This window comes from Nicotiana tomentosiformis, chromosome 8 (assembly GCF_000390325.3).
Source record: "Nicotiana tomentosiformis chromosome 8, ASM39032v3, whole genome shotgun sequence".
In the NCBI taxonomy this organism is placed as follows: Eukaryota; Viridiplantae; Streptophyta; class Magnoliopsida; order Solanales; family Solanaceae; genus Nicotiana; species Nicotiana tomentosiformis.
In genome coordinates, this window is record NC_090819.1 from 50612163 (window position 1) to 50684251 (window position 72089).

The 72089-nt window shown below is 38.6% G+C and overlaps 1 protein-coding gene across 1 annotated transcript; it reads right to left on the bottom strand.

The window, feature by feature from the left end:
• Positions 1–33668: 33668 nt before the first annotated feature.
• Positions 33669–39498, bottom strand: LOC138897455 (uncharacterized). The gene is made up of 5 exons (XM_070183425.1): positions 39189–39498; positions 37689–37986; positions 36481–36910; positions 33842–33904; positions 33669–33761 (listed from the first exon to the last, which is right to left on the bottom strand). Exons 1-5 carry the CDS (start codon positions 39496–39498, stop codon positions 33669–33671), a joined length of 1194 nt encoding a protein of 397 aa, XP_070039526.1.
• Positions 39499–72089: the final 32591 nt, after the last annotated feature.

The following is a 72089-nucleotide window of genomic DNA, read 5'->3' on the forward strand; positions in this document are numbered from 1 at the left end:
CTAGTGGAATCCTCAAAGGAGCAAGACTGATACACCCCAAGGAACACCAATGGAATCTCAGCAATTCACAAGATCTCAGGCCAAGGAACTAAGGGATTTGCACCTATTCACCAAGCATTAGGATATATTGGAAGCATTGGAAGACAATTGTGGAAGGACCTTGAAGGTATACAATGTGTTGAGGGTGCAGATCTTGGAGGAGCATGGAGGCCACATAGGCTACGTGGATGGTGATAGGCGCACATGTGAGCCCCCTTGATGACTTGGATGAAAGCATGTGGACATAGGCCATTCTTGCCAATGATTGGAGACTTAAGTTATAAGATTTCCCTTGTGGGCATAATAGTTAGACCCATTAGGGGTACTTATGTCTTTCTTACCTTATTTGGACCTAGTATAAAAAATATATGACGGGGTCATTTCTAGTTTAGCTTATCTTTGAATATTGAAAATTTATGAGGAGAATGTGTTTCCAACTTGTTGATTCAAACTTTTGCAAGGTGTATTCACAAGAGAAATTCCAATCCTCTTGAGGGTAATTCTATAGTTTAGGTCTACTAAGTATTGTTATTTGTTGGGTAATTGATTATTTTAATTGTTTGACAATTACTACTTTGTTGGATCTATTTTCAATTTCTATCTTGTCTTTAATTTCTTCCATTCCGTACTTAGATTCATATCATTTTGTATCAGAGCTTGGATTAGTGTTTGCTTCTACATACACTAGCTAAGTATTTAATTTTATTTAAAAATTCCAAAAAACAAAAACGAAAAAAATAATATTGTTCTTCATATTCTTGAGTTGAATCTTTGATTTCTTGGATCTTGATGCATATTGATGTTTGAATTTGATTGCGGTTTGCTCTCAATGTGAAAATAGATCAAAAGAAGTTGGCTTGAAATTATTTGAGTGGCTACAAGTGAAGTTGGAAAATTTCTTGTTCATTAAGTTTATCATGTTCATAAGTGGGTTCAAGAAAAAAGTACAATTTGATCCATTTGAGTTAATATGATTCATGAATTTGATATTAAAAATCATTGGGGTTTGATCCTAAGGTGATTCCTAAGTGAAATCAGAAGTTTGAAGGAATTTGAATGTGATTTTGATCAATTAGAAATTCAAAATCGAGCAAAAGGTGAAGAAAAATTAATATCTACATGTTGCGTAGGTACGGGCGTAGCTACGCACCCCTTGCGTAGCCAAAAACAGTAGCCACCAAAGTTGGGAGAAAATCGAGCGCAGCTACGCAGCTAACCAGGCGTAGCTACGTAGCAGAAGGCTACCTACACACCCCAGACCGTATCTACGCACCTCCAGAGCATAGCTATGTAACCCGAGAGTAGTAATTGAGAATAGCTATGCAACCTAGAGCGTAATTGAGCCCCCTTGATGACTTGGATGCAAGCATGTGGACCTAGGCCATTCTTGCCAATGATTGGAGACTTAAGTTATAAAATTTCCCTTGTGGGCATAGTAGTTAGACCAATTAGGGGTACTTATGTCTTTCTTCCCTTATTTGGACCTAGTATAAAAAATATATGATGGGGTCATTTCTAGTTTAGCTTATCTTTGAATATTGAAAATTTATGAGGAGCATGTGTTTCCAACTTGTTGATTCAAACTCTTGCAAGGTGTATTCACAAGAGAAATTCCAATCCTCTTAAGGGTAATCCTATAGTTTAGGTCTACTAAGTATTGTTATTTGTTGGGTAATTGATTATTTTAATTATTTGACAATTACTACTTTGTTGGGTCTATTCTCAATTTCTATCTTGTCTTTAATTTCTTCAATTCCGTACTTAGATTCATAACATTTTGTATCATACCTTGGATTAGTGTTTGTTTCTACATACACTAGCTAAGTATTTAATTTTATTTTAAAATTCCAAAAAACAAAAACGAAAAAAATAATATTGTTCTTCATATTCTTGAGTTGAATCTTTGATTTCTTGGATCTTGATGCATATTGATGTTTGAATTTGATTGGAAATTATTTGAGTGGCTATAAGTGAATTTGAAAAATTTCTTGTTCATTAAGTTTATCATATTCATAAGTGAGTTCAAGAAAAAAGTACAATTTGATCCATTTGAGTTAATATGATTCATGAATTTGATATTAAAAATCATTGGAGTTTGATCCTAAGGTGATTTCTAAGTGAAATCAGAAGTTTGAAGGAATTTGAATGTGATTTTGATCAATTAGAAATTCAAAATCGAGCAAACAGTGAAGAAAAAATCATATCTACATGTTGCATAGGTACGGGTGTAGCTACGCACCCGTTGCGTAGCCAAAAACAGTAGGCACCAAAGTTGGGAGAAAATCGAGCGCAGCTATGCAGCCAACCAGGCGTAGCTACGTAGCAGAATGCTACCTACACCCCAGACCGTATCTACGCACCTCCAGAGCATAGCTATGCAACCCCAGTATAGTAATTGAGAATAGCTATGCAACCCCAGAGCGTAATTGAGCCCCCTTGATGACTTGGATGAAAGCATGTGGACCTAGGCCATTTTTGCTAATGATTGGAGACTTAAGTTATAAGATTTCCCTTGTAGGCATAGTAGTTAGACCCATTAGGGGTACTTATGTCTTTCTTACTTTATTTGGACCTAGTATAAAAAATATATGATGGGGTCATTTCTAGTTTAGCTTATCTTTGAATATTGAAAATTTATGAGGAGCATGTGTTTCCAACTTGTTGATTCAAACTCTTGCAAGGTGTATTCACAAGAGAAATTCCAATCCTCTTGAGGGTAATCCTATAGTTTAGGTCTACTAAGTATTGTTATTTGTTGGGTAATTGATTATTTTAATTGTTTGACAATTACTACTTTGTTGGGTCTATTCTCAATTTCTATCTTGTCTTTAATTTCTTTCATTCCGTACTTAGATTCATATCATTTTGTATCAGAGCTTGGATTAGTATTTGCTTCTACATACACTAGCTAAGTATTTAATTTTATTTGAAAATATCAAAAAACTAAAACGAAAAAAATAATATTGTTCTTCATATTCTTGAGTTGAATCTTTGATTTCTTGGATCTTGATACATATTAATGTTTGAATTTGATTACGGTTTGCTCTCTATGTGAAAATACATCAAAAGAAGTTGGTTTGAAATTATTTGAGTGGCTACAAGTGAAGTTGGAAATTTTTTTGTTCATTAAGTTTATCATGTTCATAAGTGGGTTCAAGAAAAAAGTACAATTTGATCCATTTGAGTTAATATGATTCATGAATTTGATATTAAAAATCATTGGGATTTGATCCTAAGGTGATTCCTAAGTGAAATCAGAAGTTTGAAGGAATTTAAACGTGATTTTGATCAATTAGAAATTCAAAATCGAGCAAAAAGTAAAAAAAAATTAATATCTACATGTTGCGTAGGTACGAGCGTAGCTACGCACCCTTTGCGTAGCCAAAAACAGTAGCCACCAAAGTTGGGAGAAAATCGAGCGCAGCTACGCAGCCAACCAGGCGTAGCTACGTAGCAGAAGGCTACCTACACACCCCAGACCGTATCTACGCACCTCTAGAGCATAGCTATGCAACCCAAGAGTAGTAATTGAGAATAGCTATGCAACCCAGAGTGTAATTGAGCCCCCTTGATGACTTGGATGCAAGCATGTGGACCTAGGCCATTCTTGCCAATGATTGGAGACTTAAGTTATAAGATTTTCCTTGTGGGCATAGTACTTAGACCCATTAGGGGTACTTATATCTTTCTTACCTTATTTGGACCTAGTATAAAAAATATATGATGGGGTCATTTCTAGTTTAGCTTATCTTTGAATATTGAAAATTTATGAGGAGCATGTGTTTTCAACTAATTGATTCAAACTCTTGCAAGGTGTATTCACAAGAGAAATTCCAATCCTCTTGAGGGTAATCCTATAGTTTAGGTCTACTAAGTATTGTTATTTGTTGGGTAATTAATTATTTTAATTATTTGACAATTATTACTTTGTTGGGTCTATTCTCAATTTCTATCTTGTTTTTAATTTCTTCAATTCCGTACTTAGATTCATATCATTTTGTATCAGAGCTTAGATTAGTGTTTGTTTCTACATACACTAGCTAAGTATTTAATTTTATTTTAAAATTCCAAAAAACAAAAACAAAAAAAATAATACTGTTCTTCATATTCTTGAGTTGAATCTTTGATTTCTTGGATCTTGATGCATATTGATGTTTGAATTTGATTGCGGTTTGCTCTCTATGCGAAAATACATCAAAAGAAGTTGGTTTGAAATTATTTGAGTGGCTACAAGTGAATTTGAAAAATTTCTTGTTCCTTAAGTTTATCATATTCATAAGTGGGTTACAGAAAAAAGTACAATTTAATCCATTTGAGTTAATATGATTCATGAATTTGATATTAAAAATCATTGTAGTTTGATCCTAAGGTGATTCCTAAGTGAAATCAGAAGTTTGAAGGAATTTAAACGTGATTTTGATCAATTAGAAATTCAAAATCGAGCAAAAAGTAAAAAAAAATTAAAATCTACATGTTGCGTAGGTACGGGCGTAGCTACGCACCCTTTGCGTAGCCAAAAACAGTAGCCACCAAAGTTGGGAGAAAATCGAGCGCAGCTACGCAGCCAACCAGGCGTAGCTACGTAGCAGAAGGCTACCTACACACCCCAGACCGTATCTACGCACCTCCAGAGCATAGCTATGTAACCCGAGAGTAGTATTTGAGAATAGCTATGCAACCCAGAGGTTAATTGAGCCCCTTTGATGACTTGGATGCAAGCATGTGGACCTAGGACATTCTTGCCAATGATTGGAGACTTAAGTTATAAGATTTCCCTTGTGGGCATAGTATTTAGACCCATTAGGGGTACTTATGTCTTTCTTACCTTATTTGGACCTAGCATAAAAAATATATGATGGGGTCATTTCTAGTTTAGCTTATCTTTGAATATTGAAAATTTATGAGGAGCATGTGTTTCCAACTTGTTGATTCAAACTCTTGCAAGGTGTATTCACAAGAGAAATTCTAATCCTCTTGAGGGTAATCCTATAGTTTAGGTCTACTAAGTATTGTTATTTGTTGGGTAATTGATTATTTTAATTGTTTGACAATTACTACTTTGTTGGGTCTATTCTCAATTTCTATTTTGTCTTTAATTTCTTTCATTCCGTACTTAGATTCATATCATTTTGTATCAGAGCTTTGATTAGTATTTGCTTCTACATACACTAGCTAAGTATTTAATTTTATTTAAAAATTTCAAAAAACTAAAACGAAACAAATAATATTGTTCTTCATATTCTTGAGTTGAATCTTTGATTTCTTGGATCTTGATGCATATTGATGTTTGAATTTGATTACGGTTTGCTCTCAATGTGAAAATACATCAAAAGAAGTTGTTTGACATTATTTGAGTGGCTACAAGTGAAGTTAGAAATTTTTTTGTTCATTAAGTTTATCATGTTCATTAGTGGGTTCAAGAAAAAAGTACAATTTAATCCATTTGAGTTAATATGATTCATGAATTTGATATTAAAAATCATTGGGGTTTGATCCTAAGATGATTCCTAAGTGAAATCAGAAGTTTGAAGGAATTTAAACGTGATTTTGATCAATTTGAAATTCAAAATCGAGCAAAAAGTAAAAAAAAATTAATATCTATATGTTGCGTAGGTACGGGCGTAGCTACGCACCCTTTGCGTAGCCAAAAATAGTAGCCACCAAAGTTGGGAGAAAATCGAGCGCAGCTACGCAGCCAACCAGGCGTAGCTACGTGGCAGAAGGCTACCTACACACCCCAGACCGTATCTACGCACCTCCAGAGCATAGCTATGCAACCCGAGAGTAGTAATTGAGAATAGCTATGCAACCCAGAGTGTAATTGAGCCCCCTTGATGACTTGGATGCAAGCATGTCGACCTAGGCCATTCTTGCCAATGATTGGAGACTTAAGTTATAAGATTTCCCTTGTGGGCATAGTACTTAGACCCATTAGGGGTACTTATGTCTTTCTTACCTTATTTGGACCTAGTATAAAAAATATATGATGGGGTCATTTCTAGTTTAGCTTATCTTTGAATATTGAAAATTTATGAGGAGCATGTGTTTTCAACTTGTTGATTCAAACTCTTGTAAGGTGTATTCTCAAGAGAAATTTCAATTCTCTTGAGGGTAATCCTATAGTTTAGGTCTACTAAGTATTGTTATTTGTTGGGTAATTAATTATTTTAATTGTTTGACAATTACTACTTTGTTGGGTCTATTCTCAATTTCTATCTTGTTTTTAATTTCTTCAATTCCGTACTTAGATTCATATCATTTTGTATCAGAGCTTGGATTAGTGTTTGTTTCTACATACACTAGCTAAGTATTTAATTTTATTTTAAAATTCCAAAAAACAAAAACAAAAAAAATAATATTGTTCTTCCTATTCTTGAGTTGAATCTTTGATTTCTTGGATCTTGATGCATATTGATGTTTGAATTTGATTGCGGTTTGCTCTCTATGCGAAAATACATCAAAAGAAGTTGGTTTGAAATTATTTGAGTGGCTACAAGTGAATTTGAAAAATTTCTTGTTCCTTAAGTTTATCATATTCATAAGTGGGTTATAGAAAAAAGTACAATTTGATCCATTTGAGTTAATATGATTCATGAATTTGATATTAAAAATTATTGTAGTTTGATCCTAAGGTGATTCCTAAGTGAAATCAGAAGTTTGAAGGAATTTAAACGTGATTTTGATCAATTAGAAATTCAAAATCGAGCAAAAAGTAAAAAAAAATTAAAATCTACATGTTGCGTAGGTACGGGCGTAGCTACGCACCCTTTGCGTAGCCAAAAACAGTAGCCACCAAAGTTGGGAGAAAATCGAGCGCAGCTACGCAGCCAACCAGGCGTAGCTACGTAGCAGAAGGCTACCTACACACCCCAGACCGTATCTACGCACCTCCAGAGCATAGCTATGTAACCCGAGAGTAGTAATTGAGAATAGCTATGCAACCCAGAGCGTAATTGAGCTCCCTTGATGACTTGGATGCAAGCATGTGGACCTAGGCCATTCTTGCCAATGATTGGAGACTTAAGTTATAAGATTTCCCTTGTGGGCATAGTATTTAGACCCATTAGGGGTACTTATGTCTTTCTTACCTTATTTGGACCTAGTATAAAAAATATATGATGGGGTCATTTCTAGTTTAGCTTATCTTTGAATATTAAAAATTTATGAGGAGCATGTGTTTCCAACTTGTTGATTCAAACTCTTGCAAGGTGTATTCACAAGAGAAATTCCAATCCTCTTGAGGGTAATCCTATAGTTTAGGTCTACTAAGTATTGTTATTTGTTGGGTAATTGATTATTTTAATTATTTGACAATTACTACTTTATTGGGTCTATTCTCAATTTCTATCTTGTCTTTAATTTCTTTCATTCCGTACTTAGATTCATATCATTTTGTATCAGAGCTTTGATTAGTGTTTGCTTCTACATACACTAGCTAAGTATTTAATTTTATTTGAAAATTTCAAAAAACTAAAACGAAAAAAATAATATTGTTCTTCATATTCTTAAGTTGAATATTTGATTTCTTGGATCTTGATGCATATTGATGTTTGAATTTGATTACGGTTTGCTCTCTATGTGAAAATACATCAAAAGAAGTTGGTTTGAAATTATTTGAGTGGCTATAAGTGAAGTTAGAAAATTTCTTGTTCATTAAGTTTATCATGTTCATTAGTGGGTTCCAGAAAAAAGTACAATTTAATCCATTTGAGTTAATATGATTCATGAATTTGATATTAAAAATTATTGGGGGTTGATCCTAAGATGATTCCTAAGTGAAATCAGAAGTTTAAAGGAATTTAAACGTGATTTTGATCAATTAGAAATTCAAAATCGAGCAAAAAGTAAAGAAAAATTAATATCTATATGTTGCGTAGGTACGGGCGTAGCTACGCACCCTTTGCGTAGCCAAAAACAGTAGCCACCAAAGTTGGAAGAAAATCGAGCGCGGCTACGCAGCCAACCAGGCGTAGCTACGTAGCAGAAGGCTACCTACACATCCCAGACCGTATCTACGCACCTCCAGAGCATAGCTATGCAACCCGAGAGTAGTAATTGAGAATAGCTATGCAACCCAGAGCGTAATTGAGCTCCCTTGATGACTTGGATGCAAGCATGTGGACCTAGGCCATTCTTGCCAATGATTGGAGACTTAAGTTATAAGATTTCCCTTGTGGGCATAGTACTTAGACCCATTAGGGGTACTTATGTCTTTCTTACCTTATTTGGACCTAGTATAAAAAATATATGACGGGGTCATTTCTAGTTTAGCTTATCTTTGAATATTGAAAATTTATGAGGAGCATGTGTTTTCAACTTGTTGATTCAAACTCTTGAAAGGTGTATTCACAAGAGAAATTCCAATGCTCTTGAGGGTAATCCTATAGTTTAGGTCTACTAGGTATTGTTATTTGTTGGGTAATTGATTATTTTAATTATTTGACAATTACTACTTTATTGGGTCTATTCTCAATTTCTATCTTATCTTTAATTTCTTCAATTCCGTACTTAGATTCACATCATTTTGTATCAGAGCTTGGATTAGTGTTTGTTTCTACATACACTAGCTAAGTATTTAATTTTATTTTAAAATTCCAAAAAACAAAAACGAAAAAAATTAAATTGTTCTTCATATTCTTGAGTTGAATCTTTGATTTCTTGGATCTTGATGCATATTGATGTTTGAATTTGATTGCGGTTTGCTCTCTATGCGAAAATACATCAAAAGAAATTGGTTTGAAATTATTTGAGTGGCTACAAGTGAATTTGAAAAATTTCTTGTTCCTTAAGTTTATCATATTCATAAGTGGGTTCTAGAAAAAAGTACAATTTGATCCATTTAAGTTAATATGATTCATGAATTTGATATTAAAAATCATTGTAGTTTGATCCTAAGGTGATTCCTAAGTGAAATCAGAAGTTTGAAGGAATTTGACCGTGATTTTGATCAATTAGAATTTCAAAATCAAGCAAAAAGTGAAGAAAAAATACAGAAAGATTCATATCTACATGTTGCATAGGTACGGGCGTAGCTACGCACCCCTTGCGTAGCCAAAAATAGTAGCCACCAAAGTTGGGAGAAAATCGAGCGTAGCTACGCAGCCAACCAGGCGTAGCTACGTAGCAGAAGGCTACCTACGCACCCCAGACCGTATCTAAGCACCTCCAGAGCGTAGCTATGCAACCCCAGAATATTAATTGAGAATAGCTATGCAACCCCAGAGCATAATTAAGCCCCCTTGATGACTTGGATGCAAGCATGTGGACCTAGGCCATTCTTGCCAATGATTGGAGACTTAAGTTAGAAGATTTCCCTTGTGGGCATAGTAGTTAGACCCATTAGGGGTACTTATGTCTTTCTTACTTTATTTGGACCTAGTATAAAAAATATATGACGGGGTCATTTCTAGTTTAGCTTATCTTTGAATATTGAAAATTTATGAGGAGCATGTGTTTTCAACTTGTTGATTCAAACTCTTGCAAGGTGTATTCACAAGAGAAATTCCAATCCTCTTGAGGGTAATCCTATAGTTTAGGTCTACTAAGTATTGTTATTTGTTGGGTAATTAATTATTTTAATTGTTTGACAATTACTACTTTATTGGGTCTTTTCTCAATTTCCATCTTGTCTTTAATTTCTTCAATTTCGTACTTATATTCGTATCATTTTGTATCAAAGCTTGGATTAGTGTTTGTTTCTACATACACTAGCTAAGTATTTAATTTTATTTCAAAATCCCAAAAAACAAAAACGTAAAAAATAATATTGTTCTTCATATTCTTGAGTTGAATCTTTGATTTTTTGGATCTTGATACATATTGCTGTTTGAATTTGATTGCGGTTTGCTCTCTATGCAAAAATACATCAAAAGAAGTTGGTTTGAAATTATTTGAGTGGCTACAAGTGAATTTGGAAAATTTCTTGTTCATTAAGTTTATCATATTCATAAGTGGGTTCAAGAAAAAAGTACAATTTGATCCATTTGAGTTAATATGATTCATGAATTTGATATTAAAAATCATTGGAGTTTGATCCTTTGGTGATTCCTAAGTGAAATCAGAAGTTTGAAGGAATTTGAACGTGATTTTGATCAATTAGAAATTCAAAATCAAGCAAAAAGTGAAGATAAAATACAGAAAGATTCATATCTACATGTTGCATAGGTACGGGCGTAGCTACGCACCCCTTGCGTAGCCAAAAACAGTAGCCACCAAAGTTGGGAGAAAATCGAGCGCAGCTACGCAGCCAACCAGGCGTAGCTATGTAGCAGAAGGCTACCTACACACCCCAGACCGTATCTACGCACTTCCAGAGCATATCTATGCAACCCTATAGCGTGGCTACGCACCCTAGAGCGTAGCTACGCACGTCATAGTGAAATATCAAGCTTTGCATTGTGTGATCCAATCCTTTTCTTCTTCCGTTTCTTCTACTCTTTTGATTACTCTAATTAGATTACATTAATATTAAACCATATTAATTGTTAGTCTAGTTTTTGGGTGCTATTTCTCTTCCGTGCTACTTTCTTTTGTCCTTTTTTTTGCTTTTATTACGTTGTTTAATTGGTTGTTTCTTGTCCGTTAGCTTGAACCGTTCTTTTATGTCACATAAACTCCACTCTAACCCCAAAGTGGAAGGTTCTTCTTGTTGAAAACATTCTTTATTGGAGTTGAAGATCAACTTGTGAGAAATCAAGAGTGGTAAAAGGCAAGAGTGAGCGAGAACATTTGAGCGAGATCAAAAGCCAAAGATCTTGAGTGAAACACGAGGGAATTAAGTGACATTGAGCAAGAGTAAAACACTAAGGGAGTGAACATAAGGTCCTTGTTTTCATTAACTTGTTTGCTAATTTTGTAGGTATGATGGGGACTAGTGAAGAGTCTCCCAAAAAAATGGAGTCTTTCATGGAGCAAGTGATGAAACAAATGGGAGAGTTGACCCATGAATTCAAAGAAATTAAGCTTTCGGTGAAGCTCAAAGAACAAACGATTACTATAATTGGGGAGAAACGTCCTTTGAAAGTTGGAGAGGGGGCAAGTAACACTACAAACACTTCCCTTACTCCACTCCTCCTATTGGACGTCAACACCAAACCGCCCCAATCCAACAATCGCAACATCAAGCTCAACATGGTGTTCTGCAAGATGATCATGAATATACCCCTACGATGAAGAAGAGGTGGAGTATAGACGATTTGGTTATGGTAACCAAGGGGGTGAAACAAGAGATAATCAAAGGATATTTCAACAAGTACGCATGAACTATGGTCAACCAAGGGTTCAACGGAATTGGAAAAATCGAGGCAATAATGGGGGATACTTTGGAGAGAACCAAGGAGATCCGGATAGAGGGGTTGACACCATCAAGATCAATCTTCCTCAATTCAAAGGAAGTAATGATCCAGAGGAAAACTTGAGTTGGGTTGTTCAAAGTGAGAGAATCTTTCGGACGAACCGAGATTATAGTACCCAAAGAGTTAGGTATGCAATCACTCAATTTGAAGACTTTGCATCTACTTAGTGGGATTCGAAAGAAAGGAGAAGGATAAGACTTCACATTTTATTGATTGAAGAATGGGAAGATTTGATTAGTGTTATGGACACAAGATTCGTGCCTGAATACTACAAACAAGAGCTTCTCAAGCGAGTTTACACTTAGGAGCAAGGCCACAAGAGTGTTGGAGAATACCACAATGAAGTTGAGTTTGTTCGCATAAGGGCCAACTTTGAGGAAGAGGACAATGCTACGGTGATCCGATTCATCGCAAGACTTAATAGGGAAATCTCTTCACCTATGAAGCTTCACATGCATGAGGTTTTGAATGATGCCTTCCAAGCGTCAAGTTAAGTTGAAAGACACTTGGAGGAAGACAAGGTCTACAAGTCCAAGAGGTACAACACTTCATGGGGAAGAGTAAAAGACTCTTGGAATCCGTCTTCCAAGGATGACAAACCAAGGGAGTACAAAAAGGATTCCAAGATATATTATAACAAGAGCAAACCGAAAGTAGAGTCTAAGGAAGGAGGTAAAAAAGCTAAGCCTTACTCTTCTGCTTCTACTAGTAATATAAAATGTTATAAATGTCACTACTATGGTCATGTTATGGAAGAATGTCCCAACCGGAGGGAAATTATCATTAGTGAGAGTGGAATCCATTCGGCCAATAGTGGAAATGATGAGGATTCTCATGAGGAACCTTCTAGTGAAGAGGATCAAGAAGTATTTAATGGGATCGAAGAAAGACCGAACATGTCAAATTGTGTTGTAAGAAGAACGATAGGTGCAACCGTAAAAAATGATGAGCTTGACTAAAGAGAAAACTTGTTCCATGCTAGAGGTAGAGTTGGGGAATATATTGGGTCAATCAATTGTGGATAGTGGGAGTTGTACCAATGTTGCTAGTAGTATCATGGTTGAGAAGTTGGGTCTAAGAACTATGAAGCATGCTCGACCATACAAGTTGCAATGGTTGAATGAGTGTGGTGAACTCAAGGTGATCAAACAGGTCTTAGTCAAATTTAGCATTGGGAAATATGAAGATGAGGTCTTATGTGATGCAGCTCTGATACAAGCATGTCACATGCTTTTGGGAAGACCTTGGCAATATGATCGGGGAGCTATTCATGATGGTAGAACAAATAAATACTCCTTCTTGTACAAGGAAAAGAAACATACTCTTCTTCCATTAACTCCTTCTCAAGTGAGTGAGAGAGAGAAACAAGAATGATACGAATATAAGTACAGAATTGAAGAAATTAAAGACAAGATAGAAATTGAGAATAGACCCAACAAAGTAGTAATTGTCAAATAATTGATATAATCAATTACCCAATAAATTACAATACTTAGTAGACCTAAAATATAGGATTACCCTCAATAGGAATGGAATTCCCCTTGTGAATACACCCTTGCAAGAGTTAGAATCAACAAGTTGGAAACACATGATCCTCATAATTCTTCAATATTCAAAGATAAGCTAAACTAGAAATGACCTCATCATATGTTTTTTTATACTAGGTCCAAATAAGGTAAGAAAGATATAAGTACACCTAATGGGTCTAACTACTATACCCACAAGGTAAATCTTATAACCCAAGTCTCCAATCATTGGCAAGCATGGCCTAGGTCCATATGCTTGCATCCAAGTCATCAAGGGTGCTCACATGTACGCCTATCACCATCCACGTAGCATATGTGGTCTCCATGCTCCTCCAAGATCTCCACCCTCAACACATTGTATGCCTTCAAGGGCCTTCCACCATTGTCTTTCAATGCTTCCAAGATATCCCAATGCTTGGTGAAGAGGTGCAAATCCCTTAGTTCCTTGTCTTGAGATCTTGTGAATGGCCTAGATGCCATTGGTGTTCCTTGGGGTGTATCAAAGACTTCCAGTGTTATAATTCGCATTCCTCGCATTCGAACACTGTGTGTGTATGTAGGGGGGAGGGGATAATATTATAATACGGCAACCTGATTTCCACAGAAATTAGGACTACAAAATCCGAGAACAAAAATGTCTCATCGGGACCGGGGACTATTCAACCAGCCCCGTAGAAATAAGTTATACAAATTAGCCACATGTAATGGCAATATCTTTTCTTTCAGCAAAATGAATCCTTTTATTTTTATCTTGTTTCTTGTCCAAACGGTGAATTGATTTTATCATTTGAAAGTTAATCAAGTACTTCAAATGCCAGTGCTGGAATGAACAGGAGACGTCCTCTTCAAGAGTACCGTAAACATAAGAGGGCCCTCTCTTATGAAACCCTTATAGTAAAGGGTTGGTTCTGGAAGAGTGTATGCCCGGAACCCAAATGCTATTGGGGAAAAATGCACCCAAAGCCTTGCCTAATATGATGCAAAAGGAGTAAATTTTGCGCAATGCTTAAACAAAAAAGCACTTTTATTTACTAAACGTGCCAAGCAGCACAAGTACAGAAATACAAAAAGCAACAAAGAAAAAAAAGGCAAAAAGCTAAACTACGTCGTCCCCAAAACTAGGGGGAAGAGAAACATCAACACCCCCCGGAGATGTAGGCGGATATAACGCCGACTCAGGATCTTGGCCTTCATCTCCGTGCTCTCGGGCCTTGGCGATTTCATCGTCAATATCAATGACGCCCGCTTTGGCCTCTTCCAAGGGTTTTCTCCTTATGCTATACATAGAATATGTTTTTTGAATGATGAGGGAATCCGCTCGGTGCTGGAGTTCTAATTTAAGCCAATTAACCTCGGTCTAAAGGCCGTCTCGCTCGGATCTCATGTCGTTAATGCTAAGCTCACGGATAGTGGTTATATGAACTTTATTATGTTCCATGATCTTCTACCTATCCTCCATCTAGGCACGCTTCACTTCGGCAACATCAGCCTCTACAGTCTTTGAATTCAAGGCTGCCTCCAAATTATTCACTCGCTCAATGGAGGCAGTCTCGCGCTCGGCAGCAACAAGCATGGCATCTTGGACTTCAGACCACTTAGCATTAGCTTCTTGGAATTTAACATTTAATTGAGAAACTTCTTGACTAAGGGTCACTACCTCCTGCTCGCTAAGCTACAGTCGGTCCTAGAGATCACTCGATTCAGCAGCCTTCGCTTCTAATATAGGGAGGCGCGTGACGAGTTGATCCCTCTCGGCCAACAGTTGATTCCGCTCGGACTTAAGCCCTTTTTTATCGAGGATCAATTTCTGAAGGCCCTCGGAAGCAAGGAAGTTGGTTTGTGAAGCAAAAACCCAAATTATAAACCCTATCATAGCAAGTCAAGAAGAAACAAGAAGTAAAGAGAACAAGTACATTACCGTTGCTGCATTGTGCATGGCATTATTTAACAAACACTCTCCTGAAAGGGAGTGTATTTTCCTCTTATCCTTTTCTCAAGCCAGCGGCTTCAGATAATTGGCGAGTTCCACCGGCCGGGACAGTAGATGGCACTCAGTAGATACCGAGAGGGAGACACTCCTCCTCCTCTGGGGATCTGCAGAAGGGGGCGAATAGTTGTGCCCCAAATTCCCATGGTCTGGGGACTAGGGAGGAGGGACATCCTCCTCTCGCGTGTCTGCGGCCAGTGGAGGTGATGTAGCAATTGTTGGTGATACAGGTATGGCCGGCATGAAAGAAGATGAGGCTGATGGTGTTGTGGGTAAAGAAGTAGCTGTGGCAGAGGCAGTGCTGTTTGTTGGTTGCTCACCAACCGAAGGCGGAAGAGGCCCGGTACTCGGACTCATAGTACCGGGAGCAACAGCTGGAACCGAAAAGGAAGAATTGGCATTCTCCACCAAGTCAAATTCTCCCCAGAGCGATTGGGCATCATCCTCGATTAGGGCTATAAGCTCTTCAGATTGAGCATTCTGTTGAGCTTATGAAGGTCGTTGTCTCCTTTGTAGGGAAGCCCCTTCATCACTGGCTTCCCCATCATCGTCAATAACCACAATGGCTATGGCTGGCTCGGAAGCGGCTTTTTTTACCTTTTTATTCTTGCCCTCGGCTAAGAAAAAACACCGCCTTTTTGGTTGATTGTTCTCTGGCCGGAGACTCCAAGAGGAAGAGCTTGTGCCGGAAGCAAATTCGATGGTGCCTGTTCGGGTGAGAGCCTCCTTCAACAACCTTACAACCTCTAAGGAATCAACCCAAACGTCCTCCTCAAGGATGGCAACAAAGCCCTGCGAGAGACCTAAATCCAACAAAAAGGTGAGGTTAACTAGTTTTCTTATGTACAAAGTTGAAATGAAGGCAAAATCGGTTTTACGAGTCAGCTTACCATGATTCTTGGCCCTCCATCCGTATTTGGGGGCCAACTCTTTCCACCTGCGGGTCTCAGGCGCGGTGATGTACGAAATCTTCTAAACCCACCAGTCTAGGCCTTCAACCTTCGGTGGTGTCCACCGAGTTGCTGAAATAATGAAAGGAGAAGGATCAACAACGACATAAAAAGCCTTTTTTTCTAGAAAAAAGATAGACTTTGAACTTACGTGTACGAATCCAGTATTCGGGGAAAGATGAAGTTGTAGCCGGGATGATGTCCCTGGTGGAAATGACGACGAACCGCTCCGTCCATCAACGGTCATTATCGTCATCCATTCTGGTGAGCAAAGCATGGTGGACATATTTGCTGAAATTTATTACTCCCCCACGGAAAACCTTGGGAGAGTAGAGGTTCATCATATGAGCCAAGGTGAGGTCCTCCTTCGTTTGCTGGCACAATCGCTGCACATAGGCCACCGTACGCCACACCGAAGGGCCCACCTGTGCCAAACAAACCTGGTATCAGTGACACAACTCCAAAATCATAGGATCAAGTCCCCTACTCAAAGAAAACGTACTCAAAGTTAATGGGTACGTGTAAACGTACGTTAAGCCCTTCTTAGTGAAAGTTACTCGCTCCACCAGATCGGGAGCAATGATGTCCAGGTCATGGCAATCACAGTCCTCATTCACATCAGGAATGCTGGAAGGGCGAATAGAAGAAGGGTATTTGCCAATAACCCAAGTGCGAGAGTTTGAAGATGGGAACTTTTCTTCGAAGTCCTTAGCTGTGTTGAGTTGTTTAGGGATGATGGTGCTCACCATGGGAGGGTCAACATCAACATCGATTTCTTTGTCTTTGCTCTTCTTCGGGCCCCCACCGAAGAGAAGACCGGAGTTCTTGGAAGAGTTAGTAAAAGAAGCCATAATCAGCAGAAGATGATAAGAGTTCTTTTGAAGAGGATTAAAGAAAGATGAAAGCAGAAAAGAGTTGAAAGCAAAGAAGTTGAGAGAGTTTGTAAAACTGGTAAATGTAAAAGAAAAAGAATGAGGCGTATAAGTAAAGGAATAGGCGGCAAAAATTGTGGCTATGATTACCTCGAAAACCGGCGAAAATATTGCTGAATCGTGGAGTAACACGTGTTCGGGATATTAAATGCGAAGAGACCTACGTCTTATCAAGCGTCAGAAACTTTTCAGAAGGATTTGGAAAATTTTCCGCCAAGAAAGAAATCTTCACCAACTTTCCGGTGACACAAAGATGTTCCACTGGAAAGCAGGAGGACTATCTATATAGGGTAAAATCGGTTCACATTAAATACTCGAATGACAGAGTGACACGTAAAACCGGGGGATAGACAGAAGACGAAGCGAGTGAAAACTAAGACCGAGGACAACAACTTCGGTTGGCATCGGGTAGGCCCCGAAGGGAACATTATCAACGAGAGCAAACAAATATTTGTCACCAGATGACATTCAATGAAGAATATTCCTCAGTATTAAATACACATCTATTACAGAGAATTTTGGCATTCATGACCTGCCGTTACATATTCATCAATGGCCCACATTATTGTCATTTAAGAGGGGCTTGATCCTAGGACCTTGTTCCCTAGGTATAACTATAAATAGTGACTTTAACAACCATTGTAAGACACGAAAATTCTGACAAACTTATGCTACACACTATTCCTAGCTGAATAATACTTTATTTTCTGTCTAAGGTTATTCTTATTATAGCCTTCAGAAGCCTTGCTCCCGGAATCAAGCTGTCTACTATTTTATCTCGAGTTTAATGCTAAGTCTTGCTTTTTATTTAATCTATTTATCATTTTGGGATCAAATCGATTTGCTTGTCTATAAACCACACTATAAATTTAACGATACCGTTTTACAGGTAAACATATGTATATATACTAGTTTCTCGGTATATGCATTGCCCCGTCTCAATAAGTATAATTATGTTAAAAAATCACATAAATATATTATTAAAAGTTGTGTTTGAGTTACAACATAAAAGTTAAAAATAAAAGTGTGTAAGTACAAGAAAATGATAATTGTTGATTCTTATTTATCCAACTCAATAAAGGAAGAAATTCTATCGGATAAATCCTCAATCATCTCAATCGATATATTCAACTTAAAATTGTTCAAGCTTTTGTATGAATTTTCTTGAAAAGCTATTTATTCTTAAATACACAAATGGTCATCTAACTGAAAGAAGAACAATAAAGCATAATCGCAAAATAAAATCTAACTGCTACATTTTGATTAGTCTACTCTTTCATATTTTGGGGAGAGCTTTCTTTTTCTGTCTAATCACATAACCAAGCATCTGAATATTGTATGTTTACGAAGGCAAGAATCTATGATTGTTATTGAATATCTTCCAATTGATGGATTTTTAAATATAAGTCTGGTTTGGTTCAAAAAAATATTTTAATTATTTATATTTTCTAAAAAATCTTTAAGGAGAAATATATTACAAAATACTCTGCCTATTCCTTTTGTATTTTTTTCACTTATATAGCAAGTGCCTTAATATTATTTAAATTTCTTCACTAAAATATAATATAATAGTTTGCTAATCAATTCACTTTTAAATTATTTTTTAAATTTTGTTGGTGGTATCTTTAATTAAGGATCACTCATATATTATAAATTTCAGTCCACCTACAGACATTTTCGTGAAACTATACATTCAATTCCTCTTTGTAATAACTTGACTTTATCTTTTAATAAAATGCATCTCATTTGTAAATCAATAGAAAAAATAGTTACAAAAAGTCTCCTGTTATAAGAATCCTAATAAAGATATATTACATATTATTAATCAAGATGTTTTATCATGCCTTTACCCATATAAACCATGAGAGTTGAGTATATCTTTCTAAAGTTTGTAACTTTTTCATTACCTTTGTTGAATTTTGACAAGATTAATGTGAACTAGTGTGAATATTTGAAGCCTCCTCTTAGGAAGAAATTGGTAGATGCATTTTTCATGCATTTACATTGCATGTTCACACTTAATATGATGTCATGCATGACATTATTAAGGCCATTTCTCTTCTATAAATAGCAAGGGTTTTGTTCATTTGTAAACATCTCTCACTTGCCTTCTTATCTCCTAAGGCATTTGAATCTTCTTTCTCTCTTGTAGTATTTTACTTGTATTTTTGGAGTGAAATAAATTTGAGTTGATTGTGTCCGAGGACTAGGCAAAAAATTAAATTTTACCGAACCTCGTTAATTTCTGGTGTTCATTTTATTATTGTCTCATTTACTATTTATTAGCTAGCTTTAGATATAGTAGTTGTGATTTAATAACTCTCTATATATTCGGCTTCCGCAACAATTGGTATCAGAGCCAAGGTTCTATCTTAGTATGCTCTGTTACGCTTCACATATGTTCCTGGTACTACAATGAATGATCATATCACCAGCTTTAATAAGTTGGTGACAGATTTGCAAAATATGGACGTGACTTTTAGTGATGGAGATATGGCCTTAATGTTATTAAGTTCACTTCCCGATGAGTACGAGCACCTCGAAACTACTCTACTTCTTGGGAATGATGAAGTGTCTCTCAAAGAAGTTTGTTCTGCCTTGTACAGCTATGAACAAAGAAAGAGAGAAAAATAAAAGAGTGGAGAAGGAAAAGCACTGCTCGTGAGAGGTCGTTCTCAAAATCATATGAGAACGAAGAAAGGAGGATCCAAGTCAAGATCTAGACCCAGCAAAGATGAATGTGCCTTTTGCCGAGAAAAGGGGCATTGGAAGAAAGACTGTCCAAAGTTAAAAAAAAGGCCAAACCTAACAATGGAAAGGTTGTCATGGATTCAAATGTAGCTGATTGTGACGACTCTGATTTCTCGCTAGTTACAACTGAGCCATTCAAACCATCTGACATATGGCTGATGGATTCAGCTTGTAGCTATCATATGTGTCCCAACAAGGACTGGTTCGTTGATTTTCAAGAAGGAGAATGTGGAGTTATTCACACCTCAAATAATAATCCTCTTACCGCATATGGTATTGGTTCAATCCGATTAAGGAACCATGATGGATTGATCAGAACATTAACAGATGTTCGATACGTACCGGAATTGAAGAAAAATCTCATTTCTATAGGAGCCCTAGAATCAAAGGGGCTCAAAGTCGTTGCAAAAAATGGGGTAATGAGAATATGCTCTGGTGCACTAGTGGTAATGAAGGAAATCCGGCGAAATAATAACATGTACCACTATCACGGTAGTACAGTTATTGGGACAGCAACAGTGACATCCAGTGATGACAAGGAGGCAGAAGCAACCAAGCTATGGCACATGCGCTTGGGACATGCTGGAGGAAAATCCTTAAAGATTTTATCAGATTAAGGATTGTTAAAAGGAGTAAAGACTTGCAATTTGTAGTTTTGTGAGCATTGTGTCAAGGGGAAACAAACAAGGGTTAAATTTGGAACAGCAATCCATAATACTAAAAGTATTTTGGATTATGTTCACTCTGATGTTTGGGGTGCCTTCATTAGGTGGGAAACACTATTTTGTAACCTTTATTGATGACTTTTCCCGGAGAGTGTGGGTGTATACTATGAAAACCAAAGATGAGGTACTGAAAATTTTTCTCAAATGGAAGGCGATAATAGAGACTCAAACATGCAGAAAGATAAAGTGTCTTCGCACAGATAATGGTGGAGAATACAAAAATGATCTTTACAATAAGATTTGTGAAGATGATGGCATTTTGAGACATTTCACCGTCAGAAATACACCACAATAGAATGGAGTAGCAGAACGCATGAACCGGACTTTGCTGGAGAAGGTTCGGTGTATGTTGTCCAATGCTGGCTTGGACAAAGAATTTTGGGCTGAGGCAATAACATATGCATACCACCTCATTAATCGTCTACCATCTGCCGCTATTGGAGGCAAGACACCATTTGAAAAATGGTATGGAAAACCTGCTGAAGATTATAATTTTTTACATGTGTTTGGCTCAATTGCATATTATCATGTGAAAGAGTCAAAATTGAATCCGAGGGCAAAGAAAGCTATATTTATGGGGATTACTTCTAGAGTCAAAGGATACCGATTATGGTGTCCAGAGACAAGAAAAGTTATATTCAGCAGAGATGTTACCTTTGATGAATCTGCCATAATAGATAAGGTGACATTTGAAGATGTCAAACAAACTGATGGTGCTTCAAAGCAGGTGGAGTTTGAGGAAAAATTAATTTTCCCAACACAGGGAGAAAACAAGAAAACAATAGAAGATTTTCCCCTGGAAGAAGAGTCAGTGGAAGGGGAGATTCCAACTCAGGAACCCCAACAACAACTTGAATCAATAGCAACCAGCAAGCCAAAAAGAACAATAAAGAAACCTGTTCGTCTCATAGAGACGATGGCTTGTGCAGCCTCTATTGCAGCTGATGGTGTTCCTACCACTTATAAAGATGCAGTCCAAAGTTCAGAAGAAGATAAGTGGAGGATTTCCATGAATGAAGAAATGCAGTCCCTTCATCAGAATTGCACATGAAAATTGGCCAATCTCCCGAAGGGCAAGAAAGCAATTGGGTGCAAATGGGTATTTGCAAAGAAAGAAGGATTTCCTAACCAAGAAGAAGTTCGCTACAAAGAAAGATTGGTGGCCAAAGGGTACGCTCAAAAGGAGGGAATTGATTACAATGAGGTATTTTTTCCAGTCGTGAAACACTCCTCCATTAGAGTTTTGTTGGCTTTGGTAGCACAGTTGAATTTGGAACTAGTTCAGTTAGATGTAAAAACTGTATTTTTATATGGAGACTTGGAAGAGGAAATCTATATGACTCAGCCAGAAGGATTCAAAGTTGCTGAAAAGGAAAATATGGTGTGCAAACTTGAAAAATCGTTGTACGGATTAAAATAATCTTCTAGACAATGGTACAAACGATTTGAAGTTTATGTTGCGGCAGAAGTACAAAAGAAGCAAATACGATCATTGTGTGTATTTGCGCAAGCTTGAAGATGGATCCTTCATATATCTTCTCCTATACGTTGATGATATGTTGATAGCTTCCAAAAGTCAAGAGGAAATTGAGAAGTTGAAGATTCAACTAAGAAAGGAGTTTGAGATGAAGGATTTAGGTGAGGCGAAGAAAATTCTTGGCATGGAGATAAAAAGAGATAGACATTCAAAGAAACTCTATCTATCTCAGAAAGAATACTTGAAAAAAGCAATAGATCGATTTGGCATGAATGAGAACACGAAGTTGGTTAGCACTCCTCTTGCTCCTCACTTTAAGCTTAGTGTTGCTATGTCGCCGAAGAATGAAGCTGAACAAGAGTATATGTCAAGAGTGCCATATGCGAATGCCATTGGTAGCTTGATGTATGCAATGGTTTGCACAAGACCTGATATTTCACATGCTATCGGAGTTGTAAGCATGTATATGCATGATCCAGGAAAGGAGCATTGGCAAGCTATGAAATGGATTCTACGGTATATTTGTAATACTGTAGATGTTGGATTGATTTTTGAGCAGGAAGATAGTCAGTATCTGGTTGGATATTGTGACTCGGATTATGCAGGTGATTTGGACAAGCGTAGATCAACTACTGGTTATGTTTTCACTATTGCAAATGCACCAGTTAGTTGGAAGTCTACTTTGCAGTCAACGGTTGCTTTGTCTACTACTGAGGCAGAGTACATGGCAATTACGAAGGCTGTAAAGGAGGCAATTTGGCTTCAAGGGTTGCTTAGAGATCTTGGTATTGGTCAAGAAAACATCACACTATTTTGTGATAGTCAGAGTGCTATCCAATTAGCAAAGAACTAAGTTTATCATGCAAGGACAAAGCACATTGATGTTCGATATCACTTTGTACGAGATATTATAGAAGAAGGTGGAGTCATGGTGCAGAAAATTCGGACTACAGACAACCCTGCCGATATGCTAACAAAAGTAGTGACTGCGATCAAGTTTCAACATTGTTTGAACTTGATCAACATTGTTGAACTTTGAAGATTGGAGTTGAAGACACAATCAAAATTTATCAGTAAGAGAAAATTACAAAAGTGGAATCTTGCCAAGGTGGAGATTTGTTGAATTTTGACAAGATTAATGTGAGCTAGTGTGAACATTTGAAGCCTCCTTTTAGGAAGAAATTGGTAGATGCATTTTTCATGCATTTACATTGCATGTTCACACTTAATATGATGTCATGCATGACATTATTAAGGCCATTTCTCTTCTATAAATAGCAAGGATTTTGTTCATTTGTAAACATCTCTCACTTGCTTTCTTATCTCCTAAGGCATTTGAATCTTCTTTTTCTCTTGTAGTATTTTACTTGTATTTTTGGAGTGAAATAAATTTGAGTTGATTGTGTCCGAGGACTAGGCAAAAAATCAAATTTTGCCGAACCTCGTTAATTTCTGGTGTTCATTTTATTATTGTCTCATTTACTATTTATTAGCTACCTTTAGATATAGTAGTTGTGATTTAATAACTCTCTATATATTCGGCTTCCGCAACAACCTTTGTATAATTTGTAAATTTTCATTTCTAAACATATTTAATACTAGTTAAATAATAATTTTGATCTCTCTCTTCTTCATGTGAACAAATACAAAGTAATCTCTCTTTTTAAACTCTCCAAAATAAACCCAAGAAAGAAATTTAACCAAAAACTTAATATAATGGTAGTAGATACTAAACAAAACCAATTTGTATATAAAGCAAAAAGAAAAATGTCTTACTTCAACACATACCAGATAATGAAGATCTATTTATCACAAAGCAGGAAGTGCTCAATAATAGCAATACAAAGTTACTAACATGTAAAAAAAAAAAAAAAAAAAGAAGAGTAGAACTTGCATCGTTGTATATGGAAGAAACTTACTGGTTGAAGAAACATATTCAATGCGCGATGAACTCCTCCATTATTTACTTTTTTATCTCTATATTATTAAGAGAAGAAGTCAAAAAATCAAGGAGCGAAAACAGAAAAGAAAAATCTATCTTGAAAATGTTACTGCACACATGATTGTTGACTTAGTTTTTTTTTTTTCCAAAAACTTATTCATCCTTAAGTTTTGGCAGCCTGGCCAAACAGGCTCTTAGCCTTCACCATTGTTTTTAGTCGCATATTTGTACAAAACTTTAAAAAATTAAAATTTAGAAATTAAGAAGGTGATATGGCACGTCTTCTCTTTGGCCATATACCACATTTATACCTTTTACTCAACTTTTCAGCCTTTTTCCAAATTTTCCCTTTGTTTTATTTTTAAAAACCCAAAGTCATTTCTTAAATGACACCTTTCTTGGAAAGAAAAGGCACCTTTTCAAATGAGGATTTTTTTTTTTTTTTTTGCAATTTATAAGCAGAGCATTTAGGATATTTAAAAGGACATTTAAGTAATTTAACTTTTTAATTAAGGGCTTTCCACTTTTATAATATATATATATATATATATATATATATATATATATATATATATATATATGTGTGTGTGTGTGTGTGTGTGTGTGTAAAAAATTAACTAGTATTTAAAGTTAAATATGTGGTGGTATTTAACTTGGCATGAAGTTTAAGAAAGAAATAAAAACTTTTGAAACTTCTAATCTAAAACGAACCATAAATATTTGTGTTGTTGCAAATCATTTCATTAAGGACAAAGTAAGAGGTTTAAAGTTAAATTATTTCTAAATAATAAGGAAGTATTACATTCGTTTTTGGACATACCGAAAAGAAAAGTACGATCCATAAATTGGATAGAGGCAATACAAATTTTGGTAATCAATAATCTTGAAGAATTAATTAGAGATACCAAAAAAAAAATAAAATTGGAAATTAAATCCAAACCAAGAGTACGACAAGGGTGTGGCGAGAATGATCTCTCTCTCTCTCTTTTATATGAGAAAGAGAGCATAGTGATAAGTTTGGTAAACTTTACATGTAGTTAAGATTCAAACGATAATTACATACATGATAGCAGAGAACATAAAACTTCACTTCCATAGTAGCAGGCAATCAGTGACCATACTTATTTTGTTATGTGAATGCCTACCTTATTTTAAGGCTTTAAGCATTTATTAGTATTGATGAGTTGTAAGCATGAACTTTAATTTATTTTGTGAAGCACATGGTCTTTCTACTCTTCTTAATATAAGCATATTCAAAATTTGATAGCAAAGGAGGAGTTTGTGTATCATAATTCATACTACTGGACACTGGTGACATGAAAATGAGAAAACCAACTTTAAGTTTAGAGAAAATGCATTTTAAATCCTAAAGTTAAAAGAAGTTTCCAAAATATGAACAATACTCGCTACGATCGCACGAAACATGGAAAAACTTTGTAATTTGAAAGGCGATTTTCAAATGTTTCTCTCAGAAAAGGAAAAATAGAAATAAATTAATATAATTAAAATACAAAACAGTAAGTAAACTAAGATCTTGTACAAAATTCAAATCCATCTATATCTATATCTATATCTATATCTATATATGTAAAGTAGGATAGTAGTTCTCATTGAGGTTACGCCAAGTAGTAAGCTAATAAAAAGTCACTTGGCAATTTTAAGACAATATCTATTATCTATAACTATATTTATATCTATATATTTCTATATGATTTTATTATTATATAAAAATAGGAGAGTAGTTTGTATTGAGGTTAAGCCAAGTGGCAAGCTAATAAAAAGCAACTTAGTAATTTTAAGACAATATCTTTTAGGCTATGTAAAAAAAAAATTGAATTACAGGATAATTTTTTGAATCTATAGATAATGTTTTTTAATTTGATTGAAATATTTAAAAAAATTATTTTGAATGGAAATATAATTAATTTTTTTTAAAACTTAATAATAACAGTGAAGGATATTATTTTAAACGAAATTTTTTAATTAATAAACTTGAATTTCTTCAATTAAAGATAAATTTTTAATAAATGATGTAATAGTCTACTAACTAAGACATGAATTTTGTTATAAATTTGATAATATGCATAATTTTAAAATATAGTATTGGGTAATTATAACGACTCGACTAGCCATTGGTATATTTGAGACCCGTTTTTTAATTTGATGATTCTTGTATGCTTAGTTGTTATTTTATGACTTGCGGGGATGGTTGGTTTGGTTCTGCAAATATTTTGGAGTGAATTGGAACACTTAGTTCCATTGTCGAAAGCTTGAGTTGCAAAGTTGACCAAGGTTTGACTTTTATGTAAACGGCCTCTGATTCATGGTTTGATGGTTCCAATAGGTTTGTATGGTATTTTGGACTTAGGTGAATCTCCGGATTTGGATTTGGATGTTTCTAAGATGATTTGGCTCTTTTTTGCTGAAAGCTGGCAATTTGAAGGTTTAGAAAGTTCATAGGCTTGACCATAAGTTAACTTTGAGGCAATCGGATTCGGATTATTATTTCGAGACTTGGAATAGGTCCAATTTGACATTTGTAACTTGTGTGCAAAATTTAATTTCAATCCTAGTTGGTTTGGTATGGATCAGATACTTGGTTGTGAATATTTGAAGTTCTTGAACTTGAAAGTTTAATGATATGTTTTTGTGTTTGATTCTTGGTTATGAATGTTATTTTAATATTTTGAGCTTACGAGCGACTTCATATGAGGTTTATATACTTGTTTGGATATTTGGTGTGGGGTCCGAGGGGCTCAGGTGAGTTTCAGATTGAATTTGGGAAGTTAAGATTTTCTGCTGTTGCAGACCACACATTTGCAAAAGTCTGCTCGCATTTGCGAAGACCACAATTGTGGAATACGGGTCACTTTTGCGAAGGTTGGTAGATAAGGCTAGTTTCGCATTTGCGAAGCTGGTGTCGTAAATGCGACATCCGCATTCGCGAATAGAGTATCGCATTCGCGACACTTAGTTGCATTTGCGGCTCTCCTGATGTTGGGGGAACCTATTTGCTTCTCTGAGCCATATCTCGCATTTGCGAATCCCTTGTCACAAATGCGACATCCGCAGCTGGTTATTAAGAAAGAAATTTAGGGACTTAGATCCATTTTCTCATATTTTGAGTCCTAGACTTGGAGATGGGTGATTTTTGAAGAGGAGTTTTATATAATACTTTGGGGTAAGTGATTTATACATATTTCTATTATTATTCCAAGAGTCTTCATGGATTATTAACACCTAGAACATGAAATTTTGAGGAAATTTTTGGGAATTTATCCTACAATTCTATAAAATAAAAAATGGGGATTTGGGAGTTGATTTGGACTTTATTTTAAAATCTAATCACATATTTGAACTCGTGAGGTTATGGATAGTCATGATCTACCCCTTGAATTAGGTTTTGACCGTGTGGGTCCGGGGTTTACTTTTGTTGACTTTTTAAGAATTGGAATTTATTTTTATAGCATTGTTTGATATTATTGAATTATTGTAGCCCCGTTCTCCTATTTATTGCTTCTTCCATGCTCAATTGTGGTTATGTGACTTGGCGAGGTAGTTGGTTTGATTTCGGGAAAGATTCAGAGGGACCAGAGTTTGACTTTTGTGTAGACGACTGGAGAACAGAGTTTTGATGATTCAGATAGCTTCGTATGGTGATTTTGGACTTAGGCGTATGTCCGAATATGGGTTTAGAGGTCTGTAGGTTGGTTTGAGGCTTTTTGGCGAAAGTTGGAATATTGAAGGTTTGGAAGGTTGAGGGATCTGACCGAGAGTTAACTTTATTAATATCGGATTTAGATTTCAGTTCCAGGAGTTGGAGCAGGTCCATTGTGTCATTTATGACTTGTGTACAAAATTTGAGGTTATTCGGAATTGGTTTGATATGATTCGACATTAATTTTAGAAGTTGGAAGTTCGTTTGTTCATTAGGCTTGAATTGATGTGCGATTTGTGGTCTTGGTATTGTTTGATATGATTTGAGGCTTCGAGCGAGTTCGTATTGTATTTTTGAACTTGTTGGTATGTTTGGATTAGGTCCCGGGGGCCTTGGGTGAGTTTCAGATGGTTAACGAATCAATTAAAGTGAAGCGGAAAGGCAGCAGGCGAGTAAGTGGCGATGCGCGGGTCCAGTTTCGAGCTTATTTTGTCTCCTTTTTGGTTTTAGACTTGGTTATTTCATCTAGATTTTTTTCCTACACATATAAATAGTCATTAAACATCATATTTAGGGGGATGAGAGACCAATTTTGATAGACTTTAGACGAAGGGAGAGCACAGAGCCGCCGTGGAGGCTGGAATTCATCAGATTCCATCAAACTTAGTAATCTTTACTTTTTCTTGATGATTTGTTATTTTGCTACCATGTCTATGTGGAGCTAAACTTCATGTTCTAGGGTTGTGGTTGTCATGAATATTGAAGTTTATTAATTATATTACCGATAATTCGAGTTATCATCTTTGGTTGTTTCTCTAATTCTATGCATAATTGCTTAATTGTTTGGCCAACAGTTGAGTTCTATTTACTATCTATGCTATGCTTGGGAAAGCCGTACTTAGATTAGAGTAGAATTGGAGAGAGGTTGTTTCTGAACCCGTGGCTCGGGAAAAGATTTCGCGGTTAGGATAGGAATATACCTAACAGTCTTGCTTAGTTAAATACCGTATTATATTTGTTCATGATAGATTCAAGACCATAGGAATATAGGATTGATATATTATGGATAGACGAATAGTATTGTGGGAACATGCTATTTATATAAACGATCCGGTCAACTAGCAATCATAGATAATTTGAATTAACTAGTGTAATTACATACTCAATAGGACTGATAAACCGACCACAACCCTGAAATTTATATCTCCCTTGGTTACGTGTTTAAATTTCGCAATAGTACTTGTAATAGAAAAGTTAAACTTTTGATCATCTTGGACAGTAAATTGATTTTAGTTTTCTTAGTTAACGGTTAATCTAAGTCTGTGTGGGTTCGACATCTGACTTTCGAGTCACTTTATTACTTGACGGCCACGTATAATTGCATGTACTTGGGGAACCAACAGTAAGGCATGAAAATTAGTATATAAAAGACATGAAAGAAACATGGAATAAATGACTCAACCTGTAAGTCTGAATAGCTCTATGAATCATAAAACATTTATAATGTCATGCATATGCATATAAATGTCATATCATGCATAGGTATATGCGTGCATAACATCATCAAGCCTCTGAGGACGTCCCATCATATAATCTCAGCCTCTGTGGGAGAAATCATCAACGTATACCAACTGATCAGGTGGTGGTGCATATATAACGCCGTAACCTTTCCCCATACCCCATATACATATAATATACGCGTATATAACGCCATCTGGTAATGGGTCAATGTAGATGTATAAATGAATACAATTCATAAGAATTAAGTCAATAAGATCTCTCGGGATGTCATTAGATTAATATGCCTTCGGTTAGTATCACAAAATAAAATTTATCAACTTACGTATTTTCTGAGACCCATGAACTGACGATATAATAATAGGACATATGGGGGATCAAGAAGATAGGCAACCCTAGTACTTCTAAGAATAGAGTCATTCGTGAAAGTTGCCGTTTGCTCGTTTCGTTTGTATCATATAGATCATGCCAAAAGGAAAGAAGGGATAGCCTTGATATACCTTAACTCCGTTGAGTCCTTATTACATTCCAAGAAACTCTTCAAACAAATCAACTCAATCTACTATAGCATAAGGAGATTCAAAATCAGTGCTGAGTAAAGGCTAAGTCCGTAACTTAAGCTAGTAGCTCGTTTACGTAAATTCGGCAGCATATCCCCTGTAACAAGGGCCTCCTCCAATACCATATACCAAAAACAACAACCAGAGCAATCCAGCGACATATAAGTATTAATAACAAGACACCATCTAACAACAGCAAGTTATAACTACTTCACGACCAGCAGCAAGCTCCGATTGGAATCCGAATACCCCATATCACCCCTTATAGACTCCTTACTTTAACTTAACATTATAATTAACATGATAATGAAGTCATTCATCAATAATTCCAGCCTTATACCATATGTTTATAACAAAGAAAACAATCCACAATTCAAACTATCCTCAATTAGCAACTTTATTCACTAGTTCATGTCTAATCCATCAATTTAACTAATTCAACATCCAGATAACCTTAAGAACATGCAAGAACACAATATGCTTACCCCATACAGTAGCTTCAAGTTTAAAGCCAAGTTATATTTAGCTTACAACAGCCCTCAATGGCAATACAACACCATAGAAGTGACTTAAGCTAATCTTCACTTCCAATCTCAAGCTTCATATGTTCCTTTCATCAATTCACTTGATAAACATATAGACATGCATAACAAAAGATACCATATCATAATAAAGTTATTGTCTCCAATTTCCATCCATCACAACATATATATATATATATATATATATATATATATATATATATATATATATATATATATCCTTAAAACAACCCAACAAAAGCTAAGAACATCTCTTCCCCTTTCAAGTGCTATCTTGTAATCTTTCACTCCAACACCTAAACCAACATGTAATTAACCTTAAACACAATCAAAATAATATTAAACATACCTTAGGCAATAGATACAATTCAAACCCTAAGTTTAACTTAGCTCACCGTCATCCTTATTCACATCACAACACCATAAAGGGGTTATTCTTCACCTTTGGTTAACTTTGATGTTGGATTATGGTGTATTTTTTTGAAATTTGTTTGGAGCCTTAGGGGAACTGTTTGGGAGGGTATGGAGAGTGTGAGTATGGAAGGAGGTCGAAAAATAAAAAAATCTCATCCCAAAACGAGATAAGAATAGGTGAAGGTCATCTACCGACCAAGTGGCTCTCACAGGGGCTGCCTGCACAGTCTCGTAAAAATGCAAATATCTCTCTACACCGATGTCATATTGATGAACAATTTAATGAGATAGAAACTAGACTCATAGATATTCAATTTGGTAGGTGGATGATCCCGTAATTCCAAGTATATTGGTAGAAAAGCTCAGCTACGTTTGACCTAAGTTTTAGCACATTTATGAATATAACTTGTAATGACCTTTGCCAACTTTTGTTCCACAACTCACTTGACTTCAAAACGTAATACACGACTATCATACGACTAAAATAACTCATAACATAACCTCCTTATCATGTTAGACACCCTAGTCTCGCCCCAAAAGTACATGGTATAATATTCCCAACTTGTCGACTTTCGACGAAACTTATTTTCTTCAATTTGTTTAGCTTCTAAGCCTTTTAACCCTCTTGGTAGTTGTTATCCATGATCTTAAAGATTTGTAACCTCCAAGGTAATATGATTAACTTACTTTATGTACTTTCAAAGATGATCTCATTTATGAGCTTTTAATTGACTTACGACGTACTCTCACGTACGAAAATATGGGGTGTAACATAAAGCATTGCTAAAGGTGTAACGCTTTTGGTGTAATCCCATATGCGGTAGGCTAGGCCACAGATGCGGAGCCGCAGGTGTGGCTATGGAGTCACAGATGCGAAGTGGGAAAGCCCAAGGGAAGTCTACATATGCGGACTACTTGATCGCGGATGCGTGTTTGGGCTGGGGCTGTTGAAGGTCGCAGGTGCAAAGATGGACCGCATCTGCAGACCCGCAGATGCAGATAAGGTCAAGGCCAGGGACTGTAGGTGCGGAAAAGGTTCCGCAGAAGTGGGGACCTGACTGCAGAAGCAGTAGGTTGGGATTTTAATTGGTTTCACAGAAGCATGGATTTTACCGCAAAAGTGGTATTGCAGATGCGATTTTGTGGTGTGCAGATGCGGGAATGCTGGACAGGTTATTAAAATCGATGGTTTTCATTATTTTTCTCATTTTTTGAATTGTGGGACTCGGTCTAAGGAAAGCTTTGGGGCATTTATCATCCCAATTGAAGAGGTAAGTGATGTTTATTCAATTTTGGTATTAGATATTGAATACCCATTGATTATTATACCTAATTTTCATGAATCTAATACAGAATTTGGGGATTTTTGGCCCATGTTATTGGAGAGTGAAATTTGAGGATTTGAAGATCGATTTGTGGTTGGAATTGGATGATTTTGGTATGGTTGGACTTGAAATTGAGTGGGTGTTCGAAATTTGGGATTTTTGTCGGGTTCCGAGGTGCGAGCTTGGGGTTAACTTTTTGATTTAAGTTAAAGATCTTAGCTTTGTCATTTGGAATCACTTCCTAAGGCTTTTGTTGATGGTATTGTGTTGCTTTGGCTAAATTCGATCCGTCCGGAGATTGATACGCGAGGAAAGGGCTTGTTAGATGAGTGAATTGGCTTGCTTGAGGTAAGTATCTTACCCAAACTTAGTTGAGGCACTAGTTGCCTGAATTATTTGTGATAGGTACATGCTATGGGTGCGCATATGTGTGGGGTTTGAGCCCATGTGCGAGCATCGGGTTATATATCCATGTTCAGTGTAATGCTTAGGCTATGATATACCTAGAGTTGACTGTTAAACATTAAGCTAAATGTTTCTCATATTTGTAACCTTGTTATGAACTATCTGAGTTATGTTTGAGGCTACACAGAGGCTAAATCCCTGAATGAACTTTATATATTCTATTTTTGTGAGGAAATTGCCGATTTGAGTTATGATAGCACACTTTGCATGCCTACACTTTAGCATGTTATTTATACCAGTCGGAGAGTATGAGATTTGTTATTCATCCATCATATACATGTATTCTTATACATTTGCTTCGATGTAATATGATTTGGACTGGATGCCTATGACCACGCCAGGCAGATTGTGTTGTTATGCCTGTGACCACGCCGGGCGGATAATATTGTTATGCCTGTGACCACGCCGGGCGGATTATGTTTTTATGCCTGTGACCATGCTGGGTGGATTGTGTTGTTATGCCTGCGACCACGCCAGGGGAATTGTACTATTATGTCTGTGACCACGCCGGGCAGATTCTCATATTGAGCATGTGACCACGCCGGTCTGGTAGCACGTTGAATTGGCCGTGCTTGCGTGATGATATGGATCCATCCCCCTAGGGTCACCCTCTCATGTTTCTCTCTTGATGGTGTACACGCGGATATTGAGGAAAATTGATAAGTCGTTTGGTACAGATATGGAAAGTTAGAGGAAAGTCTGGCCAGTGTTTTGTTTGGATTTGCATTTCATCTTTACTTTCAATTTCTATGGTTAATTACCTGATTTACTCGCATATCATCTTTATATGCTGTATCATTTGCTGAATAGAGAACTTGAGTAATTGTACACACACACACAGAGGGTACTTTCTGTGCTTTATGACCTGATTACTTTATTGTTCTGTACTTGTTAAATTGATGAAACTGTACAAGTTATAGTAGGTATCATTTATAATTCCTTCTTCTTTTATCTCACCGAGGTTAGTTACGATACTTATTGAGTGCATTGGATCGGTTATACTCATACTATACTTTACACTTAATTATGAAGATCCAGGTGTTGGTACCAGTTATCAATAGCAGCGTTGCTTGTTGAGCTGAGTATCGAGAGACGAGGTAGAGTTGCAATTTCTGCTCGCAGTCTTGGCTTGTCTTTTCTTAAGTATTGTTGTGTTTAGTTCAGACGATATTGTTATATAGTTTTCGGACTTGAATTCTGTTGTAGAGCTCATGACTCCGTATTTACCAGCTTCTGGAGGATTTATCTTGTATTAGCGGTATTTTGTTACATTAAGAGTTCAAACTTATGCTATTTCTATATATTTTCGTTATTTTTTGTTCTTTATTGTTATGTTTGGCTTGCCTAGCAAGTGTGTTATGCATCATCAAGACGGGTTGGGATTTTGGGGTCGTGATAGTGTCACGGCCCCAAAATCCCACCTGAGGTAGTCGTGATGACACCTAGTTCTAAGACTAGGTAAGCCTAACATTCATTGACAGCTTAACAGAATAACAAACTAAGCTAATAAAATAAACCGATAAAGCTCATAATCTCCAAAACCGGTGAAATTGAGTCATAAGCTCTATAGAATGTACTAAAATCTCTAATACAACGCTGTTTGATAATAGGATAAACAATAGTCAAGGAAATAATAGAAGGTGACTCCGAGGCCTGCGAGCGTAGAGCAGGTATACCTTGAAGTCTCCTAAAATAACTGTACGATCACTGGCGTCCGACATGAGCAGATGTACCTGGATCTGCACAAAATATATAGAAGCGTAGCATGAGTATACCACAATGGTAACCGGTAATTATCAAGCCTAACCTCGGTAGAGTAGTGACGAGGCCAGGTCAAGATAGCTACTAGGATAAGAAAACTGAACAGAGTATAGTATGGTCTAATAATGGAAAGCGAGGAAATAAATGACAATAAAGTAGTACAATAATGTAAGCTAACAACGTAGTTTAAGGCGATAAAGGCAACAACAAGTGAACATATGATGAGAACAACAAATAATCAAATACGGACAAATACAAGTAAGACAATGAAAAAACAACAAGAACTGTTCAACCAACAAGCCTTTTTAACATAAATCAACAAGAATCACAATCGAGGTATCACACCCCATAACCTTATTTCACAAATCACAATCACAATCTTCCTTATATCATCGCTTGAACCTTGCATTTATTTTGAAAACATTTTCCTGAAATAGCTACACGCGTTTTAGCTCCCTTATCTCACCGTGTGGCTTTAAGTAATTCTCTTACTAGCAACACGCGTATAAATCCCAACTTATCTCACCGCATGCATATCGATCCCTATCCTTATACCACTGCATGCGTATAATTGCCATAACACAATAATCAACTTAAACCACACATTCCCATATGCCACAACACTTGCCAAAATCAACAATATCAATGTTACCACAATATATAGCCCAGGGCTCAACCACAAGGTGTACAAGAATCTCAATAATAACAAAATGAATGAGAATTACTCAACAAGAAAAGATATCTCAACAATCAATAACTTCAACCTCAACGTGATAATAGCTTTCACAACTTCAACATCAATAAACCAACAAGAAGATATTCCCGCAAAATGACAATTTCAAGTAAGAGTAATTCAACAATGAAAGAGGTCACAAGACAATAAGAGAGGTAACGACTTTAACTAAAGCATATAAGAGCAAATATAACAATAAAAGATAGAACATGTGCTAACAACGCCAAATAGAGCATATGAGAGTAAATTTAACAATGAAAGATATAACATGTTATGACGATTTCAATTAAATACATGGAAGAAGTCTAATAATCTAAACCGGTCAAAATAATATATATAAACTAGTGTACACACTCGTCACCTCTTGTACACGTCTTTCACATAATTCAGTTAACACAATCAACCAAAATCCTAAGGGGTAGTTCCTCCACACAAAGTTAGGCAAGATACTTACCTAGCTAAATCACTCCATTAATAAGCCCTTACCACGTAAATCCACCTCCGGACGGCTCTAATCTAGCCATAATAACTTAATATCATAAACAAAATCCGTAAGAAGCAATTCCGGATATTAAAGATTCAATCATTAATAAAAATCAAAAAGTCAACTCAGAAGGTCAACCCTAGGCCCACACCTCAGAACATAACCAAACTTACAAATTTCGAACACCCATTCTGATACGAGTCCAACCATACCAAAATTATTACCATAAGAGGTATTACCCTTCGTGATTGCGAAGATCAAATTTCACCAGGTATTACCCTTCGCGATCGCGAAGAACAAATTTCACCAGCTCCCTAAACCTCTTACGGGAATACGAGGCTACAGACGCAAATGTGATGACCAAACGTCCCCAGGCTTCACGATCGCAAACCATACCTCACGACCGAAATGAACAACGCGTGCCACCACACAACCTCACCTTCCTTTTCTGCGAACGCAGCCCCACACTCGCGTTCGCGATGAACAAATACCCCAAGGCTTCATGAGTGCATCCTTCTCTTTGCAAATGTGAAGATAAAAAACCTGCTTGCCAGCAAAGACTCTACGCAGTCGCGACCCATTCTTCGCGATCGCGAATAAGGAAACCAAAAGCACAGAAATTAGCAGTTCCAACACATGAAGAAATGGTCCGAACTCAACCCGAAACACACCCGGGGCCCCCGGGACCCTGTCCGAACATACCATCAAGTCCCAAAACACCACACGAACCTACTCGATGCCTTAAATTACACCAAACAATATCAAAACAATGAATTGCACCCCAATTCAAGCCTAATGAACTAATGAACATTCAACTTCTATAACTAATGTCGAATCATATCAAACCAACTCCGAATGAGCTCAAATTTTGCATGCAAGTCCCAAGTGACACAACAGACCTATTCCAACACTCAGAACCACAATCCGAATAGGACATCAACAAAGTCAACCCTTGGTCAAACCTATCAACTTTCCAAATTATGTCAAAAAATACTAAATCAACCTACAGACGTCCGAATCAACATCCAAACATATACCTAAGTCCAAAATCACCATATGAAGCTATCAAAACCATCAAAACTCCATTCCGGAGTCGACTATACAAAAGTCAAACTCTGGTCAACTCTTCTAACTTACGCTTCCAACTTTGAGACTAAGTGTCCAATTCACCTTGAAACATTCCCGAAGACAATCCAACCACCCCGGAAAGTCACATAACCACAAATGAAGCAATAAATAGGGTAACGAGGATACAATATTCAAAATAACCGGCCGGTTCATTACATTCTCTCCCTCTTAAAACAAACGTTCGTCCTCAAACGAGGATAGAGACATACCTGTAGTGCTGAAAAGGTGAGGATAACGACTATGCATATCATCTCGATCTCCCAAGTCTCCTCCTCGACCGGTTGACCTCTCCACTGGACCTTAACTAAAACAATGTTCTTTGACCTCAACTTCTGGACTTGCTTGTCCAATATAGCCACTGACTCCTCAACATAAGTCAAATCCTTGTCCAATTGGACCGCGCTAAAATCTAATACATGTGATGGATCACCATAATACTTCGGGAGCATGGAAACATGGAACACTAGGTGAACTGCCGATAGGCTAGTTGGCAATGTAAGTTTGTAAGCCACCTCAACAACTCTCTCAAGGATCTCAAAAGGACCAATACACCTAGTGCTCAACTTGCCCTTCTTCTGAACTTTATCACTCCCTTCATGGGCAATACCCGAAGCAAAATCCTCTCTTCCACCATAAATGCTACATCACAAACCTTCTAATCAGTATAACTCTTCTGATTAGACTGTGTTGTAAGTAGCCGATCCTGAATAAACTTGAATTTCTCCAAGGCATCCAGAACCAAGTCAGTGCCCAACAACCTAGCCTCTCTCGGCTCACACCAATTAAATAGAGAATGACACTGCCTCCCATATAATGCCTCATAAGTATCCATCTGAATGCTCGATTGGTAGCTGTTGTTGTAGGAAAACTTTGGAAGCGGCAAGAACTGATCCCAAGAACCCCCGAAATCCATAACGCAAGCATGTATCATGTCTTCCAAGATCTAAATGGTGCACTCAGACTGCCCATCCGTCTGGGGTGAAATGTTGTACTTAACTCGACCCATGTGCCTAACTCACACTGCACTGCTTTCCAGAAATGCGATGTGAACTGCGTGCCTCGATCGAAGATAATGGACACCGGCACTCCATAGAGACAAACAATCTCACGGATATAGATCTGAGCCAGCTGCTCAGAAGAATAGGTAGTCACCACCGAAATGAAATGTGTCGGCTTAGTCAGTCTATCTACAATGACACACACTGAGTCAAATTTCTTCGAAGTCCGTGGGAGTCCAACAACGAAATCCATGGTAATATGCTCCCACTTCCACTCGAGAATCTCAAGTCTCTGAAGCAAACTGCCCGGCCTCTAATGCATGTACTTCACATGCTTACAGTTCAAGCACCGAGCCACATATTCCATTATATCTTTCTTCATTTTTCACCACCAATATCGCTTCCTCAAGTCCTAATACATCTTAGCGGCACCTGGATGAATGGAGTACCGCGAATTGTGGTCCTCCTCAAGAATCAACTCACGCAGCCCATCTACCTTAGGCACACATATCCGGCCCTGCATCCGCAACACCCCATCATCTCCTATAGACACCTCCTTGGCATTGACGTGCCGTACTGTGTCCTTAAGGACAAGTAAATAGGGGTCGTCATACTGACATGTTCTGATGCGCTTATACAAAGAAGATCGAAAAACCACGCAAGCAAGAACCCGGCTAGGCTCCGAAAAATCTAACCTCATAAATGATTGGCCAAATCCTAAACATCCAATGCTAGCAGTCTCTCACCAATGAGAATATATGCATGGCTGCCCACACTCTCAGTCTTTCTACTCAAGGCATAGACTACCACATTGGCCTTCTTGGGATGATATAAAATGGTGATATCATAGTCTTTTAACAGCTCTAGCCACCTCCGTTGCCTCAAGTTTAGGTCCTTTTACTTAAACAAGTGATGTAGACTCTGATGATCTGTGAATACCTCACAAGACACCCCATAGAGATAATGCTTCCAAATCTTGAATTTGTGAACAAGCGTTGCCAACTCTAAATCATGAATGGGGTAGTTATTCTCATGGGGCTTTAGCTGACGCGAAGCATAAGCAATCACCCTGCCCTCCAGCATCAAGATACATCCGATACCAATCCAAGAAGCATCATAATAAACTGTATATGAACCCGATGCTGATGGCAAGACTAGAACTGGTGTTGTGGTCAAGGCAATCTTGAGATTCTAAAAGCTCTCCTCACACTCATCGGATCACTTGAATGGAGTACCCTTCTGAGTCAGCCTGGTCAAAGAAGCTGCGATTGATGAAAACCCCTCCACAAACGGCGGTAATAGCTAGCCAAGCCTAGAAAACTCCGGATCTCAGTAGTAGAAGACGGCTTGGTCCAAATCTGAGCTACCTCCACCTTCTCGGATCCACCTTAATCCCCTCACTAGACACCACATGACCCAAAAATGCCACTGAATCAAGCCAGAACTCATACTTTGAGAATTTTGCGTATAACTTCTTCTCCCACAAGGTCTGGAGCACAATAAAAAATGCTACTCATGATCCTCCCGGCTGCGAGAATATACCACCAATGAACACGATGATGAATGAATTAAGATATGGCTGGAATACACTATTCATCAAGTGTATAAACACTTTTTGGGGTGTTGGTCAACCCAAATGACATCAGTAGAAACTCGTAGTGACCATATCGAGTCTTGAAAGCAGTCTTTGGGATATCCGAATCCCAAATCTTTAGTTGGTGATACCCTGACCTCAAGTCAATCTTTGAGAACACTCTGGCACCCTGAAGCTGGTCAAATAAGTCATCAATGCGAGGTAGTGGGTACTTGTTCTTGCTGTAACTTGGTTCAATTGCCTATAATCAATACACATTCGCGTAGTACCATCCTTCTTCTTCACAAACAAAATCGGAGCATCCCAACACTCGGCCGGATGAAACCCTTATCAAGCAATTCATGAAGTTGTTCCTTTAAATCCTTCAACTCCAGTGGTTCCATAAGATATGGTGAAATAGAAATTGGCTGAGTGCCTGGTACTAGGTCAATACCAAAATCGATATCCCTATCGGGCGGCATGCTCGGTAGGTCTGCTGGAAACACATCTAGAAAATCTCTCACCACAGGAACTGACTCAACGGTAGGAATATCAGCACTAACATCCCTCACAAAGGCAAGATATGCTTCACATCCCTTCTCAACCATTCGTTGCACCTTCAGAAAGGACACAACCCTGCTAGAAATATAATCCATTGTACAACTCTACTCTAATTGCGGCAAACCTAGCATAGCCAGTGTCACGGTCATGGCGTGACAATCCAGAATAGCGTGAATGCGTTAATCAATCCATGCCTAAGATCACGTCAAAGTCTACCATACCAAGCTGTAATAGATCAACTCTGGTCTCACAACCACTAATAGTAACTAAGCACGACTGATAGACACTGTCTACAACAATAAAATCTCCCACATGTGTGGACAAATATACATGAGCACTCAAAGAATCACGGGGTATATCCAAATACGGAGCAAACTAAGATGAGACATATGATTAAGTGGAACCCGTATCAAATAAGACTGATGCCTCCTTATGATAGACAAGAACAATACATGTGATAACATCGTCTGATGCAACTGCCTCCTTCCTACAAGGAAAAGCATTGAATCGAGCCTAGCCTCCCCCTATAGGGCGACCTCTACCCGCCAGACCTCCATCTCTAGCTGGCGGCGCAGATGGTGCGGCAACTGGAGCAGTAACCATGGCTAGTGAACCCTGTGGGCCCTGTAGAATCCATGGAGCCTGTGTAGTTTGTGGAGGTGTACCCCTCCTAATTCTGGGACAGTTCCTCGCCATATGTCTGATATCACCACACTCGAAACAAGATCTCGGTGGGCGTGGCTGCTGAAACTAACTCTGGCCTGGTTAGCTGGACAGACCGCTGAAGGCACCTCGCGTAGGAGGTGCACTGGAAAGTGGCTATACATAATGGGCAGTTTGAGACCTCGGAATAGCCGGAGCGCTGCTAGTAGCTGAAAGTGGTGAATGAACTGGGCGGTTCACATAGTCTCTTCCATGATAGGCTATAACTGGAGCGCGGACACCACTATATCCTCTAGAATCTCGAGGCCTCTTGGCCTCCCTGTGCTCCCTCTCCTAGGCCCGCATACCCTACATCCTCAGGGTGATCTCTACAACCAGCTTAAATGGGGTATCTTTCTCCAACTCCGAAGCCATACTGAACCTAATACCATAACCGAGCACTTCAATGAATCTGCCGACTCGCTCTTTAACTATAGAAACTAAGGCAGGTGCATGTCGGGACAACTTATTGAATCTGATAGCATACTCTGACACTGACATAGTCCCCTAACGCAGCTGCTCAAACTAAGCCTAAGTGAGTGGGTTTGCATCAGCTGGCCTACCCTCCTCGTAAGCCTCCCACCACCGATACGCTGCTCTTGATAGCTGAAATATAGTAAAAGTCACTCCGCTCACCTCCACAATACCCATAGTGCGGAGAATACGATGGCACGTCTCTAGAAAACCTTGCATATCCTTTGTAGTTATGCCACTGAAAGTAGGAGGATCAAACTTATTGAACCTCTCAAGTCTCCTCTGCTCCTCCTCAGATGCTGCTGACCTGACCTCATGCTGAACCGGAATAACAGGTCATGCTGGCATGAAACCCAGAACCTGATCAATATGGACCTGCTGCTCTGCAGTACGGGCCACGAGAGTCTGAGCTCCTCCCCCAGCCTGAGATGTAGCTGGAGCAACCGGGGTCAATCCCACATACGCTAGAGTACCGAACATGCTTTAGAAGTGTGTTAGGGTCTCCTGAAGTCCAGGGGTGACAACAGGCACCTCTGGTGCCTGTCCCATAATCAACGCTACTGGTGGTTCCTTAGTTGCTGCTCGGGCAGGTGCTCTGGCTGCAACACGTGCCCCTCTTTAGCCTCTACCTCGGCCACGACCTCACTCAACTCTAGCAGGGGGTGCGGGTGTCTAACCATCTGATCTAGCATTGCGTGTCCTCACCATCTAAGAGAATAGAAAGACAAAGGCTCAGATTTCGAAATCAACAAATCCATATGATAAAGAATCAAAGAAGAGGAATTTTCTAACAGTTTTGTAGCCTCTCGAAGATAAGTACAGACGTATCTGTACTGATCCGCAAGACTCTACTAAACTTGCTTATGGCTCGTAACACCTATGAACCTAGAGTTCTCATACCAACTTGTCATGACCCCAAAATCCCACCTGCGTTAGTCGTGATGGCACTTAGTCTCTAAGACTATGTAAGCCTAACATTCATTGATAACTTAACAGAATAACAAACTAAGATAATAAAATAAATCGATAAAGCTCATAATAACTCCATAAACAAACATCAGTAACAAAATCCCAAAACCCGGTAGAACTGAGTCTTAAGCTTTACAAAATGTACTAAAATCTCTAATACAATGCTATCTGATAATATGATAAACAGTTGTAAAGTAAATAACAGAAGGTGACTCCGAGGCCTGCGAGTGTCGAGCATGTATACATTGAAGTATCCGGAAGTAACTGTATGATCACTAGCGTTCGGCACGAGTAGATGTACCCGGATCTGCAAAAACATGTGCAGAAGCGTAGCATAAGTACGCCACAACGGTACCCCGTAAGTATCAAGCTTAACCTCGGTAGAGTAGTGACGAGGCCAGGTCAAAACACCTAAATGGATACGAAAATTGAATAGAGTATAGTATAGTCTAATAATGGAAAGCGAGGAAATAAATGACAATAAAGTAGTACAATAATATAAGCTAACAATGGAATTTAAGGTGATATAGGCAACAAAAAGTGAACACATAATGAGAACAACAAGTAATCAAATACGGACAAAGACAAGTAAGACAACGAAGAAACAACAAGAATTGTTTAACCAACAAGCCTTTTCAACATAGAATGTACAACAAGAATCACAACCGAGGTACCATACCTCATAACCTCATTTCACAAATCACAATCACAATCTTTCTTATATCACCGCGTGGACCTTGCATTTATTTTGAAAACATTTTCCTGAAATAGCTACACGCGTTTTAGCCCCCTTATCTCACCGTGTGGCTTCAAATAATTCCTTTACTAGAAACACATGTATAAATTCCACCTTATCTTATCGCATGCATTTCAATACCCGCCATTATACCACCACATGTGTATCAATATCACAACACAATAATCAACTTGCACAACACGTGCCCAAATGCCACACCACTTGCAAAAATCAACAATACGAATGTCACCACAAAATATATCCTATGGCTCAACCACAATGTGTACAAGAATCTCGATAATAACAAAATGAATGAGAATTACTTAACAAGGAAAGATATCTCAACAATCAACAGCTTCAACCTCAATGTGATAATAACTTTCACAACTTCAACATCAATTACCCAACAAGAAGATATTCCCACGAAATGACAACTTCAAGTAAGAGTAATTCAACAATGAAAGAGGTCACAGAACAATAAGAGAGGTAACAACTTCAACTAAAGCATATAAGGGCAAATATAATAATAAAAGATAGAACATGTGCTAACAACAACAAATAGAACATATGAGATAAATTTAACAATGAAAGATATAACATGTTATGATGATTTTGAATTAAATGCATGGAAGAAGTCTAAAAGTATAAGCCGGTCAAAATACCACATATAAGCCTGTGTACATGTCTTCCACATAATCCAATTAACACAATCAACCTAACTTTTAAGGGGTAGTTCCCTCCCCCCCTCCCCCCCACAAAGTTAGGCAAGATACTTACCTCAAACAGGCTAAAGCACTCCACTAATAAGCCCTTACTGCGTAAATCCAACTCTGAACGACTTGAATCTAGCCAAAATAACTTAATATCATAAATAAAAGCCATATGAAGCAATTCTGGACAATAAAGATTCAATCTTTAATGAAAACCAAAAAGTCAACTCAAAAAGTCAATCCTGAGTTCGCACCTCGGAACACGACCAAACTTACAAATTCCGAACACCCATTCTGATACGAGTCTAACCATACCAAAATATAACCAATTTTGACCTCATATCGACCTTCAAATCCTCAAAGGAATCATGAATAATGAAAAAATGCGAGCCAAAAACTTTTACCCCGATCCAAACCATGAAAATACCCTCCAAAATCGCCCAAAATCAAGCTCTACAACTCAAAGTATGTTAAAATGAACCAAACCCTCGAAATAGAGTACTATATAATCTGCTCAGGTATTACCCTTTGCTATTGCGAAAAACAAATTTCACCAGCTCCCTAAACCTCTTACGCGAACGCGAGGCAGATGCGAACACGATAACCAAACGTCCACAGGCTTCTCCATCGTGGACCAGACCTCTCGACCGCGATGAACAATGCATGCCACCACACAGCTTCATATTCATTCTACACGAACGAGATCCTACACTCGTGTACACGATGAACAAACACCCCAAGGATTCGCGAATGTGAAGAGAAAAAACCCGCCTTCCAGCAGAGACTCTACGTGGTCGCGACCCATTCTTGCGATCACGAAGAAGGAAACTAGAAGCACATAAATCAGCAGTTCCAACACTTTAAGAAATGGTCCGAACTCAATCCAAAACACACCCGGGGCCCCGGGGGCATCGGGTATGTTTTGGATGGGTTTCAGATTCATTTTTGGGCTTAGTGCATGACTGTATGTTTTCTGATTTCTGTTGCTTTCGCACCTGCGAAGGGATGACCACATATGCGGGTCCACAAATGCAGATATGGAGCTGCAAAATTGAAGCTAGGCAGGTTAAGCTGGGTCCACAGATGCGGAGGATTTTTCGCAGAAGCAGGTGCGCTTCTGTGATAAGAGGTCCACAGAAGCGGGTCCGTAGGTGCGAGGACGAGGTCGCCGAAGCGGAAAGTCGGTCCTTATAGGGGGATTGTAAATGCTGCCATTTTGACCACAAATGTGGTACTGCAGAAGCAGACAAGTGACCACAGATGCAGAATCGCTGGCAATGTTATATTTCGAAGGGTTTGATTGTTTTCTCATTTTGGGAGTTGTGGAGCTCGACTAGGGGCGAGTGTTGGGAGACATTTCACTACAACTGAAGAGATAAGTGAAGTTTATTCAATTTTGATGAAAGATATTGATTACCCATGGATTATTTCATCTAATTTATGTAAATTTAAGGTAGAATTTTGGGATTTTTTATCGTTATTTTGGAAAGTGAGATTTGATGATTTGAGGGTCGATTTGAAGTTGGAATTGGATGAAAAACATATATTTAGACTCGTATTGAAATGAGATTTGGAATTGTGTGTGCTTTGTTGTGTTCCGAGGTGCGGGCCCTGGGTTGTCTGTTTGGGTTGACTTTGCATATTTGATTCGAGCTCTTAGATTTATCATTTGAAATTATTCTCGATGGCTTCTATTGATGATATTAAGTTGTTTTGACTAGATACGGGTCGCTCGGAGGCCGATTCATGTGAGAAGGGCTATTTGAAGTATTGATTCCCGCATTTTGAGGTAAGTAACATATCTAAACTTGGATTTGAGGGTAATTATCCCTGAGAACTAAAATATTTGAGATGTGTCGGTGGAGACGCACGTGCTAGGTGAAAGGGCGTGTGTGCGTGTACCAGGGTATTCATGATTAGGGTAGACTTTAGACCATTGCGGGACTTGTTTTGCCATCATGCCTCATTATATTCATATTTTCTCTACCCATATGATTATTTGAGCGATGATTCATGTTAGAAATCATGCCTAGGCTATGTCATTATTTGTTTGAGATAAAATGGGTCTATTCTTGATGTTTTGAGCTGTTTTGCCTAAATTGTAATTATATCCTTAGTCATAATTCTTTATTTCCGTGTCATATCTCATTCTCTATATATTATTTGTTTATTACATCACATGTTGTTGTTGTTGTTGTTGTTGTTATCTATATGTGATATTGTTTGTGTTGAGTTCTATGAGATTGTGAGCCCTTGAGACTGGAGAGGTTGATGACTGATGTGGGCCATAGAGCCGTGCTGTGAGTTATATTTGGATCAGATTGCATGCCACAATAGAGTGATATTTGGATCAGGTTGCATGCCGCAACGGATTAATATATGGATCGGGTTACATGCCGCAACGGTTATATTGAATAGCGCTTGAGTCAGGATCCGTCCCGCAGGAGTATGATATTACAGTGAACGCAGGCACAGAGATATATGTGCTTTGGTGAGGGGCATTTATGTTAGGCACCCATACAATGCTACGTGTAGTTGTGTTTAATGGTGAGGGGCCTTGTGCCAGGCACCGCGAGCGTGCTAAGTGTGGTTATTCTTGATGGTTTCACTGTGATGATATTGATTTGACATGTATATTTGACATGTAGGGATGGAGATGTACTTTCCTCATACTAGTTGGTAAAAGAAATGTCTTATATGTGTTGGGATTTGACTGTTATAGTTAGAAAGCATGTTAAATTCCTATAATTATGAACGAGCTGAACATGACATCATTGAGTTATTTACTTTCACTGTTTCCTTTACATCCTGAGCTGTTATTGATTATTGATGTTGGTTACTAACTGTTTCTTCCGAGCTCGTCACTGATTTTAGCTCAAGGTTAGATTTATTACTTAATAAGTACGTGGGGTCAGTTGTACTCACACTACACTCTGCACTTCATGTGTAGATCTAGGTACTTCTGGGTGCGTCGATTGCTAGAGTTCATACCGGTACCATTTGAGGAGACTACGAGGTAGCTGCTGTGTTGTTCGCCGACCTTGGAGTTCTCTTTTATTTATTTCTGTTATTATTATTCTATCGTTCAGACAGTTGTATTGAGGATTTGGCCTTGTATTATGACATTATCAGTAGTGCTCATGTACTCGTTGACACCAGATCATTGGGATGGTTGTAGTAGTATTATCGTTGTTTTCCCAATTATTTCATGATATTTTTGTTGTTGAGATTATTAAGTTCTGCTTTATTGAGCTTATTGTTATTGTGAAACTGTTGGCTTGCCTAGCAAGTGGTGTTATGCATCGTCGCGGCTCCGGTGGGAGTTGGGTCATGACAAGTTGGTATCAGAGCATTAGATTGCCTAGGTCTCACGGGTCATAAGCAAGTTTAGTGGATTCTTGTTTATTGGTATAGAGACGTCTGTGCTTATCTTCGAGAGGCTACCGAACAACTAGGAAACTTCACTTTCTTGCGTTCTTGTGTGGATTTCTTAATTCCGAAATTTGAACCTTTACTCTTTTATTCTCTCATAGATGGTGAGGACACATTCAACTGATCATGCACCAGTACCACCAGTCTGAGCCCCGAGAGTCCGGGGCCGAGGTAGAGGCCAAGGTGGGGCTCGCACTATAGCTAGAGCAACACCCGTAGAGCTATCAGTTGCCCTAGTGGAGGAGCAAGTTCCGGATACTGTTGAACCGGTAGGACCAGCTCAGACACCAACAGTGCCTATTGCTATACCTGCTCTTCAGGAGACTTTGGCTCAGATCTTGAGTGTGTGCATAAGCTTGGCTCAGGCGGGTATGATACCACTTGTACCAGCTACCTCATAGGCTGGTAGGAGCCCGGACTCCTGCCGCTTGTACACCGAAGCAGGTAGCTCAAGGTTATCAGACACCAGGAGTGTTGCTAGTTCAACCAGTTGTTATTTCTTGGGCCGAGGTTGGTCCACTATATTTGATGAGGAGCAGAAGAGGTTTGAGCGGTTTAATAGGTTTAACCCTCCCGAGTTCAGTGGAGCAGAGTTAGAGGAAGCTCAGGGTTTTCTAGATCGGTGTCATCAGATTCTTTGCACAGCGGGTATTATGGACACTAGTGGAGTTATCGTTACTACTTTTCAGCTTACAAGGGTAGCCTACAGATGGTGGCAGACCTATGAGTCAGGCAGGCCAGCTTATGCAACACCACTTACATGGCATGAGATCTCAACTCTCTTCTTAGAGAAGTTTGTTCCACGGACTCGTAAAGAGGAGTTGCGTAGGGAGTTTGAGCAGCTACACAAAGAAGATATGATTGTGACCCACTATGAGATGATATTCATAGATTTTGCTTTTCATGCAGTATGGTTGTTCCCACGGAGAGAGAGAGGATCAGGAGGTTCATTGATAGCCTCAACTATGGTCTATGTTATAGTTTGGCTCGAGATGCCGAGATGGATGCTAAGTTTGAATAGGTGGTTGAGATTGCTAAGCGGTTGAAGTAGGTTCGCAGGGCTGAGCGAGGGGAGCGGGAGGCCAAGAGGCCCTATGGTTCAGGTGGTTTTAGCAATGCCTCGTCTGGAGGCCAGGCACATCACAACAGAGGTTGTCCTTTTAGGCCCGCTCAGTCAGCTCATCAAATTCCTCATGGTTCGTCAGCTAGCCACAGGTCATATAGTGCTCACCCAGTGCAGTCATCATTCAGTGCACTCCCAGCTCACAGTTCATATCGCACTCCGTTAGTTCAATGTTCATCAGTATCGGGCTCTTCTAACGGTTATTCTAGTTCACGGGGTCCGATTCAGGCCCCACAATGATCCCTAGGATGAGGTTTCTACGCGTGTGGGTAGTTGGGGCATGTGAGGAAGTGTTGTCGTCGTCTTCTCAGAGGTCTCGTGAAGCAGGGAGGTCAGACTATGAATCCTATACTAGTTGCTACACCACCTGCTCAACCAACTCAGGGTGGAGGTCGTGTGGGTCGTGGTCGCCCTAGAGGGAGAGGTCAGTCAGGCGGTGATCAGGCCCGTTGCTATGTATTTCCGACTAGGCCAGAGGCAGGTGCTTCTGACGCCGTCATCAAAGGTAATTTTTTCGTGTGCCACATGGATGCTTCAGTGTTATTTAACCTTGGTTCCACTTATTCATATGTGTCATCATACTTTGCTCGTTATTTGGATATGAATCGTGATTCTTTAGATATGTCTGTTCATGTATCTACACTGGTGGTGATTCGATTATGGTGGACCACGTATATCGATCGTGTGTCGTTACCATTGGAGGTTATGAGACCAGAGTTAATATTTAACTACTTAGCATGGTTGATATTTACGTGATTTTGGCATGGACTGGTTGTCATCATATCACGCTATTCTTGAATGGCATACTAAAACCATAACATTGGCGATGCTGGGGTTGCCAAGGTTGGAGTGGAGTGGCTCCCTAGATCATGTACCTAGTAGAGTGGTTTCATATTTGAAAGCTCAACGAATGGTTGAGAAGGGGTGTTTGTCATATTTGGCCTTTGTGAGGGATGTTAGTGCTGATACTCCTACCGTTTAGTCAGTTTTGGTAGTGAGGGAGTTTCCAGATGTATTTCCAGCAAACCTGTTGGGCATGCCACCGGACAAGGATATTGATTTTGGTATTGACCTGGTGTTGGGCACTCAACCCATCTCTATTCAATCATATCGCATGGCACCAGTAGAGTTGAAGGAATTGAAGGAACAACTTCAGGAATTGCTTGATAAGGGTTTCATTAGACCAAGTGTTTCGCCTTGGGCTACTACAATTCTATTTGTTAAGAAGAAAGACGACTCTACGAGGATATGTATTGACTACAGGTAGCTGAACAAAGATACAGTCAAGAACAAGTACTCACAACCGCGTATTAATAATTTGTTTGATCAGCTTCAGGGTGCTAGGGTATTCTCGAAGATTGATTTGAGATTAGGGTACCATCGGTTGAAGATTCGGGCTTCAGATATTCTGAAGACAACTTTCAGGACCCGCTATGGTCACTATAAGTTTGTGGTGATGTCTTTTGGGTTGATCAATGCCCCAACAGCTTTTATGCACTTGATGAACAACATATTTCAGGCCTATCTTGATTCCTTCAACATAGTTTTCATTGATGATATATTGGTGTATTCTCACAATAGGGAGGATCATGAGCAGCACTTGAGGAGCGTGCTCCAGACTTTGAGCGAGAAGAAGCTATATGCTAAATTCTCTAAGTGTGAGTTTTGTTTTGACTCGGTGGAATTCTTGGGCCACATGGTGTCAGTGAGGGGATTAATGTGGATCCGAAGAAGATTGAGGCAGTTCAGAGTTGGCCCAAACTGTCTACTGCTACAGAGATCTGGAGCTTTCTTGGGTTGGTAAGGTATTATCGTCATTTTGTGGAGGGGTTTTCATCTATAGCAGCCCCATTGACTAGATTGACGCAAAAGGATGCTACATTCAGGTGGTCTGATGAGTGTGAGGAGATCTTTCAGAAGCTTAAGACTGCCTTGACTACAACTCCAGTTCTAGTTTTGCCTTTAGGATCGGGTTCTTATATAGTCTATCATGAAGCTTCACATATTGGCATTGGATTTGTGTTGATGCAGAAGGGTAGATTTATTGCTTATGCTTCGCGTCAGTTGCAGCCCCATGAGAAGAACTACCATGTACATGATTTAGAGTTGGCATCCATGTTTCAAATGTCCAAAATTTGGAGGCATTATCTTTACAGCGGGCGTTCACAAATCACAAGTCTCCAGCACTTATTCAAGAATAAAGATCTGAACTTGAGGCAACAGAGGTTGTTGGAGCAACTAACGGACTATGACATCACCATTCTTTATCATCTGGGGAAGGCATATGTGGTGGCCAATTCTTTGAGTAGGAAGGTTGAGAGAATGGAGAGTCTTGCTTATATTCCAGTTAGGGAGAGACCGTTACCATTGGATGTTCACGCTTTGGCCAATCAGTTTGTGAGACTGGATATTTCGGAGCGTAGCAGGGTTGTTGCTTGTGTTGTATCATAATCGTGTTTGTTTGAGCTCATCAAGGCGTGTCCATATGATGATCCTCACTTGCTTGTCCTAAAGGACACGGTACAATATGGTGATTCTAAGGAGGTTACTATTGGTGATGATGGGGTATTGAGGCTGCAGGGTCAGATTTGTGGTCCAAATGTTGATGAGTTGTATGAGTTGATTCTTAAGGAAGCCTATAGTTCGTGGTATTCCATTTATCCGGGTGTGGCAAAGATGTACCAGTTTTGAGGTAGCACTATTTGTGGCGGAGGATGAAGAAGGATATTGTTGAGTATGATGCTCGATGTTTGAACTGTCAGCAAGTGAAGTAAGAGCATCTGAGACCCAACAGTTTGCTTTAGAGGCTTGATATTCTTGAGTTGAAGCGGGAACGTATCACGATGGATTTCGTAGTTGGCTTCCACAAACCTTGAGGAGATTTGATGCAGTGTGATTATTGTGGACAGACTGACCAAGTCTGCATACTTCATTCTAGTCTTGACTACCTATTCTTTAGAGCAGTTGGCTCGAATTTACATTCGTGAGATTGTTCGCCTTCATGTTGTGCCCGTGTGTATTATATCAGATTAGGGCACTAAATTCACGTCACATTTTTGGATAGCAGTGCAATGAGATTTGGGCACACAGGCCGAGCAACATTTCATCCCAGACGGACAGGCAGTCCGAGTGCACTATTCAGATTTTGGAGGACATGTTACGTGTCTATGTTATTGATTTTAGGGGTTTATGGCATCAGTTTCTTCCGTTAGTAGAGTTCTCCCACAACAACAACTATCAGTCGAGTATCCAGATAGCTCCTTATAAGGCCTTATATGGGAGGTGATATCGTTCTCCTGTTGGTTGGTTTGAGCATGGGGAGGCTAGGTTGTTGGGTCCTGATTTAGTCCGTGATGCTTTGGAGAAAGTGAAGTTGATTCAGGAGCGACTTCATATGGCCGTCCAGGTAGAAGAGTTATGCTGATAGGAAGGCTCGTGATATTACATATATGGTGGGTGAGAATGTTTTACTCAGAGTTTCGCCCATGAAGGGTGTGATGGGGTTAAGGAAGAAGGGCAATTTGAGCCCTAGGTACATTGGTCATTTTGAGGTGCTTGAGAGAGTTCAAGAGATAGCCTATAGATTTTGCCACCTAGCCTATCGGGAGTTCACCCAGTGTTTCATGTTTTTATGCTTCGAAAGTATTATGGGGATCTGTCACATGTATTTGACTTCAACACGGTGCAGTTAGATTGGTATTTGACTTATGTGTGGTGTCGGTGGCCATTTTTGATCGGCAGGTTGGAAAATAGAGGTAGAACAATATTGCATCGATGAAGGTTCATTCGAGAGGTCAGTCCGTCGAGGAGACTACTTGGGTGACTGGGTAGGAGATGTGGAGCAAATATCCTCACCTTTTTGAGACTCCAAATATGATTCGAGACCTGTTCGAGGACGAACGTTTATTTATAAGGGGAGAATGTAACGACTCAGATGGTAGTTTGAGTATCTTAGCCTGTTTTCCCTATTTGATGCTTCAATTATGTCTATTTGTTGTTACGTAACTTACCGGGATGGTAGCTTAGTTTTGGGGAGGTTTTGGAGTGAATAGGGACACTTAGTCCAAAGTTCGAAGCTTAAGTTGAAAGAGTTGATTAGCGTCTGACTTTTGTGTTGACGACCTCGAAATGGTATTTTGATGATTCCAACAGCTTTGTATGATGATTTTGGACTTAGGCGTATGTTCGGATGTGGACTTGGAGGGTCGTAGGTCGATTTGGTGCTTTTTGACTCGAGATGCCGAGACAGATGCTAGGTTTGACTAGGTGGTTGAGATTGCTAGGCGGTTGGAGCAGGTTCACAGGCCTGAGCGAGAGGGGCAGGAGGCCAAGAGGCCTTATGGATCAAGTGGTTTTAGCAGTGCCTCATCTGGAGGCCAGGCACATCACAACATAGGTTGTCCTTTTAGGCCCGGTCAGTCAGCTCGTCAGATTCAACATGGTTCGTCAACTAGCCACAGTTTATATAGTGCTCATCCAGAGTAGTCATCATTCAGTGCACTCCTAGTTCAGAGTTCATATCGCACTCCGTTAGTTCAATGTTCACCAGTATTGGGCTCTTCTAGCGGTTATTCTAGCTCACGGGGTCCGATTCAGGCCCCGCAATCATCCCTAGGATGAGGTTGCTACGAGTGTGGGGAGTTGGGGCATGTGAGGAGGTACCGTCGTCATTTTCTAAGAGGTCCCGTGCAGTAGGGAGGTCGGATTCTGACTCCCGCACCAGTAGCTACACCACTCGCTCAGCCAACTCAGGGTAGAGGTTATATGGGTCGTGGTCACCCTAGAGGGAGAGGTCAGTTAGGCGACGATCAGGCCCATTGCTATGCATTTCTCGCTAGGCCAGAGGCAGTTGCTTCTGACGCCGTGATCACAGGTATTGTTTCCGTGTTACACAGGGATGCTTTAATGTTATTTGACTCTAGTTCCACTTATTCATATGTGTCATCATACTTTTCTCGTTATTTGGATATGACTCATGATTCTTTAGATATGTATGTTCATGTATCTACACTGGTGGGTGATTCTATTATGGTCGACCGTGTATATCGGTCGTGTGTGGTCACCATTAGAGGTTATGAGACCATAGTTTATTTTTTACTACTTAGCATGGTTGATTTTGATATGATCTTTGGCATGGACTAGTTATCACCATATAACGCTATTCTTTATTGTCACGATAAGACTGTGACATTGGCGATGTCGGGGTTGTCGAGGTTGGAGTGGAGAGGCTCCCTGGATCATGTACCTAGTAGAGGGGTTTCATATTTGAAAGCTGAACGAATGGTTGAGAAGGGGTGTTTGGTGTATTTGGCCTTTGTGAGGGATGTTAGTGCTGATACTCCTACCGTTGAGTCAGTTCCAGTAGTGAGGGAGTTTCCAGATGTATTTCCAGTAGACTTGTAGGGCATGCCACCTGGCAAGGTTATTGATTTTGGTATTGACATGGTGTTGAGCACTCAACCCATCTCTATTCCATCATATCGCATGGCACCAGTAGAGTTGAAGGAATTAAAGGAACAACTTCAGGAATTGCTTGATAAGGTTTTCATCAGACCGAGTGTTTCGCCTTGGGGTGCTCCAGTTCTATTTGTGAAGAAGAAAGACAACTCTTTGAGGATGTGTATTAACTACAGACAGCTGAACAAAGTTAAAGTCAAGAAAAAGTACTCACTACTGCGCATTGATGATTTGTTTGATTAGTTTCAGGGTGTTAGGGTATTCTCGAAGATTGAATTGAGATTAGGGTACCATTCGGGCTTCAAATATTCTAAAGATGGCTTTCAGGACCCGCTTTGGTCACTATGAGTTTCTGGTGATGTCTTTTGGACTGACCAATGCACCAACAACTTTTATGCACTTGATGAACAACATATTCCAGCCCTATCTTGATTCCTTCATCATAGTTTTCATTGATGATATATTGGTGTATTCTCGCAGCCGGAAGGATCATGAGCAGCATTTGAGGATCGTTCTCCAGACTTTGAGTGAGAAGAAAATATATGTTAAATTCTCCAAGTGTGAGTTTTATTTGGACTCGGTGGTATTCTTTGGCCACATGGTATCAGTGATGGGATTAAGGTGGATCTGAAGAAGATTGAGGCAGTTGAGAGTTGGCCTAGACCGTCTACTACTATAGAGATCTGGAGCTTCCTTGGGTTGGCAGGGTATTATCATCGTTTTGTGGAGGGGTTTTCATCTATAGCATCCCTATTGACTAGATTAACGCAGAAGGGTGCTATATTCACGTGGTCTGATGAGTGTGAGGAGAGTTTTCAGAAGCTCAAGACTTCCTTGACTACAGCTCCAGTTCTGGTTTTGCCTTCAGGATCAGGTTCTTACACAGTCTATCATGATGTTTCACATATTGGCATTGAATGTGTGTTGATGCAGGAGAGTAGATTTATTTCTTATGCTTCGCGTCAGTTGAAGCCTTATGAGAAGAACTACCATGTACATGATTTAGAGTTCGTAGCCTTTGTTCAAACGCTCAAAATTTTGAGGCATTATCGTTATGGCGTATCTTGTGAGGTGTCCACAAATCACATGAGTCTCCAGCACTTATTCAAGCAAAAAGATCTAAACTTGAGGCAACAGAGGTGGTTGGAGCTACTAAAGGACTATGATATCACCATTCTTTATCATCCGGGGAAGGCCAATGTGGTGGTGGATGCTTTGAGTAGGAAGGCTGAGAGCATGGGGAGTCTTGCTTATATTCCAGTTAGGGAGAGACCGTTAGCATTGGATGTTCAGGCTTTGGCCAATCAGTTTGTGAGGCTGGATATTTCGGAGCCTAGCAGGGTTCTTGCGTGTGTTGTATCACAATTGTCTTTGTTTGAGCGCATCAAGGCGTGTCAGTATGATGATCCCCACTTGTTTGTCCTAAAGGACACGATGCAGAACAGTGATTCTAAGGAGGTTACTATTGGTGATGATGGGGTATTGAGGTTGCAGGGTCGGAGCTGTGTTCCAAATGTGGATGGGTTTGATTCTTGAGGAGGCCCATAGTTCACAATATTCCATTTATCAGAGTGCCATAAAGATGTACCAGATTTGAGGTAGCACTATTGGTGGGAGTGGATGAAGAAGGATATTGTTAAGTGTGTTGCTCGGTGTTTGAACTGTCAGCAGGTGAAGTATGAGCATCAGAGACCCGACGGCTTGCTTCAGAGGATTGGTATTCTGGAGTCGAAGTGGGAGCGTATCACGATAGATTTTGTAATTGGGCTTCCACGGACCTTGAGGAGATTTGATGTAGTGTGGGTTATTGTGGAAAGACTGACTAAGTCTGCACACTTCATTCTAGTCTTGACTACCTATTCTACAGAGCAGTTGGCTCGGATTTACATTCGTGAGATTGTTCGCCTTCATAGTGTGCCCGTGTGTATTATCTCGGATCGAAGCACTCAATTTACGTCACATTTTTGGAGAGCAGTGCAATGAGATTTGGGAACACAGGTCGAGCTTAAATAACATTTCATCCCTAGACAGACGGGCAGTCCGAGTGCACTATTCAGATTTTGGAGGACATGTTACGTGCCTATGTTATTGATTTCAGGGGTTCATGGCATCAGTTTCTTCCGTTAGGAGAGTTTGCCCACAACAATAGCTATCAGTCAAGTATCCAAATAGCTCCTTATGAGTCCTTATATGAGATGCGATGTCGTTCTCCTGTTGGTTGGTTTGAGCCTAGTGAGTCTAGGTTGTTGGGTCCTGATTTGGTCCGTGATGCTTTGGAGAAGGTGAAGTTGATTCAGGAGCGGCTTCATATGACACAGTCCAGGTATAAGAGTTATGCTGATAGGAAGGCTAGTGATGTTACATACATGGTGGGTGAGAACGTTCTACTCAAGGTTTCTCCCATGAAGGGTGTGATGGGGTTCAGGAAGAAGGGCAAGTAGAGCTCTAGGTATATTGGTCATTTTTAGGTGCTTGAGAGAGTAGGAGAGATGGCCTACAGACTTGACTTGCCACCTAGCCTATCGGGAGTTCACCCAGCGTTTCATGTTTTTATGATCCGGAAGTATTATGGGGATCCGTCACATGTATTGGACTTCAGCACGGTGCAGTTAGATTGGGATTTGTCTTATGATGTGGAGTCGGTGGCCATTTTGGATTGGTAGTTTTGAAAATTGAGGTCGAAGAATATTGCATCGATGAAGGTTCATTGGAGAGGTCAGCCGGTCGAGGATGCTACTTGGGAGACTGATCAGGATATGCTGAGCAGATATTCTCACCTTTTTGAGACTCCGGGTATGATTCTAGACCCGTTCGAGGACGAACATTTATTTATAAGAGGGAGAATGTAATTACTCGGCCGATCATTTTGAGTATGTTAGCCCGTTTCCCCTATTTGATGCTTTAATTATGTGTATTTGTGATTACGTGACTTGCCGGGATGGTCGATTTAGTTTCAGGGAGGTTGTGGAGTGAATAGGGACACTTAGTCCTAAGGTTGGAAGCTTACATTTTAAAGAGTTGACCAGGGTCTGACTTTTGTATAGACGACCCCGAAATGGTATTTTGATGATTCCGACATCTTTGTATGGTAATTTTGTACTTAGGCGTATGTTCGTATGTGAATTTGGAGGGCCGTAGGTCAAGTAGGTAATTTTGGCGAAAGTTGCAAAGTTGAAGGTTCAGAAGGTTGATAGGTTTGACCAAGAGTTGACTGTGTTGATATCGGGTTCGAATTTTGGTTATGGGAGTTGGAATAGGATCGTTGTGTCATTTGGGACTTGTATATAAAATTTGAGGTCATTCTGGGCTGGTTTGATGTTATTCGGCATGAGTTTTGGAAGGTCAAAGTTCATTAGTTCCTTAGGCTTGAATCGTGGTGCGATTTGTTGTTTTGATGTTGTTTTACGTGATTTGAGGCTTCGAGTAGGTTCGGGTTGTTGATACCCAATTTTGCCCTCATACTTTATAAAGTATCCCGTATACTTTCAAAATGTCATTTTGCATCATTACCTAATTTACAAGAATTATAAGCGTTTTCTAATAATAATAAAAAAAAACTTTAAAATTATTTTTCTCGCATTTAATTTGTTTAAATACTTATTAATTATCTCTTTAAATTATTTTTAGGGTGACTTAACAATCCAAATTTATCATTTTATACCCCATGCATTTTATAATATTTCATCTCATTTTTATATAATTATATGTGCATTTTCTCTATTTTATCTACACTAGTTACGATAATAGCCTATATTCTATAAATAATTAAGTTTATTATATTATTTATGCTAAAATAGAATTTTTATATTTTTATAATGTTAAGCTATTAGTTTCAAGCATTTTACTGAACAAATAATATTTTTGTTATTTTTAATCATTTTCTATAATTTATTTTTTATGAATTACGAATATTTAAATTATAGCCCAATTTTGAGCTAATTTGGATAAAAAACCAGACCCAAAAAACACTTGGCACATCTCTTTTATCCATCTGAGGCCCAAACCAAATGACCCTTCACTATACCCGGTCGTGACCCGTCTCAATGACCCGCCCCACCCTTTCTTTTAATCTTGGTAGTTGATGTCAGAGATCAACGACCCATAAACTATCTCCCCTCTTTTAATTAACCTCGCCCAAACCCTAACCTCATTTTCACCCGTCCGCCGCACCCAGATCCTCTCGAACCTTCTCCTCTCCTCACAAACCCTAGCCGCCGCCTCCAACTCTTCTCGAATCCAATCCATTCATGGATTCTTACTCTAATTTACTTACCTTTTATGGATTATATCATTGTTACTTGCGTAAATATTGTATTACTTAGTACTTGCCTGGTTTTGGCAAGTACCAATCTTCCAAATCAAGAGAAATTGGACGTGCTCCTCAAGATTCAGATGGTGTTTCATCTATATACGTCCATGGTAATATTATACGGGTCCTATTTAACAAGATTTTTCGGTCAATCTGTGATTCCGGACAAAATTAGGGTTTGCTTGATTTTTCTCCTAATTTGGTTCTTAATTGATTCTTCATGCTCTTCTTTCCTTATTTATGTTTGATTAAGTATATTTCCTTGTTTGGATGTTCAATTGTTGCCACTATATAAACCCCCATCACCGTTTCCCTAACAGACCTTAACTACTACTGCTATTCTCTCACTCTCACTTGTCCTATACCACTCTGAAACTTAAGCTCTTGGCCAGTTGAAAGTCTAGGCCACCCGGTGTTCATCTGAAACTATTGGGAACTCTGACGCATGAGGTTCTTGGGTTCTACTGCTCATCTTGCCATTGACGATTGAGATATTGCTGAAATTGTTCTTCTTGTTTACTTGTTTGTCAATTGGTAACTGGTATGTCCTTTGGCCTTCGCAGTTTCATCTTTTGTTTGTGTTCATGAATTTTTTGTGAACCAATGTGTTGCCATGCTATCTCTGTTTACAACCCAATTTGCCTTACAGTTATTTTGTGATTCTGAACTTTTTCTAGCACTAGAACTTGCCTAGTTTGTTAACACTGATTCTGGATTTCTTAAGCATGTTTAGCTTACTGTTCTGTGTGTTCTTGAGTACTTATGCATACTGTCTGCTATGAGCCCATCTCCCTACCTTACTCAAGACTCTTGTGAGGAACCAGTTCATTGCGTTAAATGTGTTCAGATGCATTGTTTCTACTAGGTCATTCATGGGTAGCCTATTAACTTCCTCAATGATCAGGTAATTTCTGAATGTCATTACCGCCTGAATCTCTAAAACAATTATGACATGTTTTCTGTAACTCTAATGTGTACTCTTTGACCTGCTCAATTTTGTGTTTCTAAGTGGTGCCCAAGACTTTCTAGGGTGAATCTCAATTTTTAGCCTCTTCGTGCATATGATCAATTGGCACTAGGCTTGATAATTACCTATCCTGTTAACCTAGGGTTGATATTTTCATCGACCATGAATCATAATGTCTGCTTATCCTGTTGGCCAAGAGTTGACATGTTCTTCTACCTACTATGAGTTCTTTAGAATCTTGTGCTATATTTAAGCTTCATGTTAAACTAAGTATGTTCACCAAACTGTGCTACTAGTATGTTGTTAGGCTAGGCTTTCGTGTGAAAATCCTCACATGAAGATTGTACTCCACCTTCGTCTTGTCTATGATTCTGATAGGCTGTCATCTGAAGTTCTTTGGGTTGGTTCCACTTTGAAACACTGTTTGTAGTAGTTCGCTAGCTTATGATATCCTATCTTGTCACTGTTAAATTTTGCTTTCTAGAATTACTTTCCCATATGTGTCTTTGATGCTTTTCAACTTAGCATGGTCATGCTTATTGGTTAAAGCTGCAGCTATTTCAGTTGTAAGAACTAAGTGGTTAAGTTATTTTACTTAATTCTATGAGTAGTTTTGTTACATGCATGCATAAATTTGGCATCCATTAGCTTTGTTACTTCAATCGTTTGGGCCTGGTATGCCGGTGCCGGGCCTACCTTTAGTATTGGGGGTCTGAAGCACACTATCTGCACCTGGAGTTTTGGCCTGCTGTCCGCATAACGTTCAGAGTCTATTTGAAGGCCCAGATGTGTTACATGGTTATTCTCTATTTGTAATTAGGCCTGTAATTATTCAATGTGGTCTGTAATAACTTGTAAAATTGAATGATGGGGAAATTAGTGAAAATGGGGCTGTAATTCTTGCATGAATGGGTAGAAAACCTGTCCATAGGGTTTAATTGCTTTGTTTGCTATTTGTTTGACGTGCTCTACATCTATACACTAATAGAAACCATGACTATAGGAACTCAAACACTTCACCTACTCAACCTGTCTAATGCCCGCACATTATCAGAAACATGTTTGTAAGAACTCAAGTTCTTTACTTGTTCACATGTTTACTTGTATGCACTATTAGATAGCATGCCTTTAGGAATCAACCGTCAATGACTATTTGCTCAACTTGTGCAATTGCAGTGTGATTATTAGATAACAGGCCAATAAGATCGTATTAAGAGATGCTTCCACCGATACTCATCTAGATACCATGTCTATAGGGCCTTAATTGATTAACTAATTGTCTGTTTTGTTGTTCTTATAACACTGCCCGTCTAGACAACATGCCTATAGGAATAAGCATGACAAATCTGTGTTCAAATATCAACTATTAGAGAACCTGCCTATAAGATACTGCTACTCGCTTAGAAAGTACGCTAATAGGATCACAAACGAGTAATTCTGAGTTTTCCAATGGCTTCACTGCCCCATGGCGCAAATCACTTAGAGATCATGTCTATAGGTTTTTTATAACACTTATAATCTGTAATTTCCATAATCTAGATAGCGGCACTACCCATGAGATGTTCTTAAACTGTGTGGTCACATAGAAGCCATGTCTATAGGTCTTAAACGGCTCTAATACACCTCGATTCTAAAATTGCCTACTGCATAATCTGAAATTTGTTCGCGTGCTTTTGTTGCTTATGTGTTGAGGCTAACTTGATCCGTTTGTTGTCTTTATGTGTAGTCCTACTTGTTTTGAATGTGCGCCTAGTATTATCATATTTAGCACCCTATGTGAAATCTAAAATCACCCAAATAGTAGGTCCAAAGCCTCCTGGACCATAGGCATGAGACGAATAGTGCACGCATAGGACATGGTCTAGAATTGAACTAGAGCGCTTTAGGTAAGCAATTTTAACATAGTACTTGGCTAGCAGGAGATGATAGTCTGTGCCCGCTGAATAATATGAGCAATCCCTACCTTAAGGGAGTTGCGAGGTATTATTTATGTTGCACAAGGTGATCCTTAGGCTAAAAAATGTAGGACTACCCCCCTTTATATATTTGTTACTCACGACTATGTTTCTTTAAACTTAGAACAAATTAGGTTGTACTTTGTAATGCCCAAAGACTTGTACTGATCATTTACTAATATAGTCTAATTCCTTATTATGTGAAATCCTCTTCACACCTATTTTATATCGTAGTTGAACATTTAAATTCCCTGTCTTCCTTCACTTATGTGATTACATAGGACAATTATAATCTAATAATCCCACGTAGCATTAATTTCGGTCGGGACCCATAGTTGTGGACCTTGAAGAGTGCCTAACACCTTCTCTTTGAGGTAATTTGAGCCCTTACCTGATCTTTGGTGACACGAACTAGTTAAAACAAAGTTATTTGCTAATAGGTTCCCTAACGCACCTTAAAATCGTTAGGTGACGACTCTCCTCTTTTAACACCCATTTAAAAGAGTTGTCATATGTCGAAACCTGCTTTCGCGAGAAAATGGGGCGCAACACGGGTTATGTTTTGGGATTGGTTAGAACGATTGGACGGGGTCCCGAGGGACCCGAGTGTGTTTCGGATGATTTTCGAATTCATTTTTGGACTTAGTGCATGGTTGTATGTTTTCTGACTTCTGGTGCTTTCATACCTACAAAGGGATGGCCACAGATGCGAGTCCGCAAATGCGGATTTGGAGCCGTAGAAGCGAAGCTGGGCAGGTTGAGCTAGGTTCGCAAATGCAGAGGATTTTTTGCAAAAGTGGGTGCGCTTCTGTGATGAGAGGTCCTCATAAGTGGGTTCGCAGGTGCGAGGATGAGGCCGCAGAAGGGGAAGGTTAATCCTTATAGGAAGATCACAGATGCGGCCATTTTGATCGCAAATGCGGTACTACAGAAGCGGATAAGTGACCGCAGATGCAGAATCGTTGGTAGTGTTATATTTCGGAGGTTTTGATTGTTTTCTCATTTTGGGAGTTGTGGAGCTTGACTAGGGGTGATATTTGGGAGATTTTTCACTACAATTGAATAGATAAGTTAAGTTTATTCAATTTTGACGATAGATATCGATTACCCATGGATTATTCTTTCTAGTGTATGTGAATTTAAGGTAGAATTTGGAGATTGTTTACTATGATTTTGGAGAGTGAGATTTGATGATTTGATGGTCGATTTGAGGTTGGAGTTGGATGAAAAATATATATTTGGACTCGTGTTGGAATGTGTATTTGGAATCTGCTACTTTTGTTGTGTTCCGAGGTACGGACTCGGGGTTGACTATTTGGGTTGACTTTTCATATCTGATTCAAGATCTTAAATTTATCATTTAAAAAGTTTTCCCGATGGCTTCTATTGATGATATTAAATTGTGGGAAGGGATTTTTGGTGTATTAATTCCCGAATTTTGAGGTAAGTTACATATCTAAACATGTATTTGAGGGTGATTATCCATGAGAACTATGATATTTGAGATGTGTTGGGGGTGACGCACATGCTAGGTGACAGGCGTGTGTGCGGGCACCGGTGTATTCATGATTGGGGTGGACTTTAGACCATTGAGGGACTTGTTTTGCTATCATGCCTCATTATATCGGTATTTTCTCTACTTGTATGATTATTTGAGCTATGATTCATCTTAGAAATTATGTCTAGGCTATGTCCTTATTTGTTTGAGACAAAATGGGTCTATTCTTGCTGTTTTGAGCTGTTTTACCTTAATTGTAATTATATCCTCTGTAATAATTCTTCATTTGCGTTTCATATCTCAGTCTCTGTATATTATTTGTTTATTACATTACATGGCATTGTTGTTTTCCATATGTGATATTGTTTGGGCTGAGTTCTATGAGATTGTGAGCCCTTGAGACTAGAGAGGTTGATGACTGATGTTGGCCATAGAGCCGTGTTGTGAGTTATATTTGGATCGGGTTGCATGCTGCAATGGAGTGATATTTGGATCGGGTTATGTTGCACCATATTCTGCACGAGTCAAAAGAAGATTCAACTAGTGGTTTCCCTGTTGATGATAAAAAAGAGTCGCCACCTAATATTTAAAGGTATACTAAGGTACCTGTTTAATTATTACTATTAGTCTGCTAACCAGTGAGATTTTGGATAAGAGTTCTTGTTCTTCTAAGGAGAAGGTGTTAGGCACCCCCTAGAATCTACCTAAGGTAGCTCCATAGGACTTAGACTAGGTTTAGCGAATTAAATATATATATTCTACTTTAGTTAGTGCTAAATGTGTGTGACTTACTCTATGTTATGTTTTAAAACATATTTTTTTTTGAAAGAGAGGTAGTACATATACTTTGAAAAGAGAGTATAGGTTTTATTTACAAAAGGCCTTTGAAGTGTCTATATAATTGAAAGTGTTTTTGGAAATGAGTTAATAATATTTATACTTACTAACTTTTCAAAAATATGGCTAAGTTTAAAATACTTCTCTTCTAATAATAAATGGCTATTTTTTTGATCTTGATGAAAATGAGTGTTATTGAGGAACTGGGTTTAGATATACCTTGAAGACTGATTTTCGAATCTTATGTCAAGTTTAGGAGAAAAATTATTGAAGTGTTCCTTTATTGCATTTGTATCTCATTTTGTTTATAGAAATCTCGACTTTGAAATTGTTTGCCCAATTCAAGCTTTTAAAGGAAGAGGGTTGTCGACATTCCAAATCTGTTTTGAACTTAGAAAATCCACGAAAACGGTTAGTATAGAGTGAGGATGAAAATCATATAGCAGAAATAACTAGGTATGTTTGAAGTTATTAACTAATGTAGGAGCAGTAATTCTTTTTAGTTTTACCTATAGTTTTAGGCTTGCCTAGGTTTTCTTAAAATAATTCAAAGAGATAAGAGGAAGTATTTACTCAAATATTATCAGTGTCATATACATAAAAATAATAACAGATCATATAAAGCGATAAACAAAGGGAATTGACTCATAGGTTTGGGCCTGAAGGAGGTTAGGCCCAACGAACTACAGACAAGCAGCAACAACTTCCATGACTTCAGACTCAAAGGCTAGAACTTCGGCCTAAGTTCTTGAGAACTCAGCAGGCCCAGTTTGGTTACATGTCCAAAAGAGAAAAGCAGAAATTAGCGACAAGGCCCAACATAATATTTAAATGCAGATAAGATCAACATAAGGCCCAAATGAAACTGTAACAAATGCTTGCGATTAAGAATGCAAAAAGAACTGTGTAAGATCAAACAAAGTAAAGAAAATTACATTGAAGCTTTTTGTTTCATTTAACACTAACCCTAAAGATATTAACAAGTGTCAATGATTAATCGCTTAAGGTGAAACTCCATTTATAGCCAAGACACCTTTTCGACCCCTAGCACTTCAGAGTTCACAAATGTCTCAGGGACCCTGAGCAGCGCTTGTGTCAGGGAGAGTATCTCAGCCACAAACTAAATCTCGCTCCTAAATACCCCTAACAACTCACACTTACTCTTCCCTATAGGTTTAAATGCTAATGAGGCATTCATTGTGAGCTTCAATACAACTTTAACAACAATACACAGGTTTAGACATGTGTACTTCTAACAGAAACTAGACAGAATATTACTATGAACATGCGATAACAGATAACACCAGGGTGATCACAATCCAAACACCAGTGTGTAATTCACTGTTAAGAACTACCAATATGTATAAGAATACTCATAGAAACCAATTACTGGTGCAATTAAGGGAAGAGAGCAACAACAGGTTATTCAGTAGTTCAAACAATTAAGTCATGCAACTTAAGAAGTTGAAGAAATACATAATTCAAGTTTACAGACGTCCTCAACCTTAGCAGCCTATGTTTGAGTTAGTCAGATGTTCATATATAGACTAAGTCTTAGTTTCTAATAGATGTATGAGTTAACAACTTCATATGGAATCACTAAAGAGTATCAGCAGGGGTATTTAAGCAAGCAAGTTGGTTTCAACCTAACAGATGATCACTTTATCTTTAAAAGGTTCATAACTTCATATTCACACTAGGTTCAATAAGAGTTAAGGCATAATATTATACTCAAGCAAATCAAATAACACCAGAAGGTTCATCTTAAGTCTATTAGTCAGTCGCAATCAACTTGTAGAGGCTTAGAAAGGTCTAGTTTCCCTTATGTGACAGTGCAGCATGACAATATAGGCATGAGTGTGAGAGATAAGCAGGAAGTTTTGTTCAAGAACAAGATTGAGTACGTAAGCCAAAGAGAAGATGTACAGCCACACACATGACATATTCTTTAAAAGCGCAAGACTACAACAGGGTGGAGTATCAAATACCATGGGATCAGACCAACAGACTAATTACAGGAGTTCAGAATAATGGACTGTCTCACATTAAGTAAGCATGCTTCAGTAATACAAGTTAAGTGTGAAAATGAGTCATGATGAAGTTTGGCTTAGCGTCCTAGCACAACATATAACACTTAAACACCATAGATATAAGTTAATCAAGTTCCTAGTTCATAGCTTAAACTAAGTGAATAGCAACTATCAGAATACACACTAGGACAAGTGCAGAAAACTCAATAGGACTTAATCAAGTTGATTCAGAATATATTTATACATTGAAATTCCAGATATAATCACACATTCATGAAGGTTCACAGAAAAATCATTACAATAATATTTCAAGAGTTACAGAATCACAGAGGCACACTAGAGGGTAAAGGTCAACTGAGACAACATTAGCTAATATACTTAAAATTGTGATGACAGCCTTATGTTTGCCCTTAAGTGTTCATAACTGCTATAGTACAAGCCTGTCAGGCAGACAACTTCAGGGTATATCACAGATCAACAAATAATCACTAAGATAAAGATTGACAGAACAAACACAAGAGTCATAGCAAAATCATTATAGAAGTATAAGTTTAAAACAGGTGTGCAAAATGATTAAAGGTTCATATCCTATTTTGACTTTAGTTTATTAGGTGGATAGCCTTAAGTACATAAGGCAAGTCAACAAGTAACACTAAGTAAAGACTAGCAGAGTAAGTATGAGATCCATAACAAAAGTAATCAGTGAGGTTTAAGGTCAAAATAGATGCACATAACAGTAAGATTTTTGCTAATCACACATCACATATTCATTGAGATTACAAAGTTGTCGACTAGTATTAGTCTAACTTCTTATTTTTAAGGAAGACAATACTAAAACATGATGGCAATTGTGAACTGATAATAACACATTTATGAGCAGAGATGATCAACTATAATCAATAATAATACATCATAATCAGAGCGAATTAACAGAAGATAAGAGAGTAGGCATGATTTTAACTAAAAAGTCAAAGGAGAGAAGGGTCAAAAATCACTGACCTTCCGTTGAGCAGCAAACCAAACGAAGATTTTTTTAGCCATCTAGGGATCAGAAAGCTCAAACTCCGACCAGTAATGGAGCTTAGAATGGAAAAAGAAATCAAACTAATTAGAAACCCTAGCTCGATTCTTCTCTAAACAAAGCTAAAATTGATATTTTTTTAAAGTGATTTCTAATGTGCATCTCGTGTTAGGTCTGTTAGGTGAGAGCATTAAAGGAAACTATTTATAGTGCCTTCAAGACTTAGGGTTCAACAGATTTGAATTAGATAATGGAAGATGATGATAGTCTAGTGATGATAGCAAGGTAGAGGTAAACTTAGAGAATACAGAGGGAAAATAACAAGGAGTTTACCTGGGTATAGAAAATCGACCATTGAATGCGAAATCCATCGGTCAAAGCTCCAATGTCCAGAGGTCACTGTGTCTGACTTATGGACGATGAATAATGATGATTAGTTCTGAGAAAATCTTCATGCATGCTTCGATTTGAATGAACATAAGAGAAATCGGACGATTTGAACTTTCATATTTGAGTCTAGGGTTAAGATTTAGGGATTTCGAATTTTGATGATGAAAGAGGAAATAACCAGGCAGGATTAACGGCATAGGCACAAGGTGTGTGTTTCAGGCTTCGATTGAGACGACCTGACACAAATTTTTGCAAGGTTTTGGTGATTGACGGGTTAGGGCAGAAGGAGAGTAGAAAGCGTTTACGGAAAGAGGGGCCGCTGGGTCAAAGGGGAAATCATTTAGGGTTTGGGTAGGGATTGGACGTCTCTAAGGGATAAAAGTTGGAGATGGAACGGGAGCCATTGGATCCTTTGATCAACGGCTCCGATTATTTTGATATTCCGGGGTTTAAAAATAATTTTATGAAAACAATCGGTGACCGTTGAATTCTTGTGATCCAACAGCGAAGATAAAGTACGACGGGGCTTTTAAAATAACTAAAATATTGTATTAATCCTGGCCCGTTGATGATATGAATCAACGGTCAAGATGGTGTGTGTTTGTTTTGTGAGTGAATGGGACGGGTGACGTGGCATGATTTAATTGGTTCGGAGAGAAGGCCATGAATTGTCAAGGTGGAGTAGAGGAGTGGTTTGGACTGGGTCAGATGGGTAATTGGGCTTGGGTATTTGGGCTGTTTTGATTTAAGAAGTAGCCATTTTGTATTTATTTATACAAATGCAAATGTAGCCATTTCGGTCTTTAACCCTTTTGGAATTAATTTAAATAAATATAAATAATTTAAATAAAATATAATAGAAATTAAAATCATCAAATACACTACTAATTACTGTAATTAGTTAATTAATTATTAAATATCCTATTTTCTATTTGTGACACTAATTTCAGATTTATTTTGAAATAGTAGGGTTTTTTACGAAAATTAAGAAATAACCTTATTAAATTAATAAAAAACCTATGTAATGAATGAAAAGTTATATTAAAAGTTTCAAAAATCGTAAAAGTGATATATTTGTAATAATAACACTATATTATGTATTTAACACCATTAATTACTTAATTTATATAAAAATAAGTACTTATTAATTAGAAAATATTTTCAATATACTTATTTTAAATGATTGAGTGCAGTTAAATTAATTATAAAAGGGAGGGTCAAAATTGGTCGTCAACAACTACCTCTCTTTGACCGGAGACGATGAAAGCGTTTTCGGGCAAAGAAATTGAACCAAGGCCAATTTTGTCCCGACTTTAGGCACACATTGCAAGAATGGCATATGGTTTTAAGGAAGATTATGGGTTATAGAATTAGAGAAGCAATTATGGAAAATTATGGAAGTTTTTAGGGGAATTGGAAATTGGAAGTTTTAAGGAAGATTACGAGGTTTGTGACTATCTACTTGTAATCTCCGATGTGGCGAAGTGACGATGCGGAATTCTCCCATTGGCGAAGCGAACAGTTTTCTATATATAGGTCTTTGATCGGCAAAGCCGATGACTTGATTTGTACAGGGCGCTCCGATTGATTGTGCAGACAGTTTGTTATATACATGGCTCTGGTTGGCGGGGCCAGTGGCTCGCTATATACAATATGCTCCGCTTGGTTGAGCATACGGTTTTCCATACACATGGCTCCGGTTGGCAGGGCCAATGGCTTTCTATATACAACATGCTCTGCTTGGTTGAGCAGACAGTTTGCTATTTACAATATGCTCTGCTTGCATCGACGGCCAGGTTCCGAAATACCTGCAAAGGATTTGAGAGTTAGTTTTCAGCTATAAGAGGAAAAATTAAAATGATGAAAGAGATGATAGTGTTGAGAGAGTTGCGGATCTGTCGTTGCCCCAGTGTGCTCCAGCATTGCCTTGTATCCTATCAGTCCTAAATTGAAAGAACAATTCTTAGCAACATGGTTGTTAGTTTGTGTCAATCGTAGTCCTGGCTTTACCCCGGGCCTGGTGAGGTTACGCCATGAATTTCGGTAGATTTAACGGTAGTTTTTAGAAAAAAATTTTGAAAATCATTTATCTTATGGAAAATGTCGTCGTTCCAGATTATGACATGCTTAGAGATTCCCTCATATGTGAACTTTGTTTCTAGAAGACTTTGTCCCATTGATGTCGATCCTTTAAGATGCCTCTGGTGATGTGGCTTCTTGTCGCTATGATTGCGTCCTAATCTAAATTAATGCATTACAAGGTTTTCTTAGGGTTATGACCGAACATTTTTAGGTTGCCTACGTATCCAAAACAGAATCTGGTCTGAACATAGTTCGTGGGTAATGGTAAGGAAATTATGATGATGACCGAGCCTGACTCAGCCACCCTACGTATCCAAATGGAATCAGGTCAAAACGTAGTTCAGTTACAATAGATGCAAAATGATGAGATTGAAAATGAAGTGGTCTAGTCTGACTCAGACTGTCTACGTATCCAAATGGAATCAGGCCAAAACGTAGTTCAATTACAATAGATGACTGAATCCGATAAGGATTGCCTACGTATTCCTTCCAAAGGAAATCAAGTCGTGGCATAGTTTCGAATACGTACAAAATGATATTTGGATTTCCTATTACAAAAGAAGAGGGGGGAGAGATAGACCGGACCCTACATGGGTAGCCTACGTGTCCCATAGTGGGAAGTCAAGTCGGGCATAGTTCTGTTACAATCAAAACCTAACTATACTGTCTTCAAATGTGGTATCTCTTGATTGCATCTGAGTTAATAGGCTTCGTGCTGACTCTTCCGTCCATTTCTGCCAAGATCAGAGCTCCTCTCGAAAATACTCGATGGACCACGTAAGGACCTTGTGAGTTTGGCGCAAACTTTCCCTTTTTTCTTCTTGATGAGGGAATATTTTCTTTAAACCTAACTGCCCCGGTCAAGGTTTCACCCTCTTGTTGAATGTACTGGCCATCTTATTTTGATACAACTGACCATGGCATACTGTGTTCATTCTCTTTTTATCAATGAGCATGAGTTGCTCCTACCTGACCCGTATCCATTCTGCGACGTCCAACTTGGCTTCCTGAATGACTCTCAAGGACGGTATCTTAACCTCTGCGGGTATCACAGCTTCGGTGCCATAGACCAACGTGTATTGGGTTGCCCCAGTGGATGTCCTGATGGTGGTCCGATAACCCAGTAAGGCGAAGGATAATGCCTTGTGCTGTTGCCCCAGTGGATGTCCACTATCTTTCGTAAAATCCTTTTGATGTATTTGTTGGCTGCTTCAACTGCTCTATTCATTTGCGGTATGTAGGTTGTAGAGTTGCAGTGGACGATTCTGAACTTCTCACAAATTTCTCTCATGAGATCACTGTTAAGATTGGCTTCATTATTAGTAATGATTGACTGGGGTATCCCAAACCGGAGACTAGGTTGTTACATACGAAATCTGCTACTACTTTCTTCGTGACGACCTTGTATGTAGAAGCTTCGACCCATTTGGTGAATTATTCAATGGCTACCAAGATAAAACGGTGTCCATTTGATGCAGTAGGCTATATAGGTCCGATTACATCCATGTCCCAAGTAGCAATTGCCCAAGGAGAACCCATTACATTTAACTCATTACGTGGAACCTGGATGAACTCTCCGTGGATCTAGCACTGGTGACACTTCTGCACATAGCGAATACTATCACTCTCCATGGTCATCCAAAAGTATGCGGATCTAAAAATCTTCTTAGCTAAAGTGAAGCCATTCATGTGAAGTCTACACGCCCCTGCATGTATTTCCTCTAGCAATCTGGTCGCTTCAATAACAACTACACATCTTAACAAACCCAATTCTGGGGTCCTCCAATACAGGACTTCCCCGTTCAAGAAAAAGTGATTTGCTAACCTTCTGAGTGCTCGTTTCTGATCATTGGTGGCGTTCTCTAGGTACTCTCTTGTTTCAAGGAATCTTTTGATGTCGTAGTACCACTGCTTACCGTCTGGCTCTTCATCTACATGGAAACAATACATATGCTGATCTCGGATATTTATCTCAATAGGGTCGATGTTATTCTTCTCTGGATGTTGGATCATGGATGACAAGGTTGCGAGGGTGTCGGCGAACTCGTTCTGGATCCTGGGAATGTGTTTGAACTTGATCTTTGTGAACTTCTTGCAAAGCTCCTTTACGCAATGCAGATATGGAAGAATCTTGATGGTAGGCTATAATTTTGTATTTTAGTCGCTTATTGTACTCTAATTCACTGCACTTTACTTGTGTTGAGCATTAATTGGTAGCATTTTGCACTTATTGCATATTTTATGTCTTGTAGGAATGATTCCGAGTTATATAGATATTGTGGAGCTAAATCAAATAATTTGAGCTTTGAATTCTGAGTAAAAGCCCGAGGGATTAAGCCAGGATCGTGTTTGGGGGTCGAGGATCACTTAAGGACGTTAAAAATCAAGGAAGAAGCAACATTCTGAGGAAATGCACTAATGCGATGCACTATGCGTAGCACTGTGTGACGCATCAGTGCAAATGTGCTTGAGAAATTCGAGAAGTTCAGAGACTTGTAATTCTTGGCTCTGACAGAAAAATACACTAATGCTAGGCATAGTGCGTGGCGTGTGCGTAGCATCGGTACAAAATTTTGTCAGACAAGCTAAGTTCAGAGAGTATACAACCGAGAAAATTGCACTAATGCTACGCACCCTGCGTAGCATAGTGCGACGCGTGAAAAGTAATAAGTTTGCAAGTTTTCCTATTTTGGCTAGGAAAGGGAGGTTTCGTCTGGGCCCGACCCTACCTGGTATAAATACATGGGAAAACATTATTTTCTTGACTTTTGACATACTTTAGACCTAAGGAAGCTAAGGAGGAGTTGGAAGAACACAAGCACAAAGATTTCATCATTCCTTCCTCACTCAAGACCAGAGTTTGGATCGAATTTATGTTTTCCTATACTTTAATTTTATTTGTGATGAATTACTCCATATCTATGGAGTAGTTCTCTTTAGGGTTTGATAGATTTGGTGTATTGATGATTGTTTGTGGATTATAACTCTAGTTTTATGTATTGAATCATTTTTGGATGATTTAATTGTTGCATCTATATTCACTTGTTCATGTAATCAAGAGAGGCATAACTTGTGATATCTTTGCATTATATTGTTGGTTGAGTTCACTAATTCTTCTTAGTAATCAAAAGAGGCTATTTGAATCATTGATTAAACCTAGTTAGGAGGATAGTCGAGGGAAGTTCTCCTAAAGACCAATCCACTACGTATTCTTGCATATCTTCACATGCTTAAATTGGTTCATCTCGTGAGGTTGAAACTTAATCGAGAGAGGAGTTTTTGTTGAACGTGTGAACTAATAATTGAGTGAATTCGAGAGCCTCATTTAAACATTAGAAGTGAATTATCTAGAGTTAGATCCCAAACAATTATCTTGCACCTATCCTATCAAAACCCTATCTTCTCCCATTGATAACCTTTTTTGCTTGTTCCTTGTTTCGATTATCATTAGTCAATAGCTTTAGACTCTTAGTTAATTTTAGTTAAAAATCATATAAATCTCAATTGTTGATCATCTTGGATAGCAATCAAGCTAGAAACTATAAGAATTTTTTTTAAATCCAATCCCTGTGAATACGATATTATACTATACTATATTTGATTAGCGAGAATAATTTAGGTGTGTGTTTCAAGCTCGTCAAATTTTGGCGTCATTGCTGGTGATTAGCAATCAATAGTGTTTGAAATAGTTTGTAGTGCTAATTCAGGAATTTTTCTTTTCATTTTATTTTATTTCTCTTTTTACATTTGGTGTTCGTTGACTGTGCGCAGGTTACAGGTTTAGATTGGTGCATGACTCGAGCTTCTGCAAAAGAAGTGATCCCGTATGAACCCGAGATAGAAAAACAACTTGCGACAGGTGAGGAAGGAAGAAAATCTTACCAAGACATCAGAAAAGGTTGGGCAATCCTCAACTAAAGAAACTATGACTGGAAACGGTGATGATAATGTAGATTTGGCTGCAAGGGAGGCAGCCCAACAATGAGAAAAAGCT

What these genes read in the sequence shown, in the direction of transcription:
- LOC138897455 (XM_070183425.1), bottom strand. Translation starts at nt 39,498, where the DNA reads ATGGATTATATTTCTAGCAGGGTTGTGTCCTTTCTGAAGGTGCAACGA. An exon ending in CATCCAGGTGCCGCTAAGAT is followed by an intron (nt 36,911 to 37,688) that starts GTATTAGGACTT and finishes TTTGTGATGTAG; the next exon opens with CATTTATGGTGGAAGAGAGG. An exon ending in TTATTTTAGGAGACTTCAAG is followed by an intron (nt 33,762 to 33,841) that starts GTATACCTGCTC and finishes ATTATCAAACAG; the next exon opens with CGTTGTATTAGAGATTTTAG.